Source organism: Scardinius erythrophthalmus (assembly GCF_964197995.2).
Source record: "Scardinius erythrophthalmus genome assembly, chromosome: 23".
Lineage (NCBI taxonomy): Eukaryota > Metazoa > Chordata > Actinopteri > Cypriniformes > Leuciscidae > Scardinius > Scardinius erythrophthalmus.
Window position 1 is genome coordinate 10,335,695 of NC_138243.1, and position 59,180 is coordinate 10,394,874.

A 59,180-nucleotide genomic window follows, 5' to 3' on the forward strand; every position below is an offset into this window, starting at 1 on the left:
TGTATCAAAAATGTAAAGCCGTGTGGGGAGGTACGGGGTGTTAATATCAGAGGTGTAAAATACTTGGAAAATTTATCTTGATTACTGTAGCTTACTTAAGATTTTGGGGGATTTGAACTTCACTCAAGAACAATTTAAACTGACTACTTGAAGAAGAAAAAAACTACTTTTTACTTGAAAAGTACTAATACATTTTTGAATTTTTTTCTTCCATGTTATGCACTTTAATGATAAACAGAAGCTCATGTGTGCGCTTGATGTGCGAGAACCAATTATCATTATTTTTGTGCATCAAGCAAACAAGTTTAGCTTCAGTTATAACTTTTATCAGGGAAATATCTGGCTTCAGAGGTTCGCCATCAAATCTGAGGAAGCCTATTGAGGTAGCCAAGTTTGATATAGCTGTTAGCTGTCCATGTAGTATATTGGCTGAATGCTCAAGATTGAGTGCAAAGTAAATCATTGATGAGAATTTAAATTCAATTAATATTTTTTGTTGAACATGATTGCTTTTTTTATATATATTAAATGTAGCAGCATACCTGCCAACCTTGAAATTATTTTTTGCGTACCGACGGCGACGGGGGGGGGGGGGGGTTGGGGGTGGACGGCAACGGGGGGGGGGGGGTGGACTACGACGACACACATGCATTATATTGCATTGCAGAAAATGTGTGCTGGACAACTAGTCTAAAATTAAGAAACCACTAAAACTGTAAAAAAAAAAAAAAAAAAAAAAAAGACAATTAAGATAGGCTAGTTAATTTATTATTTCAATATCCAAATATGATACTAAATACCACAGGGAAAAGGACTTCTATTTGTGACGTGCTGTCTTTGCATTTAAACATTGCGCATTTTAAACAGGACACGCATTAGCTGAATAAATGTTAGCCAAAACATATTTATAGAAAACAGTTGACTATGAATAGACAGGAGTCCAATAATTGCATAACGAATCACTTTTTCTAAAAAGAATGTCAAGTATACCGGTAAGTTAGACGAATCCGACATATAAGGGCTGTTAACAGTAAAACGTTCGTCATTTAACGAATTTTAAAAACAAGGATGGATAATACAAAATGCTTTCTGGCATTTTCACAGAAAACAAAAAACAAAAACAAGCAAGAACAAAATTTAAACTTAACCCGTCAAATTTAATTTTACAATCTTCTGTCTGTGCGCGCGTCCGTGTTTGTGAGAGAGCTCGCGCAGCACTGATACAACGGCACTTTTTAATCCATAACTAACACGCTAGTTTTCATACAAAACAAATATGTAACATAATTAGGTACTTTAGTTATTATTAACACAATAACGTAACACATGAAGGCTACGTTTCTTAGCACTGAGATTTAATTAATAAACGCCTGTTTCTCCAGACTCGCGCTATCCGTAATCCACAAATGATCACATCACTTTCATAATCACGAAGCCATAGCGATTTCAAGTTTATTAAGATTTATTGTTCAGTATTTCTTGAGCATTTTATTATTTGCGTGACTGAATGAGGTCATCCTCTTTTTCTGAGTGACCATGAAGAACGGAGTATTTTAAGATAATCCATGCGATCCGTGTGATCATAGAATCCATAGGATTAGGTTAACTCAGTACAATATTTCAACTTTCCATATCGAGCCCAGCCCAGCCCGTTTACCTTCAGGAGTCAGATGTACAGTGACTACTGTAACGTTACTGTCCTCGCTCATGAAATCAGCCAGACTGCGGCCGCGGGAGTGGAAGGCGGCTCGAGCGGGATTCTTTATTGGTGTCGATTTTCAGTCTCTTTTTAATGATAGGCCTTACGCATCTGTCAATCATCCCTGCTTGCTATTTGGGGAATGAATCCAGCGCTATGATTGGTCGAACTCTTCTTCTTTTGCTGTTGCTTGATTTGAGGACTGCGCGTGCGCGTCACCAGGTTTTTGCGTAGTTTAGACTAACAAATCGTACCAGCGTACTTTGATGTCAAAATGCGTATCCGCTACGCAAAATGCGTACAGGTTGGCAGGTATGTAGCAGGGAGTGGATAAGTAATATTATTATTATTTATTGAGTAACAATTAGGACTGTTAATGAATTATTTTTTAAATCAAAATAATTATATGATTTGCTAATTCATTAATCTAATTAGCCTAATCGCAAATAATAACATATCAATATTTGCTGAGAAAACTGTAAATGCGGCAAATAAACAATTAAAATATTAATTATTGTTACAGACAAGTGTGTTGAATGAACAACACAAAAAGTGGTCAATAAGAAAAAAGACAATATTGTATGTCAGTCATCATTTATTCAACACCAGTTAATGTATTCTGACTGCATGTTTCTGGCCTCTGCATCACATCTTGCTTTTTAAAGGGATACTCCACCCAAAAAGTAAAATTTTCTCATCTTTTACTCACCCTCATGCCATCCCAGATGTAGGCTATATGACTTTCCTTTTTCAGATGAACACAAAGAAAGATTTTTAGTCTTTTAGATTTTTTTATTTTTTTAAAGTTGAAAAAGGAAAAAAGCACAGGACCCCTTTAAGTACAATTTAAAGTTGTACCCTTTATTTATTTATTTATTTATTTATTTATTTTACTTTTATTCAAGCATGTTTTTGGCCAGATACTTGAGTACAATTATCAGTACTTTCACTTAAGTATAATTTTTACTTTAATAACTTTTCACACTCCTGGTTAATACGGTTAATACCACATATGTTTAATAATACCCAATGCTGTGTTAGATCCAGCTGACAGACAATGAATGTTTGCTCCAGTTCAACTGATCTGTCAAGATCATGTCAAAACCAGTTCAAGTTTGGTCTGATATCCAAACAAGTAGGCCTAATGAACGTACTGGAAAATTAATTTGAGCTTATATCCCCGATCCCAACCATTTAGCAGTGAAATATACAGGTGAAACTCGAAAAATTTAAATATTGTGCAAAAGTTCATTTATTTCAGTAATTCAACTTAAAATGTGAAACTAATATAATTTATTATATAGACTCATTACATGCAAAATGAGATCTTTCAAGCCTGTTATAATTTTGATGATTATGGCTTACAGTTTATGAAAACCCCATATTCAAAATTAGAATATTAGGCCTACATGATATCAATAAAAAAAAAGATTTTAAATACAGAAATGTCGGCCCTCTGAAAAGAATAATCATGCATACTCAGTACTTTGTTTGGGCCCCTTTTGCATGAATTACTGCCTCAATGCGTCGTGGCATGGATGTTATCAGCAAAATATTCTAGTTTTATTTTCCGAGTTTCATCTGTATACTGAGATTTGTTGTGAAACAGCGACAGCTGCTGGTCACCATGCAAACCTTCGTGTCAAACACGGAACTTTTGGAACTGTTGGGTTCTCCTCCGGAATGATTTCGCAGACGTACTGCAGTGGTGTCGTGTAACGTTTGTTGATGTCCGTAATAAGACAGGACTTCTCATTATCAAATGTGGTATTACATATAACTTATATCCATAGTTCATAGTGATACTTTTATCCAGATTTTAATATCTGCATGTAGTCTCGATGTTGAAAAGAAAGCAGAGAAGAGTTTTGCGCTATGTGGAAGAGGGGAGTTTGATGAAGTTAAAGTCATTCCTTCGTAAACACAAAGATCTGGAGCTGAACTTCACCCAGGGGAAGAAGCACAGAGGTCCTTTACACATTGTCTGTTCTCTGGGGGATGATGCAATTCTCAGACTGCTGCTGAAACATGGAGCGGATCCCCTGCAAACCGACCGGAATGGAGAAACACCGCTACATCTGGCCGCAAAAAGAGCCCTCAAACATGGCAAAAGAGGTATGAGACTGTGCTCTGTAATATCAAGAAACTCTTTTTCTTATCTGTGTTTAATGCTGTTCACATTATCAATCGCAGCTTATGATGACCTGGTGGTGCCATTACGAAAAAACTGCCCAGAAGCCATGGATACTCCCAATAAAGCAGGAGTGACTCCTCAGGACCTGCTCCAGTGGATGAAGCCCGAGCAGGTGCTGTGAAAATATAGACTCTCGAAACTAATGAACGAATGGTTTAGGAATATTTAGAATAGACTGTGCTGTCTTGTTGAGTTATGCATCTTCATAATAGCGCATAATAATAGGCTATGTTCCATATTCATTTAATTGAAACAGGAGAATGTCAAAAATGAATCCTCAAGTGTTGATCCAGAGCAACAATGGAGAGAGAAGCTGTTAGGCGAATGCCAGGAAGAGTTTTTTGAGACATATGGACAGTATGACGGTAAGCTGTTTGTTCTTGTACATCCTGCACTAATACATTATCTTACATATCACAGTTATTTATAAAATAATACATAGATGTGTCACTTAAAGAAAATGAAAAGTATTATACAAATTTATTTTGAGACATGAGTCAATTCATGTTGGTTGAAGATGTTTTTGAATTTTTTTTTTTAAAGAGATTTTTCAAGTAAATGACTAAAATTGTAATTTGGTATTACCATCAATCTATAAAATAACACATTCTCCTTATACCTTCAATACATAAGGTATAATTGTTAGTGTACACATTGTAATCGTTAGATACAATACATTAGATTTAGGATATAATAAAAGTATTTAGAAAAGTGCTATTTAACAAATAATATAATTTATTATTATTATTAATTCATAAATATTTCTGCAGACAATTTGACACTTCGCAGCCTGCTGAAATGATCTGATCTGAACTTATTGATCTTGACACAGTCATGAAGGTCCACAGGTGTTTTCTCTATGACATCATTTCCTATTTTTATACCGTTTGTGTGCACCACATGACTTTCATTTTGTGGACATAATTTAGAATATTAATAAGCAGTTGTTTTTTTCTAAGAAATGGTTCTTATCAATACTGCCGAACTTATTAACATTTTCTTGTTAATAATTTGATTCGATTAGTGAGACTTTTTTTTCTTCATTATGCCTCTTCAGTTTGATATTTTTACCTTTATGCACCCCCCCCCAAAAAAAAATTTAAATTAAAATACATACAAGTCAATACATGAATGCATTGCATATTTAAATGTACTTTTGAATAAAATTAGCAATAATGTTAATTAATAAATATTTGCTAATTACTTTAATTTAATAAAAAATGAGCAACATCAATTGATTCTCATATGCTAGATGTAAAGTTTTGTGAAGGAGGGCCACTGGTATGGAGCCTTTGAGCTGTGTTTATGATCACTATGATATAGTGGTTTTCCATTTGCATAACAGTGACTGTAAGAGATTTGAGATTTTGGGATATGGTAATTGGGCTCCTTTTGATTGGCCTTTAGGCTAGTTTTGTTACGCAAACCTGCCAATTCTGCCTTACAGTAAGTAGTCTCATGTACAATATGTGAGCAATATGAGTCAGACAGTCTGTGAACGGATTGGGCTGATGAAATATTGTATGAATATCTCCCTGTTCCCTCCAGGTGATTTCTTATGGGATGACAAAGAGGATGAAGACTTCGGGGGCTGGGCGGATCGGATCAGACGAGAGTATTTTACTAAGCAACGGGCCAGAGAACAGAGAGAAGCGGCTTCCGTAGGACACAAGAGCAAGAGGTCAAAGGGGCGTAAGGAGACGGAGGAAGATGAGAAGAGCCGTAAGGATCTGCAAGCCCGTCTGGAGCGCGAGCACGAGGAGTACCTGCAGCGGGCCGCTCGCAAGGAGGAGGAGACGCGGCAGGGGAGGAAGAGGCGTTATGAGGAGCGCTGTGCCGCCACGTTCAACAGCTCCTCCAGCAAGGCACCCGAGGGACTGCTGGGATATGAGGACATCCCGTGGCCCGCTCCTCGCGGGTCGCTGGAGGACATGGTGGGAGTTATGTTGCACGGTGCTGACCGGTCCGATTTATCCACTTTCCGGAAGGTGCTCCGTCGGCAGCAGGCCCTCTGGCACCCGGATAAGTTTTTCCAGCGCTGTGGAAGCCGTCTGGTGGACTCTGATAGGAAAAAGATCCTGGACACAGTCACTGGCCTCTCACAGGAGCTCAACAGACTCGCACAAAACCTCAGATGACGTCGATTCACCGCTTCCAATCAGTTTCATTTTCGAGTGTGCATGTGATTAAGACACCTTTTGAACCAATGAAAAATAAATTCAGTTCTGTAATCGTTGCTTTATTGAAGCAAGGGTGGCTGAGCGAGGATAGATGTTTTCTACTGTAATTCATTACTAAAAGGAACCCTGTATATGTATAATATTAAAAATAATATTGCAAACAGATATTGTGAGAATATCATGCAAGATCGGTAAACTAAATTCATCATGGTTTAAAGTCTCACTAAAAAATCTTGAAATTTCAATATTAAACCTATTTATTTTTTTTTATTGAAAATTCATTCATTTTTTTATAGAAGCAAATACAATGGACATTTTTCTAAATATTTACTGATCATGATTCGTCTCGAGATTGGTATAAATTAAAGTTTTTTTTATAACCATTTAAAAACCTTTGTTAATTGAAATAAAGCCATTTAAAAAAAAAAAAAAAATATATATATATATATATATATATATATATATATATATATATATATATATATATATATATATATGAAATTTAATTGAAACATAAAATGACACAAAAAAAACGAAATTACTACAAATTAAGCTACAATTATTAACATAACTAAGAATGTAAAAAGCCAATTCAAAATATTAACTAAATTTACTCTGATCCATGGTTGAAAAACCTGAGTATTAATTCTAATATCAATTTAAATGTTCATGATAACTATTCTTTTAATCTACACTTTAATCTAAACCTGGTTTATAATATGAACTGTTTTGACTTAAAAAGATGCTGATACTTTATGCTCTTTTGTAAAATATAATTTATATAGTTATTTTCTTATATTTATTATATGATAGAAAGTAATGAGGGTTGCACCATATTTCAAACTAATAATGTCAGTACAAGTTGTATGTAGTATAACGAAACTATTATTACCATATTAAACTCACTATCAGCTAATACCACTTCTTGCATTTTCCTGTGATAAATATTAGAACAATTAGTGGAACATAAGAGAGTAAGTAAATTTGTGGTGTAGCCTACTACATGGTGCAAGTATTTACTATGAGGTGGAGTACAGTGGACTGAATGACGTTACTGTCACGTCAGGACCTTTACAATCTCAACGCATCTTTAACTTGTTCATCATATCGCACTGTCTGTTGGGGTTTATTACTTGAGAACTTTAAACAAGGGTTTGTTTTGCCCTATAAATCTTCTCATTTTCAGGCATTTAAACAAAGGACTGGCAGATGGCGTGCCTTTGGTCAAGAGTACGCCGCAGAATATTTTAAATGATAATGTGGTTGCCAGATTGCAGAAAAACCCTAACCTGCTTGCAAAACAATCAAGATATTAGAAGATATGAAGTGCACAATTTAGGATATATTATTAATAGATCTGTCACATAAATTTTTCTAACTTTTATAAAAATAAATAAATAAAAAAACAGCCAGTGTAACACACAAATTACTGAGTGGCCCTTTAAACAAATAAAATCAAGCCATGGGATCACTGGGAGAATAAATTGAACAACTGTTCACGTTTTAAAATATTCAATAGCCTACAGTGGCATTTCATAATTAAGTCATTATAATTTTATTAAATATAGTTACACTTGATGAAAGCTAGACACATCATGGAATGTTGCAATAATTAAAGTACAATTAAATTAGCATTAATAAGGTGTGAAATACAGGTATTTTAATATATATTCATTTAATTTATTTTAATTAATTTAATTCAGTCCATTAAATCACACCATAGTATTCTTATCTATACCGTACATTTTAAAGACCGGTTTTTGAAAGAGAACAGTTTTCTAAATAATATAGTAATATATAACTATATATTTATGCTATGTTTCTATTTTTCAAAACAATAAATAATTCGTTTTCAAAGTTTAAAATGTTTTCGTAAATCGAAGGAGGGGGATTTATTAACGAAGTATCTGGCAACCCATGGGCGCAATCTGTAACACCGGCAGGGTTTGTGCTTCACCGGAGTGATCTTTTTATAATGCGATTTATTTCAACATCAAGGCTTCCTTGCATTCGTACATTTTAAATCTAGATAGTGTTCAGTTGTTTGTATGTCGACACTCCTTCATTGGCCTTAAATCTCTCACGCTATTTCTGTCGTTTCAATGGCAAGACGACAATTAAAGGTACAGACGCCTATCGATTATTATTGTCCAGCCAGCTAGGTAAGACACTTTGTGAATATTATTTACATCTGTGGTTTAATTTGTAGTGTATGCAAACTATTCATGAGAATTCCGAGAATCTTCACTAGGTTGCTAAAAAAATAGTATTTATAGGTTAATCATTTTAGGTGCAATTTAATCCCATCCCGGCTCGGTCAGACATAAAATCTTCACTTATTCAGAATGCGTGCTTAGCAAGTCAATTTAGTCAGATTTATTGGGATTGAATGCGATTTGAGTTGAACACTTGAGGGCCGTAAAGTGAATCGCAAAGGCCAGAGGCGGATTGAGTGCTCAAAGTGGCCGAGAGAGGAGAGAGAAGATGGGCTCGGGCTTTCGCAGTGAGGAGATGTGCTTGGCGCAGCTGTTCCTGCAGTCCGGCTCGGCGTACGACTGCATCAGCGAACTGGGAGAAATGGGACTGGTCGAATTTCGAGATGTAAGTTTGGACTCAGCGCCTGTGTGTCAAAACCTAGTTAGCTGGATTCCAAAAATGCTGTCTAGGTAGGCTCTGTGAGCCACAACCTTTATTCTCAGAGCAGACAGATTTGAGTGAATGGTCAGACAGAGGCCGATGTGTGTCAGCCAGGTTAAATGGTTTGTTCACCCCGAATGTCATCATTTACTCACCCTCATGTTGTCCCAAACCTGTTTGAATTTCCTCTGCTGAACACAAAAGAAGATATTTTGAAGAACGTCTGTAACCAAACAGGTAGCCATTGAGTTTTTTCTTCATAGGCTACTATGTAAGTCAATGGCTACTGTCAACTGTCTGGTTACCAACATTCTTCAAAATATCTTCTTTTGTGTTCAACAGAAGAAATTCATACAGGTTTGGGACAACACGAGGGTGAGTAAATGATGACAGGATTTTCATTTTTGGGTGAACTTTCCCTTTAATGTCCTGGTTACAGCTGATGAGCTGGATCAATTACTTGCTAAAAAACAGAGCAAGTCTGGTTATAAAAGCCTGTGTTTTCTATTCAGCCCGAGGGTGTTTGACACTCATTAACAACTTCATGTAGGCTGTGTTTTGGTCATGTATGTGTGTGACCTACTGTTTTGTAGGCAACAGTCAGGGTAGTCCGCATAAAATAATTTTGAGATTTTTTTGCACTATTTTGTTTTAAATAAAATTGTGGTAATTCTTTAATTATGCGTGCAGCTTATATATTTGTTACATTTAAAATTAAGCGTGTTGTTGCTGTTAACTAAAACTATTAAAAATAATTTAATAAAAACTAAAATAAAATATAAATATTAGTCGAAAAATACATAATAGAAATATTGTCTTGGCACCTATAACTGCAATAAGACTTAAAGTACTAAATTTACCTAAACTAAAATTGAAATATAGTTAAACCGAATCTAATTATGAATATTAAAGGCACATAACAATAATTGGAGTTACTTCCCCCTAAAATGAAAAATCTGTCATCATCATTCACTCATGTTGTTCCAAAGCATAAGGCCTTCGCTCATCTTCGGATCACAAATGAGGGATTTCTGTCCCTCCATTGACAGCTACACAACTACCACTTTGACGCTTCAAAAAGTTCATAAAGAGATCGTAAAACTAATCCAAATGAATTTAAAGGCTTATTCCAAATTTTCTGAAGAGACTTGATCTCTTTATATGATGAACAGGATTTTACTAAACTTAAACTATAATTAAAATGAAAATATAAAATTGAAACCTAATTAAAATGATTAATAAACATTATAATATTATATAAATAATACTAAAATATCACTAGTTCTGAGACAGTCGTATATGCAGTTGTATGAATTTTAATCTAAAATGTGGATGTTGATAGTCCAAGAACTTATGAAAGTAGTTGTTTTTAGTTTTTTCTTTACTCTTCGTCTTTTTATGTTGTTCCAAAATCATATGAGTTATGTTCTTCTGTAATACAAATTTTTTTATTATTTTTTTAATCATTTTTCAATAAAAATGAGAGAGGATGGGGGCTGTAAAGCGCCAAAATGACAATAAATAAATAAATGAATCATTCAAAAGTACACATTATTTTCCAAGTCTTCTGATAGCTTTCTGTGAGGAACAAACCATGTAAGATATCATTTTATCTAATCTCAGCTAATATGTGAATGAATCAATTCCTTTGAATCAGAACTACTCAGTGAATCGATCGATCCGACTCATAACCGGTCTGATTGATTCATTCATTCACAAATCTCACTGATTCAGTGGATCTGGTTGGTTACCAGCTCACTAGAGTGTAACACTAAACAATCATATGTCTTCAGAAGACTTGAAATATAGTTCATGAGTTCTATAAACCACATTCATGAAGATTTTATGTTGATTTTCTGTCCTTTCTGAAAATCTCCATTCCTCATCCATCACAATGAAGCTGTCAGTCAATTTAACTCCTGTTAATCCGCATATGGGACCTGATTATCACCCAATGCTGCAATCTCTAAATGACCAAATATCATTTGATTAATGTAATGCTCACAGCCTTGTCTTGTTGCCTCTAGATTGTAATATTTTGTAATGTCAAACACATAAATCATAATCTGACCTGTTCCAGCTCAACCCCAGCGTCAGCTCCTTCCAGCGCCGCTTCGTCAGTGAGATCAAGAGATGTGAGGAGATGGAGAGGATTCTGGGTAAGGGATCTTTATTGAGTACATTTCAGATCAAGCTTCAACCTCTCGTGCAGAGGATCTTTGAACTTCAAAATATATCTGTTGGAGTGCTAACAAATAGGCTACACTTACTTTCCTTTATTTTGCGATACATTTCCTTCCATCTTAGCCTTAATAGTGTGTTGCTCAAACCCATAAAGTTAAAATGAAGAAGATCAAAAATAGTATTATTTACACTGCAGTTCTGCTGGAGTAACACAAGAAACAGACACAGAACAGACTATTTTTGTACATTAGAACAGACTTTGTTCTGAATTTAGCTTTTTTGATCTGAATTGTGCTCCTATAAAAATGGTAAATATTTTGGTGTGCTTTTTGTTGTTGTAACAGAATGTGATGTGTGTTGTTTCCGTCGCCTATAGGGTATCTGCTGAGAGAAATTAGGAAGGCTAATATTGCAGTGCCAGAGGCTGAAGTCCCTCCTGTCGCTCCTGCACCCAAAAATGTCTTAGAGATCATGGTAGGTGCTGAGATATACAGATATTGACTGTTTTTGTAGACAAGGTGAATGTGCCAAACAGGCCTTTTCTATTTCATAAATATTATCTTGGGTCTGAGTTCAGTTAATACCGTTAAGTTGAATTTTCACTGGCGAAATCCAGGAATTTCGCATGAGGACAAAAGGTTTCCCCATGCAGATTTTGCAACGGCCAGATTTCGCCACGTTCACCAACAGAAAGCTGTTTGGTTTGAAAGTGACTTCTGTGTGAGCAGTGCTTCATACATCAATACACTACTGACAGTAGACAGTTGGCGTGTTTTATGAGTTGATAAAAGATTGTGATCTCGATTCAAACATCAACACGATCTTATTCCTAAATGACAACAATTCTATTAAACTCAAAATAATCACAACGGAACATTCAAATCTGTGTTGGTGCTGTGTTGGTATCATTCATGTATAGGTATGAAACAGCTTCACAAACAGTCTTTTCAACCACTCAGTATCATTATTTCTGTGTTACAAATATTCAAATTATCACAGAAGAACTGGGATAAAAGTTTATAGTTCAGATATAAGCATTGATATTTACGGTAGCTATTAAAATAGACTAGAGGAAGTCAACTTTTGAAAGAAACTCGGTGCTTCTAATAATGATTGTATCGATTACATCGTTACACCAGTAGGTGGCGACAAGTGACTATTAAAAAATGTATTTGTCATTGAATCGTTCATTCAAGAGATTAATTCAAAAACAGATTCGTCCTGTGATGAAACAAGTGGGCTGTGTCTGAAATCGCCCCCGAAATTTCAGTCATTTGAAATGGTGTCCAAAACCATAGTGGACGTTGTTGAGTGCACTCATTCAATCCCATAATGAAACGCAATAACGAGTATACAACTGATGTACACTCAACAGCTAGAGAACACCCATAATGCACTTTGATGGTCGCGCCGAATGAATTCCAACGCCTGACGTGAGTGTAAATTTCGCTATTGTGATGCTGCTTGAAAAATCATATAAATATTGCATCATATATCACAATGTTTAAGGCATTTAAGATTATAGACCCCTAGAAAGGAAGGACAGTTTTTTCCATACAGTTTTGTTGAATTATAGAGCGTATAATTTTGGTTAAATGGCCATGTGGTCAGTGGTTTGTAGTAATTGATTGTATATGAGAGCATCAAGACCCAGTGCTGGTAATTGACCGTGTCAAGTTTCCAAGAGTGATTGATTGTGTGCGATGTGGTGAGAGAAAGCTTCCGGTGAATGAAGGGAATTGATTATGCATGGCAGATTCATCAGTGTTTATTTATAGTAATATACCCATGACTTTTTATAATGGCCTGTTTAGTGCGCTAAGTATTGTTTTGGGTAGTATTATGTGCTGAGTTTTATTGATTTCTGTCTTGTTTCGGAGACCTTTATAAATATCGATTGTGCAAGTATGATGTGTTTTAACATGACTGATGGAGAGTCATTGGCTGTTGTCAGGAGCAACTGCAGCGGCTGGAGGTGGAGCTCAGCGAGGTGGCCAAGAATAAAGAGAAGCTCCAGAGGAACCTGCTGGAGCTGACGGAGTACACACACATGCTGAGGATTACACACACGTTCATGCACAGCCGCTCCAGGGTGCGTCCCGTTCACACTCGTTTGACACTCACTAATTACTCACTAATATTATTATATATATATATATATATAAATGTATTGATAGCAAATGAGGGGCTAAAAAATATATTTTTTACACAGTTTTAATTGATATAATACAATTTAAAAGCAAATAAGCTGCTGAAATTTAATTATTTTAATAACATTATTTTACACAATATGTTTTATATTCTATTATATAAAAATTTAAAAACAAATAAGTTGAACAAAAAAGTAATAAAAAACTGCTGAAATGTAAACATAATTTTATTTTCTATCATTTTCAGATTATTTTACATAATATTTTCTTTTGTAGTTTACAGAATTCATTCAAATGTGATATAATACAATTGAAAAGCTAATAGGTTGAACAAAAATTAAGAAAATTGCTGCAATTTTAAAAATATTTTTGTATCATTTAATATTATTTTACACTATATTTTCTTTTATATTTTTCAGAATTCACTTAAATGTGATACAATACAATTTAAAAGCAAATAAGTTGAAAAAATTGCTGAACATCTGAAAATAAAATATGAATAAAATATTTTTGTATAAATACTTTCATTATTTTAATGTAGAATACAGTTTATTAAAAGCAAATGAGATTAACAAAAATTACTTGATGCATTTTAATAAGCAATTAAAAATGACTTGTTTTACACAATATTTTCTGTAATATTTTACAGAAATAAAATAAAATATGATATAATGACAGTACAACTTAAAAGCATGAGTTCATGAGTTGAACAAAAATGTTATTATATATATTTTATGAATAATAGATTTGACAGCACTAGTATAAATAAATATTAACATTTAAAACCATTTGCATGGCTGTACATTTTGAGATAAAACACAATTCTGTTAATAATGCAAGTGGACACATTTATCAAGCAATACTAATAATTTTAAAATGGCCAAATTTTGGCTGATTAATTGGTTTAACTAATATATATTGGTCGATCACAATTTAAGCAATATTACAATAAACCTTTTATTTGAGAAAGATGATTATTATCTGTAGCTGTCAGATTTTAATTGAATGTGTGAATGTGCATGTGTGTGTTTAGCATGAAGCCCTGGGCCCGCAGTATGAAGAGTTCCCGTCTCTGGACACTGAATCAGTGACAGGCTGCACCGGTATGCAGAGACTGGGCGCCAAACTCGGGTGAGTCACAAAAAGCATCTCACTCGTCATAGTACGCACTCTTAAATCTTTGAAAAAGATCATTGTGTCTCTGTTTAGATCCACACAGCTGCCTGTGTTTTACGTGTGTGTGATGTTTGTGTGCTGCAGGTTTATCTCAGGACTGATTCAGCGGGTGAAGGTGGAGGCGTTTGAGCGCATGCTCTGGCGGGTCTGCAAAGGTTACACCATCCTCAGCTACGCAGAGGTGGACGAGAGCCTGGTTGATCTTGACACGGTATGCAAACTTAGAACGCTGAGGTCCACCAACAAAGTGCATCTGAATGGCTGTAGTTATATCCAAATGATTTGGTTTAACAGAATATGCTGCATGGTGCAAACGTGCCTCTGTGTTTGTTTCACAGTTTTAGATCATACCCGTCTGCCACAGCCAAAGCGTGCTAATGTATTCAGAGTGATGAAGCAGTTTGTTTACAGAGGCTCTGTCTTGTGTTTACGTGTTTCAGGGGGAGATCAATAAGAATGTAGTGTTCCTCATCTCCTTTTGGGGCGACCAGATTGGGCAGAAGGTTCAAAAAATTTGTGACTGGTAAGTGAAGGCCTAGATGGAGACTTCATTCTTCTTATTTCACCTTTTTAGGGGTCATTCACACACACATCTGTTAGTTGTTGGTCTTTGGACACATACGTCATGTCACGTATGTAAGTTTGAATGCAACGAATGCACTTTTTGTGACTTTTTAGGTCTTTTTTTTATTCGCCCTTTATATTTAATTTATTATTAATATTAGGGCTGTCAATTAAACAAGTAACTTTAATTTATTTGAAGTAATTTAAGTAATTATTTCAACAAAAAAAGGCATAAAAAATGAAAGCATTGTCTCCTGAACTCTTTTTCTTCTAAATTAAATAAAAAATTAAACTCATACATACTGTGACTTGAATACATATTTTCTGTCATGAGCATGTTTTAATTTCTGAATTTAAATTCATTTTGATATTCATTGTTTTTTTTTTTTAGCATAAAGCCTCACATTTCAGGGTGATACAACCATGCTGAAATTATAATGCCTCATTAAAAGGATAAAATTCTTAAAGAAAACCTTAAGTAGTTTGGCATCATCTTTTATGATTATTTCTTTGAAAAAAATATTTTACCAAATGTGCTTCGTTTATTTATATTTGAAAAATGTTTGTCTGCCAAATCATCGTCATGTGGTGCGACTAACATGCAGAATCAACAAGTCAATAAGTCGCTTAAAATATAAGATCATTTTTATGACAAGGCAAGATTAGTTCAGGTTTTAAAATATCCTATCACACCTAAAAAACTTTAATTGTAATTATTAGGAATAAAAAAATCATGATATTTGTAAAAAAAAAAAAAAAATCACTTGTTTCCTTACTGGATGAATTAGTGTTTTTGAAGAAATATCTTGAGTGATTCAAGGACAAATGCATTTTTTAACAGTCACTTGTCGCCACCTACTGGTGTAACAATGTAATCGATACAATCTTGTCAAGTTATTTTCAAAAGGTGATTTGCTCTATTTTGATCACGTCCATAGGCATCAGTGTTTATATCTGAACTATAAAGTTTTATCCCAGTACTTGTGTGGTAATATTAATTACTGTAACAAAAATAATGATACTCTGTGGTTGAAAAGACTGTTTGTGAAGCTGTTTCATACATGATAACTGCTTTCAGCGGCAGCGGCGACGCAGATTTGAATGTTGCTGTGATCGTACCCCTCAAAGGTTTAATAGACAGAGCCGAATTGTTGTCATTTAGGAATAAGATTGCATAATTGTTTGAATCGAGATTAAGATCTTTTAACGATTAATCGTGTGTGTATATATATATATATATATATATATATATATATATATATATATATATATATATATTAGGGCTGTCAAAAGATTAATCGCGATTAATCGCATCCAAGTCAAGTCAAGTCAACTTTATTTATATAGCGCTTTTCACAATACAGATTGTATCAAAGCAGCTTCACAGTATTTAATAAAATAGTACATCAGTGTTTGTTTCTGGTGTAACACATCCACGTTTGGTAATGCAGATCAATAGTCAAGTCAAGTCAAGTCAAGTTTATTTATATAGCGCTTTTCACAACACAGGTTGTATCAAAGCAGCTTCACAGTAATAAATTAGAACAATACATCAATGTTTGTTTCTAGTGGAACGTCTACGTTTGGTAATGCTGATCAATAGTATCGTTGATTGATTAATTAAATTAAATATCCCCAAATATCCCCAACTGAGCAAGCCAAAGGCAACAGTGGCAAGGAACCGAAAAACTCCATCAGGTGACCTAATGGAGAAAAAAAAACCTTGGGAGAACCCAGGCTCAGTCGGGGGCCAGTTCTCCTCTGGCGTTTATGAAGTAGAGACCGGATTTAACTGTAAGATTAAAATATTATATGAATGCCTGGCTGAAGAGATGCGTCTTTAATCTAGTTTTAAACTGGGAGAGCGAGTCTGAGAAACGAACAGTATCAGGAAGGCTATTCCAGAGTTTTGGAGCTAAATGTGAAAATGCTCTCCCTCCTTTGGTGGATCTGGATATCCTAGGTATGACCAAAAGCCTCGAATTTAGTGATTTTAAAGAGCGCGATGGATTATAGGGCGATAGAAGATCCATTAAATAAACTGGAGCTAAGCCGTTTAGGGCTTTATAAGTCAGTAGCAATACCTTGTAATTAATACGGAACTTTTATAGGTAACCAATGTAGTGATGATAAAATTGGTGTTATATGGTCAAACTTTCTTGATCTAGTAAGAACTCTAGCGGCGGCATTTTGGACTAACTGTTGCTTGTTTATTGAGGATGCAGGACAACCAGCTAATAAAGCATTACAGTAATCTAGTCTCGAGGTCATGAATGCATGAACTAACTTTTCTGCATCAGAAACTGATAGCATGTTACGTAACTTAACAATATTTCTAAGGTGAAAAAAGGCTGTTTTTGTAACATATGAAATATGATTTTCAAAAGACAAGTTACAATCTAATATAACACCCAGGTCTTTTACTGTAGAGGATAAAGTAACAGGACACCCTACTATGTTAAAGTTGTATTGTAAGAGGTTTTGTGGGAGGTTTTTTGAACCGATAAGTATTACCTCTGTCTTATCTGGATTTAATAAAAGAAAATTGTGCGTCATCCAATCTTTTATATCTTTAACACACTCTGTCAATTTGGATAATTTAGCGTTTTCATCCGGCCGTGATGAAATATATAGTTGAGTGTCATCAGCATAACAATGGAAACTAATTCCATGTTTCCTTATAATATTTCCAAGTGGCAGCATATATATTGAGAATAATAGAGGGCCTAACACAGATCCTTGCGGCACTCCATAGTTTACTGGAGTTATGATCGATTTTTCTCCGTTTAAATAGACAAAATGGTAGCGGTCAGATAGGTATGATCTGAACCAGCTTAATGCTTGTCCTTGAACACCGGTATAGTTTTGTAGTCGATCTAAGAGTATTGTGTGATCTATAGTATCGAACGCAGCACTAAGATCAAGTAAAACTAGTATTGAGATACAGCCTTGGTCAGAAGCTAAGAGTAAATCATTTGTGATTTTAACAAGCGCAGTTTCAGTGCTATGATGCGGCCTGAATCCAGACTGAAACTTTTCATAGGTGTCATTTTCTTGCAAGAAAGAGCCCAGTTGGGCAGACACAACTTTTTCTAATATTTTGGACATAAAAGGAAGATTTGAAATGGGTCTATAATTTGCTAGGTTATTTGGGTCTAATTGTGGTTTCTTAATGAGAGGTTTTATAACTGCCAATTTAAATGTTCTTGGAACATGACCTAAAGATAAAGACGAGTTAATAATATTGAGGAGAGGCTCTTCCACTACAGGTAACACTTCTTTCAATAGTTTAGTTGGTATGGGATCTAATAAACATGTTGTTGTTTTAGAGGAAATGATAAGTTTATTTAACTCTTTTTGTTCTACAGTTGTAAAGCACTGTAATTGTTCTTGCGGGGTGATAATCGAGGCTGAATTATAAGGCGCGATTGAAGATTGAACGTTTACAATTGTGGATCTGATGTTTTCTATTTTCTCAGTGAAAATATTCATGAAATCATTACTAATAAACTGTAACGGAATATTTTGTTCAGGTGACGCTTGTTTATTTGTTAGTCTAGCCACGGTGTTAAATAAGAACCTAGGATTGTTTTGGTTATTTTCTATTAGTTTCCGGAGGTGCTCAGCCCTGGCCGCTTTTAGGGCCTTTTTATAGCGTGACGTACTGCCTTTCCAAGCGATTCTAAAAACCTCTAAATTAGTTTTTCCATTTACGCTCTAAATTACGGGTTTCTCTCTTTAGAACACGAGTAGTATTGTTGTACCATGGTGCTTTAATTTTCTCTCTGACCTTTTTTAGTCTCATAGGTGCAACAATATCCAATTTTCCAGAGAGAATGGTGCTCATAGTGCTGGTTAGTTCGTCTAGTTCATCTGTTTGTTTGGGTTCAGTGAGCAGCTGAGACAGATCCGATAAGCAATTTGAAAAATTATCTATGGTGGATGGAAGGATTGTTCTGCCTAATCGATAACGCGGCGCAGCATGATATATTACCGGGGTACGTAATATGCAAGTTACCATGTAATGGTCAGTTACATCATCACTTTGTGGAATGATATCTATATCGGTTGGATCGGTTCCATGTGATATAATTAAATCGAGTGTATGATTAAAACGATGAGTTGGTCCGGTAACGTTTTGCTTAACCCCAAAGGAGTTTAATAAGTCTATAAACGCAGCCCCTAACGTATCATTTTGATTATCTACGTGTATGTTAAAATCTCCAGCAATTAATATTTTATCGACATTGACCAATAGATCTGAGAGAGAATTTTTATCCAAAAAAAGAGAACTTTTATCCAAAATAAAAGTTTGTGTTTAAATAATATATGTGTGTGTACTGTGTATAATTAAATTTGTATATATAAATACACACACATGCTTGTATATATTTAAGAAAAATGTGTAATTTATATATAAAAAATGATATTTATATGTAATATAAATGATATATAAATATATACAGTATATGTATGCAAATATTTCTTAAATATATACATGCATGTGTGTGTATATATATATACAAAATAATTATACACAGTACACACACATATATTATGTAAACACAAACTTTTATTTTGGATGCGATTAATCACGATTAATCTTTTGACAGCCCTAATATATATATATAAATATATGGAAATATGTACTTTTTATTTGACATTTTTAGGGTTATTTTTCAGTCATTTTTTCATGGGAAAAAAAAGCATAAAATGATCATAAATACAAGTAGTACATTTCCAAGAACTTGGCACATGTGTTTTTAGATTTTTCAAAGATTTATTCAAGATCTTTTCTGCGTCATGAACACTGGCCCAATTTGTCACTGACCTAAAAATGGGACTGTTTTTAACTTGACCTACCATCATTAAACGTGGCGCTTGTGGTGCGAAACCCTGAAAACAGTGAGACACTACACAATAGTTAAAGACATCGATTTGAAGTAAGTGTCTGACCATTAGTGAAAAAATGAAAGTATTTTTGCAGATGGTATAATAGAGCATGTTGTTCTCTTAAGCCTACCACCGTCCTGTTGGATTTTGCTGTATGATTTTGCTTGTGTACACCAGTTACCACTGCCATCTCTACCCCCACCCTGAAACGGACGAGGAAAGAGCCGATGTGATGGACAGCTTGAGGACACGCATCCAAGACTTACAAAACGTACGTCTTCTGCATTACCAAGTACCTTCAGTGTCTCCTTGGGGGGAGGGTTGATTATTGCATGCTGTTATTGGTTTGTCCTCTGCAAAATAATGCTGACGTTATCTCTTCCACCAGAGGATTAGCGTAATTATATTTAACCTGGGATCTCATAAATGAAAATTTAATGAAGCGATCTTTGCTCATTAGGTTTTGCACCGCACCGAGGATTACTTGAAGCAGGTCTTGCATAAGGCGTCTGAGTCAGCGCACTCATGGGTGCTCCAAGTGAAGAAGATGAAAGCAATCTATCACATCCTCAACCTCTGCAGCTTTGACGTCACCAACAAGTGTCTCATCGCTGAGGTGTGGTGTCCGGTCAGTGACCTGGCGAACCTGAGGCGGGCGCTGGAAGAGGGCTCAGTGAGTACAATTGTTCTCATGTAACGGTAGTCTGATTCTATCCAACCTATTGACGTACGAGAAGTGTTAATGTCGCTTCTAGACAATTCTACTGATAAGTGCTGTAACTGCAGCCTCTTTTGACTTTCTTAATAGAGAAAAGGTGATGCCACTGTCCCATCTTTCGTGAACCGTATCCCAAGCAGTGACACTCCGCCGACACTTTTGAGGAGCAACAAGTTTACCTCGGGATTCCAGAGTATAGTGGAAGCTTATGGGGTGGGCGACTACAGGGAGGCAAGCCCGGGTAAGTGCAGACCACCAACTGTTATTCATCAGCTTGATTGAAAAGGCTTACACTAGGAATTAAAGCAATACTTCACCCTAAAATAAAAATGTATTTACTCACCCTCATGTTGAAGATATTTTTTTAAGAATGTTCATGACAGCATGTAGTGACTAGTGGCTGTCAGGATCCATAAAAAGGGTCCATATTGCTTGTCATTAGCCATACTACCAGTAATATATTGTTTACAGTAATATTTTGAAATATTTTAATATGTAATTTATTCCTATGATCAAATCTGAATTTTCAGCATCATTACTCCAGTCTTCAGTGTCACATGATCCTTCAGAAATCATTATAATATGCTGATTTGATGCTCAAGAAACATTTTCTGAATATTATCAATGTTGAAAACAATTGTGCTGTGCAATATTGTTTTGGAAACTGTGATACATTTTTTCAGGATTAGGCCTATTTGATGATAGAACATCTTTTGTAACATTATAAAAGTCTTTACTGTCCATTTAATCAATTTAAAGGGTACTTATTATGCAAAATTCACTTTTATAAGGTGTTTGAACACAGATGTGTATCCGCAGTGTGTGTAAACAACCAGCCTATAATGGTAAAAATCCACCCACTCCTTTTTTTATAGTCCCATAAATCATAAACAGTCTCTCCAAATGAGCGGTTCCAGATTTCCCCCTAATCTTACGTAAGAGTAGGTGGAAGCCCCGCCCCTGACTGGTGACGATCTGCCCTTTTAGCATAGATCCCGCCCTGAGTGAGCTACAGCAGTCGCTGTATCAGCTAGAAATTTACAATGTCTGTGCCACAAAAAAAAGAAAAACTCATTACAAATGTTCTGTTATTTGATGTACCAACAAACATAAGAGTCTCCATAGACTCCCGGCATCTGAGCCACTGAGGACACCCTGCCTGAATTTCATTTATGAAAGAAATGTGCCGAAGAAAGTCGTTAACGTGTTATATATTTGCGCAAATCTGCTTCACGCCAGATTGCTTCACCTACGAGGGTCAGTTCAACACTGGATTTGCACAAAAGTTGTTTCTGAAAGATTTTTAGATTAACATAATGGTACATGCTAGTCGATGAGTTGAATCAACTTAACTCCACAACAATTACATAAATGTATCCAATAACCATTCAGAAATGTCCAGTTGCATTCTAAAAGTTGCAACTTCTTCCTGAGTCTCTCCGTCAGTGTCTAACTCCAGTTTTAACATGCAAGGCTGAACACAGCTACTGACAATTTCTGACATTTTGGCTGCGTGACATTCTCCAGATTTGCTGTTGCGGAGTATCCGAAGAACGAGCTGTAAATGCTCCATCCTCTTCTAGAAAGGGGGCTTGGAGCAGCCGCTCATCTGCATTTTAAGGGACACACAAAAATGGCGTGTTTTTGCTCACACCAAGAAAAGGGCAAATTTGACAGGCTATAATAAATGATCTGTGGGTATTTTGAGCTGAAAGTTCACAGACACATTCCGGAGACATCAGAGACTTTTAAATCTTGTGAAAAGGGGCATAATAGGTCCCCTTTAATGCATCCTTGCTGAATAAAAGTGTTAAATTCTTTAAAAAACAAAATGGAAGTGTGCATTGTCTTTGTGTCCGGAACAGACCGAAATTTTTCATACACTCTTTAAAAAAAATGTTCCAAAAGAGGGTTTTCGCAGTGATACAATAGAAGAACAATTTTGGGTTTCCCAAAGAACCTTTCAATGAGCAGTTTTTAAAATAACCACTTTTTTCTTAGCGTGAAGAATATTTTAATAATCTGAAAAACCTTTTTCCAATATAAAGAAACTTTTGTGTAACGGAAAGGTTCCATGGTTGTTAAAGGTCCTTCATGGAACCATCCATGCCAATTAAGAACCTTTATTTTTAAGAATCTAGTGTTATAGTTCAGTTTTTTTATTTCTCCTCTTTTCTTCACAGCTCCTTATACCATTATCACCTTTCCTTTTCTGTTTGCGGTGATGTTTGGAGATGTTGGTCATGGTGCAGTCATGACACTTTGTGCTTTGTGGATGGTGTTGACTGAGAAGGACCACACACGGAGACGACCAGGAAATGAGGTCAGAGTTGTAACTAAATTTGATTAAACTAATTGCAATTAGCCTTGGTGTAGCTCAACATGCATTGAGCTGTTGTGATTATGCATTGGCAGTACAAATGTGTTTTTGAATACATTTTTGTCTTTATTCAGATCTGGACGACTTTTTTTGATGGGCGGTACATCATACTGATGATGGGATTATTCTCCTTATACACTGGACTCATTTATAATGACTGTTTCTCCAAATCCCTCAACATCTTTGGCTCAGCCTGGAGCGTCAAGGCGATGTTCACGGAACAGGAGTGGTCGTAAGACACAAAATACACAAATCTTATAAGAAACCGTTTTGTTTGTTTGCAAAGCATGACTTTAATGTAATTCTGCTGACTTTTTAGGATCCAAGCACTGAAAGTCATAGCGTCAACAGGAAGTGTGGCAATTACAACAGACTTTGGAATAATCCTCTTATATTTACTTGCTTAAATGCATTTGCATAGTTTTCCTAGAGCCTCCATGTGCAGTGGCACCATAGTGCTTGGGCCTGTCATTGCTGCTTGTAGATAAATTTGCATTTCTATTTTATTTAGGTTCCAAAATATTCATATATATCATTGCATGCTATTGTTTTCCTCCTTTTACTCTGGAATAGAAATGAAACTCTACAAATGAATACTTTACTCACCTTGAATCCCAACGTTTCCGGTGTTTTCTCTGGGCCATATCCACTGGGCATTGATCCAGTGAGTACACACTCTCTGATTTATGAAGCACTCTTCTGTGGGTGGCAGCCACATCCTGAAATAGTACATTACAGCTCAGAGTAATTCGCTGATATTGTTTGCAGAGCTCTGATTTATCATGTTCTATTGACCTGTAGATTTGGAACATGGCCGTGAATCGCCTGTCCTTCCTCAACTCCTACAAGATGAAGATGTCTGTGATCATTGGAGTCATCCACATGAGCTTTGGGGTGGTGCTCAGTGTCTTTAACCACTTGTGAGTGAGCAATTTATTTTATAAATGTGTTTGTAATGGTAAAGGTTCTGTAACTAATTATTATACGAATAAATCATTTAGCGCAGGGGTTTACAAACTGGGGTCTGGGGACTCCAAGGCAGTGTTTTATTATCATTAAGATACTCCCATTGTTTGTACTTCACTGCAAGTATTTCAATAAAAAAAAAATTCAACAAGTATGCAAGTACCTGACTTAAATAAGTGTGCGAGTACTTTACTTTAATAAGTGTGCGAGTACTTGACTTTAATAAGTGTGCGAGTACTTGACTTTAATAAGTGTGCGAATACTTGACTTTAATAAGTGTGCGCAGGGCCGGCTCTAGCCCTTCGGTTGCCCTAGGCAAGATTGAGTTTTTGCGCCCCCCCCCCCCCCCCGCTCTTTATAAGAAAATAAGAAATAAGAAAATAGATTTTTTGTAATTATTTGAAATTTATTTGTTATAATTTTGATGATTATGGCTTACAGCTTATGAAAACCCCAAATTCAAAATCACAGAAAATTAGAATTGATATGAATTGATATGTCATAAGTTGTAAGCCATAACAAAGTCTTGAAATATCTCACTTTGCATGTAATGGGTCTATATAATATATTAGTTTCACCTTATAAGTTGAATAATTGAAATAAATGAACTTTTGCACGATATTCTAATTTTTGGAGTTTCACCTGTAGTCACTCCAACACTTCAACAAGCAAAATATTACTTAAATGATACACTCTAATAAATTGCACATACAAAAATGCTACAAAGAATGTTCATTGATGAACAAACCAAAATGCTCTAATAGTCACTCCAACACTTCAACAAGCAAATTATGACTTGAAGAATCAACTGTAAATTAAGAATGTTCAAGCCAAGGATATTTACCACATTGGATTAATTTAAGCAAATTATGACCATTAAACTGGTTTAACTATACCTTCTACAAACAAATGTGCTATTATGGATAATGTATGTATCACTACAAAATTAAAATATTTAAGTTATTTTAGTTCTATCTCAAATAATAAAATATTAACAGTTGTTTCTGCCATTTCTATTCACCTTCAAAGTAACTATAGCTAGCAAACTATAGCTTAGTGACAGCAATGAAACGTCCAATATTAGGTGATGTAGACTACAATACTAAGTAAATTTATTTCATTGGACACCTTAATAGCTAAGATGAGAAGACTTACTCTATACTGAGCTTTATTTTTTATCTTCTTCCTTTCTCCGTTTTCGTCCCTGTGCACCAGAGGTTTAGACCGCTTCATTTTCGATCAACGCGCCAGCAGCTGAGCACTTCCCTAACGTAACGTAACGCAACCCTCCCGCCCCCGCCCATCCAGAAATGGTCGACAAAAATCATAAATTCAATCTAATAATCAGGTTGACAAGTAATTAAACGTGTGGTTGAGGGGGCGCCCTTTGATCATGTTTAATAAACATGTTTTATTTCACGTTTCGTTCTAATTTTATGATTAATATGGGAAGTAGATAGGGCGACACTAGAGTGCGTCCGCGCCCCCAACACATTTGTCGCCCTAGGCAACCGCCTAGTTCGCCTATAGCAATCGCCGGCCCTGAGTGTGCGAATACTTGACTTTAATAAGTGTGCGAGTACTTGACTTTAATAAGTGTGCGAGTACTTGACTTTAATAAGTGTGCGAGTACTTGACTTTAATAAGTGTGCGAGTACTTGACTTTAATAAGTGTGCGAGTACTTGACTTTAATAAGTGTGCGAGTACTTGACTTTAATAAGTGTGCGAGTACTTGACTTTAATAAGTGTGCAAATACTTGACTTTAAAAAGTGTGCAAGTACTTGACTTTAAAAAGTGTGCAAGTACTTGACTTTAAAAACTGTATTTCACTTTAAAAAGTGAACGAGTACTTGACTAAAAAGTGTGCGAGTACTTCACTTTAAAAGGTGTGTGAGTACTTCACTTCAAAAAAAAATTAATGTGTGAGTATTTGACTTTAAAAATGTTCTAGTACTTCTTCAAAAAGTATGTGAGTACTTGACTTCAAAAAGTGTGCAAGTACTTGACTTTAAAAACTGTGAGTACTTCATTTTAAAAGTGTGCGAGTACTTCATGCAGATTTCATCTGCTAGTTTTGAAAGTGACTTCTGTGTGATCTGTGCTTTATACATTGCTACACTATTGACAATAGAGAATGAACCTTTTTTTGTTTTTTTCAGGTAATTGTTTTTAAATAATTTGCTTTGGCTTCAGTACAGCATGAAAATGTATTCATTTTGCCAAGTATTTCATGTTGGAAACAATTTTATGATTTCATATTTATATTTTTCTTCCACAATATAAATGTATACATGAAAATATATAGTTGCTTACATATTTTCGGAAAAGGTCCTAATCAAAAGGTTCTGTGAGACATCATATAAAAAATGATGAGAAGCACATACAACATCAGTTGTTAATCAAATTCTTTCTGCATTAACTCTCTATGCTCTTATACTCTATAAATTCTGTCTTTGCTCTTTTCCTCTCTGTGTATTCACAGGCACTTCCGACAGAAGTTTAAGATCTATCTTGTCTTTCTTCCTGAGCTGCTCTTTCTACTTTGTCTCTTTGGGTATTTGGTCTTCATGATCTTTTACAAATGGCTGGCATTCTCAGTGCAAGACTCACGGCTGGCTCCAAGCATTCTCATCCACTTTATCGACATGTTCCTAATGCAGGGGAATGCCTCTACACCGCTTTATCCCGGGCAGGTGTGTGTGTGTGTGTGTGTGTGTGTGTGTGTGTGTGTTTGTGTGTGTGTGTGTGTGTGTGTGTGTGCACACATGTGTGGGAGGACTAGTCAGACTGCTTGATATCTGCATTTGTGTTAATCCTCTTGTAACAGATGGGACTGCAGGTGTTTCTAGTCGTGGTTGCTCTGCTGTCTGTGCCAGTGTTGCTGCTCGGGAAACCTCTTTACCTCTACTGGCTGCATCATGGCGGGAAGAGACTGGGGGTCCACAGGGTTTGTCTGTGTTCTTGTGTATGTATGTGTTCGTATCTGATGTCAAGATATCACATGGTACATTCATAAATTATTAGGGCTGTGGATCGCTCTAAAAAACCTAATTAATCTCACAACTTTACATGAATATATAAAATCACAATGAAAAATACAACTTAATCCTGAAATAGGCTTTATTTTCTTAATTCATGTTTTTTATTATTATTATTATTATTATTATTATTTTCTTGTGAAATGTCACCCACATTTTTGTGAGATTTGACCCAAATGTGGTCTTCAAATGTATGTTCTTATGTGTGTAATAGAATATGTATCCTGATATTGATGTATATTGATATATATATATTGATGCATGATGACCTGGTTAAAGAGGCTATTGCTTTGTGTGTAGGGCTACGAGAGAGTTCGGCGTGTGAGTGAAGAAGATCTGTCACCATCTGTAGTCCATGATGAAGAGGATGGACTAAGTGACTCAGGAAAGCCTCAGGAGGTTAAAGTTGACCTATCTCACATAAAATCACCATTAAAACACAGTGGGTCTCATTGACTAATAATTGCGTGGATTATTTTGTATTTGTACACACAGTAGAGCTTCTTACAAAAAATGTCACTTAATTCACAACATTGAGTGACTACGTGCCTGAGGTTAGTCGTTTGCATAAAACAGTCCCAAACCATCTCCATATAAGGGCTTTCCTGACAAGCTTTTGTCACTCTTAGAATACATGACGCAAAAAAACGCGTACAGCAAAATCCTCGAGTTATAAAAAGGGTGCCATCCTCAAAACCAGTTCAAACACTTTTAATACAAACTCAGCTTTAGCTACATACAAATATTTGTGTTTTTATGCAGCAGAACCTCGCAACTCAAGCTTTTCTTACTCTTTTATATATATTTATATACAGTGTATAAAATACACAGTAGCCTACCGGTCAAAAGTTTGGAATCATTAAGGTTTTTTAATGTTTTTGAAAGTATACAGTCTCTTAATCTCACCCAGGCTGCATTTATTTGATCAAAAATACAGTAAAAAAAAAAGTTGAAATATTCTTACAATTTAACTGGTTTCTGTTCAGCATCATTACTCCAGTCTTCAGTGTCACATGATCCTTCAGAAATCATTCTAATATGCTGATTTGATGCTCAAGAAACATTTCTTATTATTATTAATGTTAGACACAGTTGTGCTGCTTAATATTTTTGTGGATTCTTTGATGAATAGAAAGTTCAAAAGAACAAATGTCTTTGCTCTTTTTTCCCCCTTCAATTTATTGTGCCTTTGCTAAATAAAAGTATTCATTAATTTTGTCTCTCTCTTTAGAGAGAAAAAAAAAAAAAACTTACCCCAAACTTTTGAATGGCAGCGTATCATGATTTAGACAATGGTTCAACATTGATAATAATTAGAAATGATCTTATAATGATTTCTGAAAGATCATGTGACACTGAAGACTGGACTACTGATGCTGAAAATTCAGCTTTGATCACAGGAATAAATTACATTTTAAAATGTATTAGAACAGAAACCAATTAATTTTAATTTTAATAATATTTCAAAGTATTACTGTTTTTACTGTATTTTTGATCAAATAAATGCAGCCTTGGTGAGATTAAGAGATGACTTACAAAAATTAAAAAACCTTAATGTTTCCAAACTTTTGACCAGTACTGCATATGTATATAAATGTATATAAAAAAATATCTTAACACTAATTTAAGGCCACCCAGAGTCTGATTTTTGTGTATGTATGTATGTGTGGTTTCGGATTAGGGTTTACATTTTTTGTAAATTTAGAATAAATTTTAATATGAAACTTGCTTGTGAAAATGGTCACACACAGATTTCATGCACAAAAATGTGTGCATATGCACACTCAGAATCAGACTGAAGCAGATCCAATGATTTTGCTTATTCATTGTATAAATGTCACTAACAGCTTTTTTGTTTACTGGCAGTTTGATTTCGGAGATGTATTCCTGCATCAAGCAATTCACACCATAGAGTTCTGTTTGGGCTGCATTTCCAACACAGCCTCCTACTTGCGTCTCTGGGCCCTGAGTCTCGCCCACGCCCGTGAGTGTCTGGTTGTTCATTCATAAAACACATTGAAAAACCTGCATGTTTCATTGCATCATGGGCATATGAATATCTTTTCTAGACTGTTTGTGCATATATTGCATTTGTCTATATATTAGAGCTGTCAGAGGTACTGTGGGCGATGGTGATGCGTCTGGGTCTGAGGATGAGCTCCAGACTGGGCGTGCTTTTCCTTGTGCCTGTGTTCAGTGTCTTCGCTCTGCTCACTGTCTCCATTCTCCTGATCATGGAGGGTCTGTCCGCTTTCCTCCATGCTCTGCGTCTTCACTGGTGAGCGCACGGCCTCAGATATGGGCAGGTTTAAGTATCAGAAATGGTTTGTGGGATTAAAAAAAATCTTCTAGGGTTTTCCATAATTTTTTCAATCCAGAATTCTTTTTAATATTAAATATTTTGTTACATTTAAAAGTCAAACTAAATATTTGAAAATATTACATTATAATTTTTACTTTTTTTTTGCAGGGTGGAATTTCAGAACAAATTCTACAGTGGAACAGGAGTCAAATTTGCCCCCTTTGACTTCTCTCTGTTACCTTCTGCTTTTGAGCAAGATGGGTTACTCTGACTGTAACCTACGGCTCTTTGAACAGGACACTGTAGCTTATCATCATGACCTACTGAACTTTGGGCACCGGACAGCGATCCAGCAGTTGTAAAAGAAAAAACATGCTTTCTTGCAAAACTTGGTCACGGTTGGATCAGCAGGCTAACCTGACAGTCCTGTTTGCACCAGTTGATATCAGATGTTTCTAGTGCGGGATGATCAGCTTTGGTTCTGTCATGTACTGTCATTCAAAGAGTGTCAACAAAGTCCTGTTATTATATTTATCTTAAGAGATATGACTTGTATTTGGTATTGCACCCTCATAAGCATTTGCTGTCATATCGCTTTTCAAAGTGCCATAACTATTTTTCAATGTACAGTTTTGTATGCTACACTAAATTGTACTTTTGCTTGCAAATAGCTAGGTCTTTACACATAGAAAAAACTTTGCAGGTAAATCATGGTGTAGGTAATGCTATGCTGTGCAATGAACAATGCCAAATAACAGTTATAATTTCCAATGTGATATTAAAACATAATTTACAGCATTTGGCGTGTAAAGCAGTTTTCCAAAGTAGCATTTTGGGTTAAAAATTAATTATAAGACAATGCTTTATTCATATATTTCAAATGAAATATTTTTAATATGTGTTTATGGTTTAGGAACTGACAAACCAACAGCTGTACATGGGAATACAGTTTTGTTTGCAATGTTTTTCATCAGCATTCCTGTAAATATACATTTGTGTTTCAGTCACTTATAAACGAACTTTTATTATACGAATAGTGCAGAGTTGTGCTTATAGTGATGCAGTTTAAGAACATTTCAACATTGATACATTATACATGACGTCCCCGTTATGCAGGATTTATTTAGATGAAATCTTTTAAGTAGGTCATTCCGTAGACCCTTAGGACGAATCCATTGAAGGGCAACATTTAATTTCGCTATATTTAGCTTCTATACTTCAAGATGTGCTTAAACAAACAAACTGCATCAAAATTAACGTTAAGACATATCAATATAGCATTTAATACCAACTAATCGCGAAATTATAACGTTTGTAATAAATGTCCACCCCCGTTTGATTAATTGGTATGGCCTGAAGAGTGTCATCCACGCATGCGCAGTTCGCGTCGCGACAGAAGACACACGAAATGGCGTCTGCTGCAGGTAAGGGTAATGTGAAACCTTTTGTACTCTTTCATAGAATAGAGATTTTAGAAAATACCAGTGTGGATATGTCTTTTTGTCTGGGGTTATAGTTATCGTTAAGCATGGTATGTGTTTCATAAAACGACGTGAATCCATAAAATATTCATTGTATCATGTTTGCCGGTGTGGTTCGAGCCGGTTTGCTCTGTCTGCGTTGGAAATGGGGGAGGGGATGAGAAAACTGCGGCATTTTACATTTTGCTTTGCTTCAAACACATGCAAATAATTTCTTTAACTGATGCCACACAATTTTACCTTGGTTATATTATATGCAGCTTATTTTTAGCCCCAATTTACACGTGCCGGTCTGTTGCTTGGCAACGCTTGAGCTGAGAAGCGGGCTAATTGTTATTAGCTCGTATGTCTGTGTTAAGTGGTGCTCAGGTGTGTCTTATCTAAATAATCCACTGCTATTCTAAATCCTTTAAATATTAATCACAAAATGCATCCGTTTCAACATCTGTTACACAATGTGAATGAAGAGAATCATTCATTTCTCTCTATTTTTCTCGTGTTCATTTGAACGTGGTGGTGCTTTGCTCGCTCATCGAAACCTACCCCCCATTCTCGGAAATATCTAACGTTACTGGATAAAACTTTTTTTTTTTTTTTTTTTTTTTGGTGGACGATTTTTAAATACCCATTTGACCGTTTTGTCCCTTACATTATTAATCTGTGTTATTAATGAATCACATAAGCAAAGTGTATATGACCGTACCTTTCTTTGAATATGTGACCCATTTCCACAGCTTTGATATATTTGATATTCTAAATGAGTGTTCATTTTGTTTTCTCGCAGATTACAACAGTTACGGACAGGCTGGAGGCCAACAGGGGTATGTGTTTAGTTTACTTTTTTCTAGTTATACTGTGCAGTCTCTATAACGTTTGTTTTATCTTAAAGGGATAGTTCACCCAATAATTAAAGTTCAGCCGTCATTTACTCACCCTCATGTTGTTTTAAACCAGTATGAATTTCTCTCTTGTGCTGAACACATAAGATGATATTTTGACGCATGTCAGTAACCAAACAGTTGATGGACCCCTTTGACTCCCGTAGTGTTTTTTTTTCCCGCCATATTGTTGTTGATGGGGTCCATGAACTGCTTGGCTACCCATATTCTTCAAAATAACACATTATGTGTTCAGCAGAAGAAAGTCATATAAGTTTGGGATAACTTGAGGGTGAGTAAATGACAGAAATTTTGGCTGAACTGTCCCTTTAGTTCGCTAATCATGAACAACTGAAAATGTGTGTATAATCATGGAAGTGTGTTGGTCAGATATACACATTCCTGTATAATAATAGTTTTGTCATTCATCAGTAATAAAATGAGGAAATAATTCATCATCTGTTATCAGGTACAGCTCCTATGCGGCCCAGCCCTCACAACAGGGTTATGCTCAGGGCACTCAGGTAAACCATCACTTTAAATTCTTTTCTGCATGCTTTTTTTCTGGATAAGTGACTTACTGTATGTGCTCTTTTCGCTTAGCAATCCTATGGTCAACAGCAAGGCTACAGTTCATACAGCCAACCGGCTGACTCAACCTACTCTCAGACCAGTGGATCCTCCAGCAGTTACAGTCAGCAGCCGTATGGATCATCCTACGGACAGCAACCACCAGCCAGCGGTGTGTTATTTGTGTTTATTTCGAACAGCACTGAATTTTTCCAATATCTGCAAGCGATGTGCGTTTATTCAATGATTTTTTTTTTTTTTGTAGCTGGTTATAATGCTGCTACAGCTGCTCCGCAGGGCTACAGTCAGCCTGTGCAGGGTTATGGAAGCAGCAGCTACGATTCCTCCACTGCTGCTGTCGCCGCCGCTGCTTCAACCACCAGCAGTAACCAGACCTCTTATGCTGGGCAGACCAGCTACGGTGCCCAGTCTACATATCCGGGATATGGGCAACAGCCTGCTTCTGCTGCACCACCAAGGTATTGGGGTTATTCTGCATAGTCCCCAAAGTTTGTCAATGTGTTTGTGATGGTCACTGATTGCAAATTTCAAATTTTCTTCAGCAGTTACAGTTCTAGCAGCCAGCAGCCCTCTGGATATGAGCAGAGCTCGTATTCCCAGCAGCCTCAGCAAAGTTCCTATTCAGGGCAGCAGGGAGGATACCAGGGCCAACAAGGAGGCTACGGACAGCAGAGCTCCTATAGTCAGCAGGGAGGATATCAACAAACTCCTGCCCAGCAGCAACAAGCTCCGCCTTCCAGCTACACCGCAGCTTCTGGGTCCTATGGACAGCCCCCTGCTAGTCAGTACGGACAGCAGGGCAGTACTGGAGGAAGCTATGGCCAGTCCGACTACAAACCACCCAACCAGTATGGTAAGTCTTCTGGTAGTAGCTTGGTAGACACTGTCACTGGAGTTTTTCCTGTTGATTAACAGTTTTCCTTCACAGGCAATTACAGACAAGACCATCAGAACGGCATGGGCGGAGGTGGCTACTCGGGCCCTGAATCCGGAGGATATGGGGGCCCTGGAGAGGGCCGAGGCATGGGAGGGGGGGAGAGCCGCGGGCGTGGCCGGGGTGGGTTTGACCGGGGCATGATGCGAGGAGGTGGTGGCATGCGAGGGGGCCGTGGAGGCATGGGGTAAGTGTGCGTTTGTGCAGTCTCACCTCACCACTTCTCTTTCCCTCAGACAGGAGCTGAAAGAGGCAATACAGGGCTGAGAGCCGTGCTAGATTCAGAAATTGGCAGAAATGTAACTTTTGTTTTTTGGAGCCAAAGCTTGAATTATATGCTGTAATTTTAAGTTAATTTGATAGTCACACAGTTATTTTGACAAGATGCCAAACTGGTTTAAGTGCTACTGCTCTCAGCTCTGCCTCACTAGGGTAGGGTTGTAACGGTATGAGATTTTCACGGTATGATAACATCACAGAAAATGTCATGGTATACAGTATTAATCAATTACAATTATCACCAGTTATAATGACCCTTAAATGACAAATGTGAAACCATTTGTTAGTTTTGTTTATTTAATCAAAAGCACATAATCAAGTAAATTTGATTAGATTAACAACTTATTTATAATTTATTACAATTAAGTAGGCTGTAATAGTCCAATGAAATGTATGCTATTCAGAAATTCTGGTTTGTCTTAATTTTTCTGGATTCTGTGTTTTATTTTTGAATACAAATAGATGATCAAAAGGGGTGGTAATCAGATGAATGCATAAACTTTTAAAGCTTTAACTTAATGTTTTAAATAATAATTGCTGAAATTATTAATTGAAGTACATTCTATTATATACAGGAGTTCTGTGATCATTTCAAGTTAACCCAAACTTTTATTTTGATGGGTTGTAGTGAAGACCTTTGAGGTTCAGTGTATATTTGACAATGGGTTTTCTCAAATAAAATGCTGAAAGGCTCATTAAGCTTTCTCTCAGAGCAGTTCTAGTGGTATTCGTGTCCTAAAATATCATGACGGCTGGCATACTTGTCTATGTAGTAGACGAAGGAAGCAAGACGATTATATATTTAAATAGCTGTTTTTTTTTTTTTTTTTATTGAATATTCAGACACTAGACCTTTTCACGATTTGATTTATTGTAAATCTGCATGAGACTGTAAATTCCTTTTTCATGACTGGATTCCGGGATTCATTCTGCATCACGGAAATCATACGCCTTAAGTTATAAACGGGGCATACCTTTATCTGCACAGAGGGTTGTCCAATTTTTTTTTTTTTTTTTTGCAAATTGGTTATCTGTCCCGAGGTATCACCACCACCCCCCCCACACACACACACGCACACACACAAAAATGTGCATGATTTGATTTGATAATCCTTTGCATTCATACCGTGATATTCCGTCATACCGGTATACACTACAACCCTACATTATGGCCTAAGGTAAGATGATAGAGAATGTGCTTTGGGAAAAAATATAATAATTTCAGTCTCATTTACAATAATTAAATACATTTTGTGGTATCTTAATTTACAAGAAGAACTTGGTATGTTAGCAAAAGGAACAAGATGATTAAACATCAAGAAAGCACAATACAAAAGATCTGTGCTCCAAGTGGTCGTCAATGCAGAGTGTGATCCTTTAGGATAAATAAGGTGTATTAGTTACTCTAAATGGTATTCTGTAGATCTACCTGCAAATCATAGGCTTGCAGGTACATAAGTTTCAAACTAATTTAAATTAAATAAACTATTTAATCTTACTCTCAACTTACTCTTCACGGTAAGTGAAATTTAGGGGTATTTTTGGAAAGACAAAGCTGTTTAAATGGGTGATATTTACTAGCATCCAGGATCAAATTCCAGTTTACTCTGCAGAGTTTGAAAATGATTTTAAATAGGTCTGGTTTTCATAAAATGAACAGTGTTTTATAATTAAGAATATTGGTTCCCAAAGACTTCTTAGACTGCTGCCAAAAGCAAGAAGCTAGCGCAAAACAAATATGAAAGTGAATGCAGTGATGCTCAAAACAAAACTGTTACTACAGAATGTCTTTGTCCCTTCTTCATTATCTTGAGCGTGTCCCCTGCTAGGTGTTTTTAAAAAATATATATTTGATCCATTCATAGATTTATTTTACAGTGAGCTTGTTCAATACTACTTTTAAAGTAAGCTATATTTTGGTTATGAAGGTGAAAATACACTGCATTCATTTTCCTTAAAAGGTATGTTTTCTTTATCTGTCACACATTTGGATTGCAATTGTCTTGTGCATTATGAAAAGTTTTCTTTAACATGCTTTGTCGCATTTATACGCTACAGGTAACAAAGTGAGAGCCATGTAAACACATCAATACTTTTACAGTACCACTACTCAGTTCTGAGTCTGGGCCGGCAGCCTTTTGAAATGGGGACTTAAAGTTGGTGGTGTCGAGAGGTGTTCCAAATGTGTATTTCCAACAGGAATGAGAAAATCATGTTTTGCAACCAAAGATTTTTTTTTTTTATATAATTATCTGAACATACAAGTTTACTTTTTTTTTTTTTTTTACAACTTTTTGTGTTGTGTAATAATATTAGAAACTTTTATGTAAAGATGAAAAATGGTGTTATGGTTTATCTGCTTTTTTTTTCTTTGACTAAAATGCATGTACCAGCTTTATGTAAGCAGATTGTTTCAGATGCAGCCACAAACGGGCTACTCCCGCATTTTGGTGCACTTGCACCAAGCTTTAGCTCCTTCGTGAGGATCAATTGTCGTATAATATTTTCAAGAGTTGATTTGGCTGTAGTTTTAAATATTGCATGACCTCATTCATTTTCACTTAAAGTTCGTAGCAAGGCTGCATCTGAAACAATTACATCCCAATTTCAGTGTACAAATTTCTGGGTTTTTCCACTTACAATAGTAATAAAGATCAACCCTTACTTCTGCTTAATACAACCCCAATACTGTTCAGCCACTAATGTCATTAAACTGTAAATCGAGCAAGTCAGACTAAGGGCAGGGACATTGTAATGCTGCAGCACCCTAACTGAGTGTTCCCCTCAGAAATACTGTGTTTTTATAAGGGGGGCTTAAGAGTTTTTATGAGGGTTTAGAGTCAGAACTGTGCAAATATCCCCATTACCCCTTTTGTGGTACCGAAGTGGCTGTTTTAAGGGATATCGCCTTCATATCTTCGCTTATTCCCCCCCAGCATCGCTGGAGACAGAGGTGGCTTCATTAAGCCTGGTGGTAAGTTTAATGAGAATCACAAGACCATACACTAGAATTCTCCACCTTTTATGGGTGTTTTTCAGAAGGGAAATAATTAATGCCTTGCAAAACTATACTGCCGGCTAAAATTAAGAGCTCAGCTTTTGCCATTGGTCATATAGGAATGGTTCAGTCCTATTTTTATTGGTTAAAAATCCTGAGTGTGGACTCCAATGAAAGGTTATTTTTGCTCTCATATTTAGGAGTTAATGGTAAATGGCCGACCCAGCCATGTAGAGTATCACCATTTCAGTGTTTACTACTTTTTCAATTTTATATATCGGGTATGGAGTCCAATTTGGGTCCTTGGTTTTTCAAGGGTTTTGCAAATATACATTTTTTTTTTTATTTAAGGCACACTGGAATAAAAACTAGGTAGCTCTTGAATAGTTTCCTCTTAATACTTTTTTGACAATAATCAGACCATTCTTGGGTCAGCAGCACCATGGTATTTTGTCTTTTTATGTCTTTGAATGGTCAGAGCAAGTGTGCCGGGGCAGTCTTGACCAGAAAATGGTAGCATAATGTTATCAGGTGCTTGAAGCTCAGCTTGTTAACTAACTTGTTTCTCGCTGTCTTTTTCTCTTGGTGTCCTGCTTAATGAACCTCCGGAACAGATGGTGACATGGGTAGGTTTGGATTTGGGGTTTTTATTGGTCCTTTTCTGTCCATTTTTATCAATTTCTTCTGCTTTTAACACCCGGTGTGTTCTGCAGGACGGCCAGAGGAGCAAGATGACTCTGAAAACAGCACTATCTATATCACTGGGCTGACTGAGAACGCTACATTGGATGAAGTTGCTGACTTTTTCAAGCACAGTGGAATCATTAGGGTACTTGATACTCTTTTTCAATACGATGAAATGGCTTGAGAAAGATGGAAGGCTTTTTTTTCATGCATAATTTTTACATCATGCGTTTTATTGGATTTCTTGAAGCTTATGATTAAATATTGTTTCATTCATCTTTCTAAGATAAACAAACGGACGGGCCTGCCTGCTGTCAACATATACACAGATAAAGACAGCGGGAAGCCTAAAGGCGATGCCACCTTATCCTACGAGGAGCCTCCATCTGCTAAAGCAGCTGTTGAGTGGTTTGATGGTATGTTGATCTTTACTGAAATCAGTCCTGAATGTCTTTCCATGCAACATGAGTCCTCTAGATAAACTGAAATGATTGTTTTTCCTCATTAGGAAAAGATTTTCAGGGGAAGAAGCTGAAGGTGTCCATGGCCCGACGCAAGCCCATGATGGGAATGATGCGTGGAGGCATGCCAATGAGAGGAGACCGAGGTGGCATGATGGGACGAGGAGGTACGTCGTTTAACTGCTGTTTTAGAAGCAAATGAAACCTGCATTTCTATGCATTTTAAGTTGAAATTAGATTTTTTTTCCGGTAGGAATGATGGGACGTGGAATGGGCAGAGGTGGGGATCGAGGAGGGTTCATGCCACGTGGGGGTCCTAGAGGAATGGGCCGTGGAGGACCTACTGGAGGAAACATGCAGCAGAGGGCAGGAGACTGGCAGTGTCCAAACGCGTATGTATTTCAGTAGTGGTGCAGTGATACTCAGTGATCCATGTATTCCATTCAGCCTCTGATTTTGAGTCTTTGATTTTCTAGGGGATGTGGAAACCAAAACTTTGCCTGGAGAATGGAGTGTAACCAGTGCAAGGCACCCAAACCTGAAGGCTTTGGCCCTCCTCCCTTCCCTCCTCCAGGTTACTGTCTTTCATATTCACGTCTTGTGTTAGCTTTCAGAACCGCTAACATTGTGGCTTCAGATGTTTGCATTGTTAATATTCACTAGGTGTCTTTTGGGTTTCAGGTGGTGACCGGGGTCGTGGTGGACCAGGTGGGATGCGTGGTGGCCGTGGAATGGACCGTGGAGGGCCAGGGGGACCTGGCGGCTTCCGTGGGGGCAGAGGTGTGGACCGTGGAGGCTTCAGAGGAGGGCGTGGTATGGACAGAGGCGGTTTTGGAGGAAGAGGTCGTGGTGGGCCCCCTATGGATGACATGGGAAGAAGGGGGCGAGGAATGGGACCACCTGGCAAAATGGATATGAAGTGAGTATGAAGAAACTTGTCTCTGTGGAGCTGTGAAGGTTTTGTAGTCACAAAACAGAACAGTAATGTTGTGTTTTTTGCAGGGGAGACCATCGCCAGGACCGGAGAGAGAGACCATATTGAGAGACCATACTTCGCTGGTCAACATCAACCCTGTTCGTTTTCAAATGATTTTAAAGTTGCATTTCCATATTTATAAATAGTTAGTATGGAATTTATTACTGCATTGCTGTTAGTCCTCAGTGAATGTTTTATTTTATTTTTTAACTTTCTTTTGTGTTTTGTGCTCGCTTTTCTGGTTAAGACCTGTCATTGAAACCAGATGCACATGTAAATGCAGGGTGTTCAGTGTGCCATTTGGATATGTCAGAAATGTATTTGTGGTACTTTGAGGTTTTTTGTTTTTTTTTATTCCCAATACCCCACATTTTTTGCTCTCCATGTGTGGAAATGTTGAATAAAAAACATTTAAACCATTTTTTTTAAATGCATGGCTAAAAAACCTAGGCCATGTACTTCACCTGAACAGTGTGGCATCTTCTGTGTAACTGAATAATGTAAATAACTGATGCTTTTCAGCCCCCTATGTAATTTCAAACAGTGTTTAAGAGTTCACCTCAAAAAATAAAATTCTGAAAAAAAAAAAGATCTTGCCTTTTTTCTTAAACCATATATGATGTTATTTTTTCCCTTGCGTTGAACAAAATCAAAAATTATAGTTATACTAAAAAGAGCCGCGTGAAGATCCTTGATTCTCTTTTTGTGCTCCAGGGAAAAAAAAGTTTTGGAACATGAATGCGAGTAAATATTACGACACTGTAATAGGTAAAGTATTCATTGTAGCGCCACCTTGCGGATAGTATAGAGAACTGCATCCAATATCAATTCAGTAAGGCAATATTAAACAGGAAAAACACCGCATGACTTTGCAACACCAAATGCCTTAATGCAAGGATCAAGAATCTAATCGATATCGGATGCAGCCCTGCATTGCCAAGCTTATCCCGGGATGCATAGCCTATGCTTGAGCTTTTAAAAGCCTGTGCATCCTCGCATCCGCTCTCCTCACTAATGTCTTTACGTCATATGGCAGATTCTGAGCGGTCTGTGCGTCCGCGAGGCATCTACGTCATCCACTGTGTTGGTTCCCCCTGTAGCATCAGTTTTCCATTATCATATTTCAGAAGCGCCGCCTCTCCTCTCAGTGACCGCAAATTTGACTCCTCGCTCATGCCCTAAACGTGTTGCATGCATGCGAAGGCAGGTGAGGTGTCTGGCGCGCGATCCGCAGCGGTGAGAGAGACAGCAGCAGCGCGCGCGCGTATCCCCGCGGACAACGCTCAATATGACCGAACTGGTGGTGCGGACCCTTCCGTCTCCTTCAGGTGTGCAGGGTCCCGGCCCGGACACTTATAAAGGATGGCTTTTTAAATGGACCAACTACCTGAAGGGCTACCAGCGCCGGTGGTTCGTCCTGAGTAACGGCCTCCTGTCTTATTACAGGTACGTGCACTGCGTTTCAGTTGATGCGCACGAGGAGCGCTCGAGACTCTCGGCGCGCGTGACTTTGCTGTGTCACCCCTTTCACCGGCCACGGTACGTACATTATCTGACTTTTAACTGAGGTAGAGTTGCGCAGAAGTTTGAATTAAAAGGCCTCTTACCTGTGGGCACCGCAGGGTACAGCCACAGCACAAGTCATTTCTTAACTGTCCATCCATGCTGCAACAATGCCCCTCCTGTTTATAATTAGTAATGGGGACATCTGAAGCAACTAGCCTAGATCAAGTTTCCACGCTTCTGCCAGGGCCTAACAGAAAAACACTATTTAATACACATTATACAGTGTATTTATATACAGTGGGGTCTTAGAACACTAGTGATAATACCTCTGTTTTCTCATTTACAAAATTGTGATTTAAATATATTATCAGTGTGTCCATTTAAGTAAAAAAAAGGGTCATGATTGTCAGAATATCTTTGTATTTGGTGTCTCTTTTAAGAGGCATGAACTCTTCAAGTTTGTGTAGAACCCTTACCCTATGATCATGTTCTCCAGCATGATCTGAGAATGTTTCAAAGAAAAATTGTGCTTCATTGGGACATCTGTCCATCTCTATACAGCAGTTTAAATGCTCAATTCAAGTACATTTGCCTTAAAGCTGCAGTCCGTAACTTTTTTGGGTTAAAAATTATCCAAAATTATCCATTTTTGAGCAAGTACATAACCAACCACTTGCCTTAGCTCAATTCAAAACGGTAAGCTTGTAATAATGTTTTTAACTCCAGTGGTACTGGTGGATTTCCGCGGGAAATTCGAGCATGTCTTTGCATCATTACGTCACATCTGTACACATAAAGAAGGAGTCTCGGCTAGTAGGCTATATTGCATTTGAGGATGTTGGAGGTGGAGATTTTTAGCCTTTTCTCACAGCACTTGATATAATTAAACTTATCAATTTGATGGCAGATTCAAACGACAATCACCAGTGACAATTGGGGATTCACCAGTTGTAAAATGCAAAAGACTTCGGAGTGGCTATAGAAAAAAAGAGACTGCAACCCGGCCCATGCGAAAACACGGATAATATCGGAAGGGCATTAATGTAGTCACGCAATGCGAATGTTGTTAACATTAACAATTTGAGAACAAAGTATAATTTGCACGGTTTGATGTGATATGATAAGCGATCGTTAGATGTTTTTTTTTCCCTTAGTTGGTCAGAACAAAAGTGGATGTTACTTGTTCAGGTGACAATTTCCGGTGAAAATCCTTATGTTGGTCATACTTCCAAAAAGTAGAATCTGTGATTCCGAATGCCAGGATCCACACCGCCGCGGCAACCGACAGCTGCACATTCTCCTCAAAACATTGGATTAATCCATGCTGTGCCGTGCCGAGGCTCAACCCAAGTAAAGTTGATAATTCCGCGAGTAACTGCAATTGCAGATTTCGAACAGAGATGGCGACAAAGAGGAAAAACTGCGGACTGCAGCTTTAATTTCATTACAGACCTTTGGGACATTCTGTTATCCTGAATTAAAAATGCGTGGTGTTTTGCATATTGTATTTTTAACGCTATTAACATTATTATCCTCATTATGATAATTGCTTTTGTACCCTTCAGCTTGTACTCAAGTGTGACTGTAAATGCAGCAGTAAATGATGTCTTGCTACTGCAGTGTTCAGATGCAAAAGCCTCTAAGTGCCATCTGAAATTTTCTTCTAGAATGATAATTTTTATCAAGCTCGTATATTTAAGTTCAGTAATTTCACTTAAATGGCAATAAAAATTACCCATTAATTGTAATTTAAGCGAAATTATTGAACTTAAATATACAAGCTTGATAAAAAGAATCATTCTAGAAGAAAATTTCAGATGGCACTTAGAGGCTTTTGCATCTGAACTCTTCTGGATTTGATATTAACGAGGCTCTGATTCTGTATTTATGGACTCAGAAATCCTGCAGTTATTTATTGCAGCCAGCATGTAATATCTGTCTGTCAGTCTGGAACTTTCAGTGTCTAACGGCAATGCTGATGTGATGTGAATACAAAATACAATGTAATAGCAAATGAGATAAAAAAAAATTACTGCAATACAATACGTAATACAAATAAGAAATACAATACAATAAGTAAATAAAGTAAAATACAATTTTGTATGATTTTACACAATAATAATATATTCACTCATAATAACAAAATAATAAATCTACATTATTGTTTTTTACACAATAATTACTTACAGTAATAAATTCCCCTATAATAAAAGTAAATGTTTATTTTTGCCCAATAATTACTCACAATAATAAATTCACCAATAATAATAAAATAATAACAAATAAATAATTGTTTTACTCAGTAATTACTCACAATAATAAATTCTCTTATAATAATGAAATAATAAAAATAAATTATTTTTACACAATAATTACCCTCAATAATAAATTCCCCAATAAAAGTAAATTGTTTTACAGCATAATTACTCAAAATAATAAGTTTTCTTATTTTAAAAAGAATAATAAATTCTTATTTTTACACAATAATTACTTACAATAATAAATTCACCCAAAATAATACAATTATACAAAATAATTTTTTTTACAGCATAATTATTCACAATAATAAATTCACACATAATAATACAATTGAAAAATATATTTTACACAATAATTACTATTATTAATAAATAATATTATATTTATTAATAAATATTTGCATAGAAAATGCGCATGAACGATTGACAAGGCTGCTGGTGGATGTTGGAACTGACACTGTTATGTTAGTTAATCAGTCTGGCTGATATATCAGTCTATCACTAGTATATGGGTGTGTTTGTGATGGTGTGACTCTGTCAAATTACCTTCAGCTAGTTGCTCCTTTAACCCATGTCGTTGTGTGAATTTGTCTTTAGGACTCAAGCAGAAATGGCACACACCTGCCGAGGCACGATTACCTTGGCGACGGTGCACATAGAGATGGGCGACACCTATCACTTCGTGTTGACAAGTGGAGGGCGGAGCTACCACCTGAAGGCCTATACAGAGGGGGAGTGTCAGCGCTGGGTTTCTGCTCTGCAACAGGCCAAAGCAAACGCCACTCAAATGATGCCCCATTCAGGTGAGTCCTGTCACAGTGCCAATGAAAAGCATCATCACTTCATAAGGCCAATTCACACTGACCGACGCCGTCAGTCACCAGATTACTGCACGTCACTTCTCAGACATTCCAAGAACAATATTCAATAATGTTCAGTCGACGGAAAAGAGAGCCGGCAGACGGCGACTGGTAACACACAGATCCGCCGAATTAGCTTATAAAGGCCCATTCACACCAAGGACAATAACTAACGTTAACAATAAAGATGTAGTTCTAAAAATCGTTCTTTATATAAAAGAAAGCAGAGTTCACACCACACCTATAACGATAACGGTACAGAGGAACAATGTCACTGGAATCACTTTCAGAACTCCAATCAGAACCCATCCTGCTTTTAAGAGCTCGAGCATTTAAAGGGTTAGTTCACCCAAAAATTTTGATTATCCCATAATATACTCATCCTCAAGCCATCCTAGGTGTATATGACTCTCTTCTTTCAGCCAAACACTATCAGAGTTATATTAAAAAATATCCTGGCTCTTCCAAGCTTTATAATATGATTGAATGGTCACTTGAGATTTTGAAGCCCAAAAAAGTGCATCCATCCATCATAAAAGTAATTCCTACAGCTCTGGGGGGTTAATAAAGGAAAAACCTGAAACGAAGCGATGCGATTTTCTAAGGCAAATATCCATATTTATAACTTTATAAGCTAAAACCACTGGCTTCTTCATACGTCGGGTCAGGGGTCACTCTTCCGACAGAAATACACACGTGTACGGCGGTTATCGGAAGCCCGTGAATACAGTTTATAAAGTTATAAATATGGATTTTTTTGTTACATATTTTTCTTACATTTCTTATATTAAAAAATTTGTAAAATAGTCATAATAAAGAGTGAGGAGTGTGCACATATTCGACTGTTATTGTTTCAATAATCTTTCTTGTTGTTCAGGCTTTAATAATACATCAATCTCAGCCATATACATTATTTTTAAACAGGTCTGCATTCTTATCTTCTCATAACCTTTAAGGCCCGTTCGGTTATAATGATAACGATAACGATACAGTTCTATGACCATAAAGGCACAGAGAAACGATGTCCTTGGAATCACTTTCAGAAAGATTGTTTCCAGCTGATGAATGATAAAAACATTGACAGCCAGTCATAATCCATCCTGCTTTAAAGAGCTCGAGCAGACGGCAAAACTGCTTATGATAAACGGAATATTGTTGTTCCGCTGGTGCCGTATATAGTAGAACTAAACATGAATTTCATTTTTCATTTTAGTAGTGCAAGTTCTGTAGAAACGATTTATTGCAGATCTGAGATGTAAAGGCCGTGAACATGAATGTACAGTCAAATTGTTTGCTACAGAAAACACTCTCATTTAAATTATGTCTCACTCTCGTATAACTACCCCCCCCCCCCAAAAAAAAAAAAAATCTTGAATAATAAACACCTTGTTTATTCCCTTTACCATTTAAGGCAAAACTTTGTGCCTTTTCTATTATTTATTTATTTTATATCTTTTTAGCCAAATGCCACTAGGGGGTAGCATTGTTCATGAATTTTTAAGTTTGTTTTTCCTTTCATATTTAAAGTATTCATAAATCCACAATTATATACAAAGTAATTATTATTTACTCATAAATATTCTGTTTTAAATGTGTTTTTCATGTGTGTGTTACATTTAATTGACATTTTTCATTTGAAATTAAATAATGCAGTGCACGTCTTACTTTTTTTTTATCCTCAGAATTCAGTTTTTTTTTTTCTTAACAAAACTTAATACTCACAGCCTGAGAAAAGTAAATGTCTTAGATATTTTAAATGCACAGATCATTTTGACTGTTTTCGACTCCTCCTGCATCATTGCTTTTACACGAGCCTCTTTTATCCCCAAATGTGATTAATATGCATGCTGCAACACCTTCCCGTTTGGATCATCTCATCTGCTACTGAATGAAGTGACGAGCATGTTAGCTCCGCCCACTGTGCAGGATGGAGAATGTGAGGGGAAAGAGGGAGGGCGAGAAGGAAAACAGGAGCGCGAGGGATGGGAGGGAAGCTTGGAAGGTGACCGAGAGGGAACGCTGCTTCACGCTTCCATTCAAAAACATTTGATCATCTTCACTGCATAAGCATTTGCTCCGTATTTATCAGCGATTCCATCCTGTCGAGAAAAGGTAGGACAAATTATAAATACATATGCTTAAATGGCATTAATGCAAAAAGATGTCTTTTGTTTAGTGGAAAATAAATCCCGAGTTCATAGATGTTTTTTTAGCCAGTGTTTTATTTGAGTACTACTTAAATTTTGATGGAATGGTCTGTTTTACATCCTTATTCAGCCTTAATTTTTTTAAAGTTAAATATGCAGTAGCTTTTTATGATCAGTTACAGGAATGAGTCTATTTTTATAGATGCTCTGAAGCACATTGTGGCTACTGTATCAGTCAATTCCTATCAGTCAACTTGATGTTCGCATGTGTTGGCTTGCTCTTTCGTGGGCCAAATACATTTAGCGCTTACAGCTAAATCTCAGGATTTGCATCGGGAACCAATTGAGCCAATGTTTGACTTCACAACAGCATGAAATGCGGTATAGCCTGCATTTATAACTACATTTTTACATTTTCTGAATAAAATGTGCAGTGTTGTGTTTGTCAGGGCGTCGCTAGCATGTTCTTGATGTCAGAACTCCTAAGTTACTTTAAGTCTGGTTTGTCAGCAGCACCTCATTACTGTAGACTACTGTGAAACTTACAACTGTGCAAATCAGATTATCTGTGATACAAAGTATGCAGGCTGATGGGCCAAACTGGATAGTCAGACAGCCAGTGAACTTTTCGAAGATTGTTCTAGGCTTTCCTTTGCTGCGCCTCCATTGATGTTGGTCCACACTTTGAATCTTCCCTGTTAGGTGTGGTTAGTCAGGGATGAGTCACTCGTCTCTCTCCAGCAGGTCAGGGGAAGATGATCTTTGTTTTATTCTCCAGCGCTGGTGCTTTTCCTCTTACGCCCACCGAGGCACTCTCACTCGCTCTATTTTAATTCCCCCGAATCCCTCCTTCAGGTCTCGCTCTGATGGCAGGCAGGAGTCATCATCTGTATGTGTCTCAACAGACTGTTGGAGTTCTCGCTCTCTCCTCTTTCATTCTGCTCTCTAGACATCCAAACTAATCCACTTTTCCCCATTGTTTCCTTGGCAAGCATAAAATTGCAATATTTTGCTTGGATTGGGTTTAAGATGCTTTGGCTTAGATACAGTTTGGATGGAAAGATTGAATCATATAATCTTTGCAGCTGCGATTCGGCATTGTAAAAAAAAATCCAACTTGCAAAAAGTTCTAACAAATGTAAAAAAAAACAAGTAATAAAAACTCAGTGAGTGTTTTAGCGCAATTTTCTCACCTCATGGGATCACAACACTAAGAGATAGTAAATCTTTTCCTGGATTTTTTTTGTGCGTTCCCGAGATTAGACCTTCCTTAACATAATGCCGAAAACCCGAAGTCTCTAGGTGGTCTGGTTGAGGAGTAGATAGAAGTGCAAGATTGGTGCGCACAGACAGAACAGAAATCATGAGTTAACAATCGCAATTTTGTCCGGTGGAAAATTGCGCAAAAAAAAAAAAAAAAAAAAAGTTGCATGAACAAAGAACAAAGAGAGTCAACTTATTATTTAGTGTGAACCCAACAAGAATACTGATAAGAATACTAATAAATAAAAGTATTTGTAACAAAAGTTGCTTTGTTGACCTCTATTTGTTCAAATCAGGAGTATAGGAATAGTAATATAGTTTTTGAAATTGGAAATAAAACAAAGTTTATTGGAGTATGTTTTACAAGAAAATACTACTACTTAACTACTTAAAAATTACGTTTAATTCAATACTTGCCATTTCTTCGTTACTATTTGTGAGATGTACTGAAAAGTGAAAAGTGTTTCAAAGTAAATCCTACACCAGTTTTTTATTATATGTTGCAAGGACATGCATTAATATATTATTATTTTATAATTTTTTTATAGATATTTTTTTTTAAAGATATGGTCGATAAGATACAGATTGTTTTCAGTACCTAGTAATTATTGTTTTATTTTATTTTTTTTTTGCTTTTATATAAAACTAATTAATAATAGATAATACTAATACTATATAATAATACTACAATGAAAAACAAAAACAAAACATTGATATTCATTATTATTATTACTATTTTTATTATTGCAATAATATTAAAAGTTGCTATGTAAATGGTTGGAAATGTATTTTTTTGCGTTTTTTTTAGAGCTGTTAAGCTTATAAATATATTATTAATTATACAATATTTGTATGGTTTTTTAAAATGTTTTCTTATACGCACCAAGGCTGCATTTATTTGAATTTAGTTTTCTATTTTAATTATGTTAAAACATAATTTATTTCTGTGATCAAAGCTGAACTTCAGAAATCCTTCTTATTATTATCAATGTTGAAACAGTTGTGCTGCTTAATATTTTTGTGGAAACGGTGATAAAAAAATAAATAAAAAAAACCCTCTGGATTCTTTGGTGAATCGAAAGGTCACAAGAACAGCATTTATTTGAAAAAAAAAAAAAAACATTATAAATGTCTTTACTGTCAGTTTTGTTTTAATGTTTCACACTTCTACCCAACTGATTTCCATTCACTGATGTACAGATTCAGTGAACAGTGTGCCAGCATGTAATTGCTCATCTCTGTGTATCTGCCTCAGGCTCCTTCAAGCAAGTACTTCCAAAAATGTCTTGCGTCACACAAGACAAGAGGTGATTTACAGCCTGCCCTCGTCTGTTTGCCAGTGAGTGATGGCCATGTTGTGTGAGAGAGTAGGCAAAGCGAGACGCATTAGCCCCTTTGGGTTTTTCATTCTCTTTATAGCTTCTAAAAATAGCCGTCACCTAGTTTCCATGGTAACCATGTTCATTCACAGAAATCTGGTGTTTGAATGGGTTGTTGGTAATTATGACGCCTCTCTTTCACACTCGCTCATTCCATCACCAACTGCCCACATTCAATTGTGATGTCCTTCAACTCTCCAATGACATCTAAATCTGGATATTTCTCCCTCTGATTGCGTCTTTGTTGCTTTCTTTCTGTTTGAACATGTTGTCTTTCTCTCTTTCTTGCTGTCTCCGACGGCCATCTCCTCTGCCCATCTCTGTGGTCATTTCTCAGCATCCATTTAAAGCTTAGCTGAAAAATACGCTTGTAATTGAAAAGACCTCCACAAAAGGACTGTGTAAATTCTCAGCTGTCACATCACACCCCTCCAGCGCCACGTCTGTGCTATTTATAAACTTATTTTAGTCCAGCCTGTAGTACTGCAGTAAATTTGATCATCTCTGTTGGCTGCAGAACACCATAACACACAATAACTTCACTTATTTAAAGGAATGTGTCATACTTTCGGTTACCACAAGAAGACATTTTGAATCATCCCTTAATTTGCAAAAAAAAAAAAAAAAAAAAAAAAGTGGATGCAGAAATTCACTTACAATGGAAATCCAGAGGTTTGTTGAATGCCAAAGACCCCCAAATATGATGATCCCCTGGCAAGGAACCCATTTCTAAAATTTAAATGCTGCAATATATTTTAAGACTTATTTTTACTCTGTGAGGAAAATAGTAAAAGACTATGTTTTTTTTATACATACTTTATACAATATACAGTGCTATGCATAAGTTTAGACACCCATGCTAAAGTTGACTAAATAGAGGAATAAAAAATCATCTTTTGGAAATTGAACTTAATGCCTTAATTAAAAAAATTAGGAAAAATCCAACCTTTAAGGACACCAATTTTCTTTGTGAATGAATAATGTATCGTAAATAAATAAATGTTCTTCCTTAAAATACAGGGTGCATACATGGTTTTATTTCAGTTAGCCTAATAGCTGGTTTGATTTGCATTGAGAGATGATCTTATGGAAAATACTCCATGCCAATCTCTAGGTATGGTGAAGACTATGTGATGATGTGGGGCTATTTTAAATCCAAAGGCCAAGGGAACTTTATCAGGATGCATAGTATCCCGGATCCATGAAGTAACTGGCCTTCAAAAATAAAAATCTGCCTGCCTCTATGGGAATTTAACACAGGGGTGTCCAAACTTATGCACCCTGTATTTTAAGGAAGAACATTTATTTATTTACGATACATTATTCATTCACAAAGAAAATTGGTGTCCTTAAAGGTTGGATTTTTCCAAAAAAAAATTTATTAAGGCATTAAGTTCAATTTCCAAAAGATGATTTTTTATTCCTCTTTTTAGTCAACTTTAGCATGGGTGTCTAAACTTATGCATAGCACTGTATGTAGTATTTCTTATTTCTAGAGCTTAACGTTTTTCAGGTAGGTCTATATCAATTTAATTTAGTTCTTTGTTCTTTTTTATCACTGTTTACTGTGATAAAACAGTATATATTAACAGTATATAAACAGCGATATTTTGGTCATATCGGCCACCCCTTTTAGGCATGCCTGCACATCCTCTGCTGTAAATGGACATTCGCCTGCAAATTGTAAATTGATGCAAATGAAAATGAGGCTGCGACTAGCTTTACTTCACTTATAACATCTTCTCATTAATTTTCCATCTATCTCTCCATTTATCTCTTTTCTGCAGATGACTCTGGTGACGAGGGTCCACTAGCCCAGCCGGATCGGGCTCTGATCCAGGGGGCGCTCAAGACTCTGGCCAGCAAGCTTGAAGACCTCAGCACCTGCAATGAGCTCATAGGGAAGCACGGTGCCGCCCTCCAGCGCTCCCTCAGTGAACTAGAGGACCTGCGAACCCCCACCGACGGCGCCGATAAACTGAAGACCGTGAACGAGCGAGCCACTCTCTTCCGCATCACTTCCAATGCTATGATCAATGTGAGTCTTACAGTTGACTCTGCATACTAAACGAAATTAAATGAATGATGAATCTTAATGATTGGTTTTTGGATCAGGCCTGCCAGGACTTTGTGGATCTAGCAGAGACTCACAGCCGGCGGTGGCAGCGTGCACTGCAGTATGAAAGGGAACAGCGCCACCACCTGGAGGAGACCATCGAGCAGCTAGCCAAACAACACAACAATCTGGAGAGAGCCTGGAGGGAAGCGCCCAGTACACACAATAGTGAGACTTTTTTACTTTTTTCTTCCATCGAGCACAAAAGGAGTTGTTTTGCAGAATTTCCAAGCTACTTTTTCTCTATAATGAGCGTGAAGAGTAAACTTTGGCCGTCATGCTCCAAAAAGTAATCAGTTATTTTAAATTGCAATAATATTTCACAATACAAATGTTTTTACTGTATTTTTGCTCAAATAACTGCAGTCTTGGTGAACGTTTTTCCAAAACATTAAAGATCTTAATGAGCCAAACTTTTGAATGGTAGTGTAAATATTTCTACCTTTATTATAAAACTACATTTGTAATAATGCTGACCTAGCACTAAGTGAGATTGTCCATGTGTTGCTCTTCAGAAGGGGCGGAGCGAACACCGGAGGGGGAATCCAGTGAAGAGAATGAAGACATAGAGTTCTTTGATGCCATGGAAGATTCTCCAGCCTTCATCACAGTGCCTGCAGAGGATCACTCACAGCACAGGTTCATATATAGATCATATAGTTGATGGCTTTTACTCACTGAACCAGACACACACCCACAATCAAATCACTGACCATCTGATGCATATGAAAGGAAAAGAGCTTGATAAAATAACAGGATCAGATTTGATTGGCTGACTGTTCGCAATTTCTGGAAGTCAGAGTGTCCAGGTTTTACTAGCTCATTTGTGCACTGAAACTGCTGCACTATTATTTGAATATTTTTTAGGTGTCATCAGTTTCAGATGTAGATGCCCCTAAGTGGCATGTAAAAACAAAATGAATTGTGGTTTTTCATGTCAGTTAGATGGCCTTTCCCTGTATAAATGGGCAGTTCTTTGCCAAAATAAATGAATGCTATTTGGTATAATAATGCTATTAAGAAACGAATTGTTTTTCAGCATTTATGTGTTATCTACTCAGGCACTAATGTGCCTGAATAATGATCTTCCTGTTTCATCCTTCTCTTGTGTTTCTCTGTGTGTCTCTCAGACACTTGAGCAGTAACCAGAGCGTGACAAGTGGAAGCTTATCCAGTAATTGGAGCCAGGGCGACAATGTAGGTTTGGGCTTTTGTTTAATCATAACATATCCAAACTAAACCATACATGCCAAATAATGTTAAATATCTTAATTAAGGGGTTAGTTTACCCAAAAATGAAAATTCGGTTATCGTTTACTTACCCTCATGTCATTCCAAACCCATAAGCCTTTTGTTCATCTTCGAATCGAAACACAAAAGAAGACATTTTTAATGAAATCAGATATCTTTCTGTCCCTCCATTGACAGTGTACACAACTACCACTTTGATGCACTAAAAACTTCATAGAGAATAAAAGCCTAAATTCAGTCTGCTCATCATATAAAGCGATTGTCTCTTCAGAAAATTTTGACTAAACTGCTCAATTCATATGGATTTTTTAAATTATCTCTTTATGAACGGTTTGAAGCGTCAAAATGGGTGAATAGTCTTTCAGTGGAGGGACAGTTCATAAGATTATATTGAATATAATAATATTAATAATAATACTTTATACATAAGAAATTAATACTTTTATTGCATTTATCAAAAGCAACAGTAAAGATATTTACAGTTGTAATCAAACAAGTGTTTGTAGTTGTTTGTAATGAACAAAATCAAACAAAAGTAATTGAAATAGCTCAACACAACAAATGTTTCTAGTGGTTTCCCCAAATTCAGCTGAAAATGCAACTTTTATTGATTTCTGCAGTCTCAAAATTATTCAACCCCCTGAATTGAATCCCTCACAACTGCACAAATCTACAAAACAGGTGTTGTCTCAAGCACACCTGATGCAACTAATCAAGGGCTTTATTAGTTTCACCAGGTGTGCTTGAGCTAGAACACATGAAATATCTGAACTGACTAGGCTTGTTGAGTATCACATTTGACTGCATGTTAGAAATATGGTCAAAAATAAGTCAAAAGAATGGTCCAAAAAGTTAGAAGATATCATCGCCCTTCACAAACAAGGAATAGGATACAAAAAAATAGGGAAGGCACTAAATGTACTAAACGCATGCCAGAACTCCAAGACATACACCACTACTGACCCAAAAGCACAAGAAAAGTTTGCTCAAAATGATGTAAATAAGCCACAGAAGTTTTGGGATTCTGTTCTGTGGAGCGTTAAAGCAAAACTAGAACTTTTCAGCCCTATGGATCAGTGGTATTTCTGGAGGAAGAATGAAGCATATGCCGAAAACACATTCTGTCTTGCGGAAGGCAAGATGGATTCATTAAAGTATCAGGAAATCCTAGGAGAAAACACCATGCCATCAGTGAGGAAGCTGAAGCTTGGACGTCACTGGACCTTCCAACAGGACAATGATCCCAAGCATACCTCAAATTCCACCAAGGCTTGGTTTCAGAAGTAGTCCTGGAAGATTCTACAGTGGCCATCACAGTCACCTGACTTGAACCCCATAGAACATCTCTGGTGGGATTTGAAGAAGGCCGTTGCAGCACACAAACCTAATAATATTACTGAACTGGAGGCCATTGCTCATGAGGAATGGGCTAAGATTCCTCAGAAGCGCTGCCAGAAGCTGGTGTCTGGTTATACATCTCGTTTGCAGCAGGTCATGACAGTCAAAGGGTGTTCTTCTAGTACTAAAGATGCTTGGCATGAAGGGGTTGAATAATTTGAAGACTGCAGAAGTCATTAAAAGTTGCATTTTCAGTTGAATTTGGGGAAACCACTTGAAACATTTGTTGTGTTGAACTATTTCAATTACTTTTGTTTGATTTGTTCATTGCAAACAGTTGAAAGTCTGTACATTTTGCCAATAAACCTGATTTGCTGTGGGGGTTGAATAATTTTGATTACAACTGTATAATGTCACAAAATATTTAAATTTCATCGAAGAATCCTGAAAAAATTGAAAAAATGTATAATGGTTTCCACAAAAATATGAAGCAGTACAACTGTTTTCAACATTGATAATTAAAAGAAATGTTTTTTGAGCATCAAATCTCTGCATATTAGAATGATTTCTGAACGATCATGTGACACTGGATTTATATCTCAATTTCTTGGTGAAGATGATTTCAACGGAGAGACAGATATCTCAGATTTAATTAAAAAATATCTTCATTTGTGTTCTTAAGATGAAAGAAAGCCGTGGTTTTGGAACGGCAAAAACGATGATGATGTAAATGATGACAGAATTTAAATTTTTGGGTGAACTGTCCCCTGTGTTTGCTCACTAGAGTGTTTTCTCTGTGTTTACAGGACAGTTCTGGTAGCTACTTGCGCAGGGGCAGACGCTGTCGCATCCCAGATAAGCCCAACTACTCCCTGAACCTGTGGAGCATCATGAAGAACTGCATTGGCAAGGAGCTCTCCAAGATCCCCATGCCTGTAAGAGGAGCCTCAGATCTGGTGTGTTGTAGCTGTTGATATCTGAATCTTCACAGGGATTTGCGTGCGTCTGAATCCTCACTTCCAGGTGAACTTCAACGAGCCGCTGTCGATGCTGCAGCGTTTGACGGAGGATCTTGAATACAGCGAGCTCCTGGACCGGGCGGCACGCTGCGACTCCTCTCTGGAGCAGATGTGTCTGGTTTCCGCCTTCTCCGTCTCGTCCTATTCAACCACCATCCACCGCACAGGGAAACCCTTCAACCCTCTGCTGGGAGAGACCTATGAGCTGGACCGCGTGGAGGAGTACGGATACCGCTCCATTTGTGAACAGGTCCGAAACCACACTCATAATGCACAAATATTCATTTGATTATTAATTGAATAAATCAGAAATGAGGATAATAATAATATTATTGGACATACTTTGTAAATAAATCTTTATTATGCACCTTAGTTCATTAGATAAGTAGAATTTTTTTTTGAAAGAAATTAATACTTTTATTCAGCAAGGATACATTATATTGATAACTGAACATGACAGTAAAGATTTATAATTTTACAAAAGATTTCTATTTCAAATAAACGCTGTTCTTTTGAACTTTCTATTTGATCAAAGTTTCCACAAAAATATTAAGCAGCACAACTGTTTTCAACATTGATTGTAAATGTTTCTTGATCATAAAATCATCATATTAGAAAGATTTCTGAAGGATCATGTGAAGACTGGAGTAATGATGCTGAAAATTCAGCTTTGATCACAGGAATAAATTACATTTTAAAATATATTACAATATAAAACAGTTATTTTAAATTGTAATATTTCCCAATATTGTCAGTGATTCCATACACACTGATTCTCTCTCTCTCTCTCTCTCTCTCTCTCTCTCTCTCTCAGATAAGTCATCACCCACCGGCGGCTGCCCATCATGTGATATCGCAGCGAGGCTGGACCTTGTGGCAGGAAATCACCATTGACAGCAAATTTCGTGGCAAATACATCTCCATCATGCCGCTAGGTGATCCATCATGAGCTATGTGTCGCCTCTCAAGGACATTCACATCATCACACAACCTTGTTTACCTTGAGGGAATATAAAGCAGAACAAAACAGTAATAATATGTAAACTCTGTAAACGTTTTAAAAGTGATCACATTACATTTTTTTATTAAAATACTTGTTACCTAGATTCACTTTGTGCACATGCAAATGTATATATAGATGTGCTGCTTCTCGGTAAACGTTACTTCAAAGGGAAATTTCATTTGTGGAACGGTTTCTATTTTTACAGCTCCGAACTGTTTTTAGAGCGAATCAACCTTGTTGACTTTCATTTCCAAGTACATTTCTCCTTCTCATGCTATAATTTGCTCATAATGCCTCTGTTTGCTCTCTGCAGGCAACATTCACCTTAAGTTCCACACCAGTGGGAATCACTATGTGTGGAGCAAGGTGACCTCCACTGTGCACAACATCATCGTGGGCAAACTATGGATTGACCAAGTACGTGATCGGTGTTCTCTTATTTTTTCTGAATTTGTTATGTGTATGTATTACTCTTCTGTGTTACTCTTCTATGTATTACACTCACTTTAATGTCGTTCCAAATCCAAAATCACCATGAAAGTATCATTAAAGTAATCCATATAGGCTACTGTATATGTATCAATATTATTAATATGCAATTACAGTACTTATGAATATTTTGAATTCTTTTTATTATATTTATATTATTTTTTTACTTCAGGTTTCAGTATTTTATTGTGCTTTTGTCATTTTTGTTTGTTTATATATATATATAGCTTTGTTTAAATTAACAATATCAATTTAAGTTAACAATATCAATGCCATATTCCAAGTCTTCTGAAGCTGTACAATGAATTTATTTCAGAATCAGATTTAAATTCAATAAAAATCTTTATTGTTGCTCTCAAATCCAACATGGCACCATCTTATGTTATAATCAGGTTTAATGGAAGAAAAAAGTAATTGGTTTGCAGCAACATAAGGGTGATTCAATTATGATTTTTCATTTGTGAGTAATATTCATGGTTTGAGTCCTCCCACGTGGTGTGGCATTACTCATCTTCGACACTATCTGTTGGAGAAAAGTCACCATTGACACTGTTCTCCTCCATCTGTCTTCCACCCCATCATTCCCACTCCAGAGGAAACAGGAAGCTATTATTATTATTATTATTATATATATATATATATATATATATATATATATATATATATATATATATATATATAGTAATAATAGCTTCCTGTTTCCTCTGCTCTCATCACTGCAGCTCCTCCGTCATTATTATTAATGTATACTCTTTGTCCCGATGCAGTCTGGGGACATTATAATAGTGAACCACAGGAGCAAGGACACGTGCCACCTCAAATTCTCCCCTTACAGCTATTTTTCCAGGGATGTTCCCCGCAAGGTCAGTGTGTGCATCCTCTGTTCAGTCTGTGTGCTACTGCCCTCTGCAGGGTATTGAGTATGTCTGTGTCCTGTCACCAGGTAACAGGCGTTGTGACGGATGCTGAAGGCAGCGCACACTACATTCTCTCTGGAACGTGGGATGATAAAATGGAAAGTGCAAAGATCATAGAGAGCAGCCACGGCTGGGGAGGATCTGAGGGAAAGCAGAAAACTGTCTATCAGACTCGACCACCACAACTATTGTGGAAAAAATACTCTCTCCCGTAAGAATCAAACTCTATCTATCTATCTATCTATCTATCTATCTATCTATCTATCTTTTTTCTTTATATCTATCATGTTTTTCTGTTTTTCTTTCTATCCATCTGTCTGTTTTTCTATCTATCTATCTATCTATCTATCTATCTATCTATCTATCTATCTATCTATCTATCTATCTATCTATCTATCTATCTATCTATCTGTCTGTCTGTCTGTCTGTCTGTCTGTCTGTCTGTCTGTCTGTCTGTCTGTCTGTATATATCTGGCTATATTTTTATATTCTTATTATTTATAATGTGTAAATTATATATTTCTTTTTAATATTTTGTTTAGTAAACGTATCTTTCTATACTCTCGTTTCGTCTGCTGTAATTCCAGCGAGAATGCCGAGAACATGCATTTCTTCTCTTCTCTGGCCTTGACTCTGAATGAGCCTGAGGATGGAGTGGCTCCCACTGACAGCCGTCTACGACCCGACCAGCGGCTGATGGAGGCGGGTTTGTGGGACGAAGCTAACGCTGAGAAACAGCGTCTGGAGGAGCGTCAGAGACTGGAGAGGCGGAAGAGAGAGGCGCAGGCCAACCTCGCACTAGAAGAAGGCAAGACAGAACCACAAACACTCATATCGTATCAATATACAGTACATACAGTGCAGTAAAGCTGTAGGCTAGTATACTATTATCTCAATAAAGATGTTTTGTCCTGATTTGACAGGTAAAGAAGTGGAGAGGTACCAGCCAATGTGGTTTGAGAAAAGGCCTGACACAGAGACAGGTGAGAGCAGCTACGTGTACAGAGGAGGCTACTGGGAAGCCAAAGACAGACAGGACTGGAATCAGTGCTCTGCCATCTTTTGAGGCCTCTCTTCCACCAGGACCAGCTTGTCATTCCGAATCATCTTTCCCATTCCAAGGAGTTTCAAAGATGTGGAATATACTGATTCTGTTCAGTCTCTACATGTATATAAATGTATATCTTAATTTGGAGTGTATTCATGGGGGCATTGGGACACTTGTATCGTAGCAGGGAAAATTCACATAGCATGGAGAAAAAAAAAACATTTTAAGCACAAGAGATGGAGGCACTTTATAAATGTCACAGTTAAATACACTAATAACTAATGGTCTGGGGAATGTAACACTTCACCAGAGATAAGATTCTTCCTCAGAGCTTTTGCTGATTGCTTCAGGTTAACTGTATGATAGCCATGATGAATTATCCACCGGTGTGATAAAAGACATTCAGAGCACATGCTACTCTTGAAGTATGGAGACCGAATGCCCTCAAGACTGTGTTCCTTCACTGAGCTGTAGAATAGATTAAGTGCTGTGTGGTTTCAACAGTGCAAACATGCTCCATTAGCAACCTAAATACAATCCAGATCAGTGCATTGATGTTGCTTTTACAAAATAACAATTATCAAAGCTAATTTATTAGATGCGAGAATTTCTTTTTAGCTGCCTGTTTGGTTATTTAGCACAAGCGTAATGTAAATGTCATTGTGTAGGTGATGAATTACGGCTTGATTGAGATTCTCCATTTAGAGTCATGGTTAGATGTGTGCAAACATGCTAAAACATCCAGCTACAATTCAATTGCGCATTGATTTAGTTAAGTAGATGAATTAATAATACATTGCACATCGTGAAGTATTACTCATCTGCATGCAGTGCAGATTTTTGGAAATAATTATGCAAAATTAAGCATGCACTTCAACAGATTTCTTCAAATATTTGTCTAACACGGTATCAGATCACATTTTAGGGTGTTTGCAAACTTTTGGCCTTGACTATATACTGTCAATATCTAACATTTTGTGGTGGCAATACTTTCTAGTTTTCAGTATTAGCAGCTGAAGCACACTAACACTAAATACACCCTTCTTGCTGCAAGGAAAAGTGGTCTGGAAATGGAATACTGACCGTAAACTGTAACCAAAAGGAAGATGAAGGAAACTCATATTTAGGCATTAAAAACTTTCAGAATATGAGCAGAGCAGTGTTGTATGTACTTTTCAAATGAGAGTATACCATGTCAGGAACTGTGTTTAGTACTACATTGTGAAAAATGTAAAGGACTGATTGAATATTTACTGTCTGTGTTTGAGTTTTTCAACCAAAAGCAAGTGTCTTCAAAGAATTCCTTGAGAACATCAGCACCATAACGACTGCAAAAACGCAGTATTTTCCAGATATATAAATAACCTTAAGCGGATTATTATAACTATAGAAATGTATTAAAAATGATTTTGATATGGTGATGTTGAATGTGTTGGACATTCCAAGGACTCTTATTGAAGTTCATCTCTCTAAAATGTGCACTGTAGATAATAATCTGAATATATAAGTAGGCTAATAGATTCAAACGAATGCTAAGAAAAATAGTTATCTGATTACCGTAATATTTCAAAGGCTATCAATGGTTTGTTTTCAGTTCTCATCACGGCCAATAGTTGGCGCCAACGTACTTGGAATAGCGCCGGAGAATAATTTGGTAAAGTTATGCAACACAATATTGTTTTAATCTTCTATAAGCGATTTAGCCTCCTGGTAACAATATATCCTGAAATCTACAGGGTGAATATAAATGAATTTATCTCATGAACAGGCAAGACAGAATTTTCTACTGTAGATGCATTGAACATTGATAAATGTCTGAATGTTTTATTCCACATTGATACTGTGAAGTGAATATGATGGGTGGCAACATTGCTCAGTTAATCACCTTTATATTCACAATACTTCTTGTAGCACATCACTGACTCACGTTAATGGAAGATCCTGATCCACTGGTTCAGAACGGCAACATACTCATTTACTCACCCTCAGGTTGTACCAAACCTGTATTTCTTTCTTCTGCTGAACAGAAGTGAAGATAATATTTTGAAAAATGTTGGTAACCAAACTGTTTACTTCCAAAGTGTGGGAGAAAAAAAATCCTATGGAAGTCAATGGTGTCCAAAACCTTTTGGTTACAAACTTTCTTCTTCTTTTGTGTTCAACAGAAGAAAGAAACTCGTACAGGGTTGGAACAAGTTGAGGGTGAGAAAATGATGACAAG

At 36.6% G+C, this 59,180-nt stretch overlaps 4 protein-coding genes across 10 annotated transcripts; all 4 read left to right on the forward strand.

Moving 5' to 3' along the window:
• The first annotated feature begins 3,307 nt into the window (after positions 1 to 3,307).
• On the forward strand, positions 3,308 to 6,491 carry nfkbil1 (nuclear factor of kappa light polypeptide gene enhancer in B-cells inhibitor-like 1). Its single transcript, XM_081354253.1, has 4 exons — positions 3,308 to 3,814; positions 3,893 to 4,005; positions 4,150 to 4,258; positions 5,442 to 6,491. The coding sequence occupies exons 1-4, from the start codon at positions 3,541 to 3,543 to the stop codon at positions 6,029 to 6,031; spliced, it is 1,086 nt and encodes a 361-aa protein (XP_081210379.1). The 5' UTR covers positions 3,308 to 3,540; the 3' UTR covers positions 6,032 to 6,491.
• Positions 6,492 to 7,959: 1,468 nt separating this feature from the next.
• Positions 7,960 to 30,115, forward strand: atp6v0a2a (ATPase H+ transporting V0 subunit a2a). 2 transcript variants are annotated; one of them, XM_081354858.1, is made up of 20 exons: positions 7,960 to 8,674; positions 10,791 to 10,869; positions 11,271 to 11,368; positions 12,849 to 12,986; positions 14,078 to 14,175; positions 14,305 to 14,431; positions 14,661 to 14,743; positions 19,855 to 19,948; positions 20,138 to 20,350; positions 20,486 to 20,636; positions 22,579 to 22,718; positions 22,850 to 23,007; positions 23,349 to 23,439; positions 23,577 to 23,695; positions 26,226 to 26,436; positions 26,571 to 26,690; positions 27,082 to 27,180; positions 28,648 to 28,765; positions 28,888 to 29,059; positions 29,252 to 30,115. In XM_081354858.1, the coding sequence occupies exons 1-20, from the start codon at positions 8,558 to 8,560 to the stop codon at positions 29,352 to 29,354; spliced, it is 2,529 nt and encodes an 842-aa protein (XP_081210984.1). In that variant the 5' UTR covers positions 7,960 to 8,557; the 3' UTR covers positions 29,355 to 30,115. The 2 variants fall into 2 exon arrangements, with proteins under 2 accessions (XP_081210984.1, XP_081210983.1); XM_081354857.1 differs by having other exon boundaries at positions 7,963 to 8,674; positions 26,571 to 26,708; positions 29,252 to 30,112.
• Positions 30,116 to 30,477: 362 nt separating this feature from the next.
• Positions 30,478 to 38,943, forward strand: ewsr1a (EWS RNA-binding protein 1a). 5 transcript variants are annotated; one of them, XM_081353688.1, is made up of 16 exons: positions 30,478 to 30,507; positions 31,349 to 31,385; positions 31,912 to 31,966; positions 32,046 to 32,184; positions 32,278 to 32,491; positions 32,579 to 32,886; positions 32,962 to 33,154; positions 36,183 to 36,220; positions 36,859 to 36,870; positions 36,958 to 37,073; positions 37,215 to 37,344; positions 37,437 to 37,556; positions 37,643 to 37,781; positions 37,866 to 37,963; positions 38,071 to 38,308; positions 38,392 to 38,943. In XM_081353688.1, exons 1-16 carry the CDS (start codon positions 30,492 to 30,494, stop codon positions 38,429 to 38,431), a joined length of 1,893 nt encoding a protein of 630 aa, XP_081209814.1. In that variant the 5' UTR covers positions 30,478 to 30,491; the 3' UTR covers positions 38,432 to 38,943. The 5 variants fall into 5 exon arrangements, with proteins under 5 accessions (XP_081209814.1, XP_081209816.1, XP_081209812.1 ...); XM_081353686.1 differs by having other exon boundaries at positions 30,479 to 30,513; positions 32,576 to 32,886; XM_081353687.1 differs by having other exon boundaries at positions 30,479 to 30,513.
• A 710-nt stretch (positions 38,944 to 39,653) lies between these two features.
• On the forward strand, positions 39,654 to 58,523 carry osbp2a (oxysterol binding protein 2a; the record flags this gene model as incomplete). 2 transcript variants are annotated; one of them, XM_081354058.1, is made up of 14 exons in its annotated part: positions 39,654 to 39,811; positions 42,727 to 42,932; positions 49,566 to 49,816; positions 49,894 to 50,062; positions 50,410 to 50,533; positions 51,025 to 51,091; positions 53,290 to 53,418; positions 53,507 to 53,752; positions 54,317 to 54,437; positions 54,819 to 54,922; positions 55,762 to 55,857; positions 55,938 to 56,122; positions 56,499 to 56,719; positions 56,835 to 58,523. In XM_081354058.1, the coding sequence occupies 14 exons, from the start codon at positions 39,654 to 39,656 to the stop codon at positions 56,975 to 56,977; spliced, it is 2,220 nt and encodes a 739-aa protein (XP_081210184.1). In that variant the 3' UTR covers positions 56,978 to 58,523. The 2 variants fall into 2 exon arrangements, with proteins under 2 accessions (XP_081210184.1, XP_081210183.1); XM_081354057.1 differs by lacking the exon at positions 39,654 to 39,811 and having other exon boundaries at positions 42,733 to 42,932.
• Positions 58,524 to 59,180: the final 657 nt, after the last annotated feature.

Coding starts and splice junctions, on each gene's coding strand:
- nfkbil1 (XM_081354253.1), top strand. CDS start 3,541: ATGTTGAAAAGAAAGCAGAGAAGAGTTTTGCGCTATGTGGAAGAGGGG. Junction 3,815..3,892: donor CCTCAAACATGGCAAAAGAG/GTATGAGACTGT, acceptor TATCAATCGCAG/CTTATGATGACCTGGTGGTG. Junction 4,006..4,149: donor AGTGGATGAAGCCCGAGCAG/GTGCTGTGAAAA, acceptor TAATTGAAACAG/GAGAATGTCAAAAATGAATC.
- atp6v0a2a (XM_081354857.1), top strand. CDS start 8,558: ATGGGCTCGGGCTTTCGCAGTGAGGAGATGTGCTTGGCGCAGCTGTTC. Junction 23,696..26,225: donor CTCAGTGTCTTTAACCACTT/GTGAGTGAGCAA, acceptor GTGTATTCACAG/GCACTTCCGACAGAAGTTTA. Junction 27,181..28,647: donor ACTCAGGAAAGCCTCAGGAG/GTTAAAGTTGAC, acceptor GTTTACTGGCAG/TTTGATTTCGGAGATGTATT.
- ewsr1a (XM_081353686.1), top strand. CDS start 30,492: ATGGCGTCTGCTGCAGGTAAGG. Junction 32,887..32,961: donor CAAACCACCCAACCAGTATG/GTAAGTCTTCTG, acceptor TTTCCTTCACAG/GCAATTACAGACAAGACCAT. Junction 37,074..37,214: donor AGCACAGTGGAATCATTAGG/GTACTTGATACT, acceptor CATCTTTCTAAG/ATAAACAAACGGACGGGCCT.